Raw genomic sequence first — 72089 nt, 5'->3', positions numbered from 1 at the left:
GGCCCCCTACCCTATGTGAATGAGTATGGGGTACGATGTACCCCTACCCATTCACCTGGGTAAAAAAGTGTACATAAAAAAAACAACACAACATTTACAATGACTTTATTAGACACCTCCTTCTTCCGTCTTCGGGGGTCTTCTCGCCGACTCCTCCACTATCTTCTGCTCTTTTGCTAGCTCTTTTACTAGCGGAGGAGCCCAGCTTTCTCCTTCGTCACCGCCGCCATTTGGGGTCTTCTTCCGACTTCGGGGGTCTTGCCCCGCTCTTCGGTTATTCTTGCCGGGCCTCCGCTTTCTTCTTCCAGCTATTTTACTAGCGTTGGCCTGGTCTTGTCACTGTCACCGCCGCCGCCTTCTGCTTCTTCTTCTTCCTGCTTTGTGTGTACGTAGCATAAGGCTGGATCAATAAGTACAAAAGTCATGATGATCCATGTGTCAGTTGTGCAGCTAGCATTGTCAGAAGGCAGTCAGCGTTCATTTTCCTCTTTTCAGAATTATAAGCTTTTCCTTCCACTGGAAATTTAGAAATAAGCCCAAACCAAGCTTACTTGATATTGGTTATGCAATATCTCTCACTACTTATTTTGAAGGTATGCAATGAAGCTGATAGGATTCATTCATAAGGATAACAGCTCTTGCCTCCCTTCTGAGACATGTTCTGTGATGGATCAGTTTTCACAGGGTGGTAGAGCAGTGGTGGCCGGTGGTATATTTTCTTGGAGGGGAGGCAGCAAACAGTGCAAAGCCAGCCAAAGGTCGGGTCACCTGCAACACCCTCGTAGCAGGGGCCTCCAAACTTTCTAACTAAAGGGCCAATTTACTGTCCTTCAGATTTAAGGGGGGTTGGGCGGGAATGTGGGTATTGGGAGTCAGGATGGGCATGAGGATCTTTCAAGATGGCCGCCGCGCGTTGACGTATTTAGCGCCATTCGCCCATGCGCAATGCTGTGTTTTGAGCTCCGAATGGGATGAAGCATCTCCTTTTGCACCCGCAGCTCGGCGGTGACTTCAGACGCTGCCAAGCTGGAGAGGGCTTTAAAATCTCCAACCTGGGTCATTTGCCTGTTTGGCAATTGACGAGAGAAGCCTCATCTCTATTATACTGGGTCGGAGAAAACTTTACACAAAGCGGATGCTTGACAATTCATGATCTTTCTTAACAAAGGTAAACTTTATATTTTGGGAAACATAGGCATATATTTTTGTGTTTAGATTGCAGAGGCTGTTTCAGCTCCTTTTATACATTCGGTGATTTAACTATACCCATCCCGTGGGCTTTTCTTTGATAGATGCCTGGCGGCTGGATTTGAATGGCATGGTGGCTGGATTTGACTGGCAATACAAATTTTTGACACTACGTCTTGAACATACTATATATCTTTTACACATTGTCAAGCCTTCAGGCTATTAGTGATTGATTCTATTTGTTCGATTTCATTATCATTCAGGTATTCCTTTTTCTATATCTTTTTATTTTTCTCATTTATTTCTTTTTTCTTTGTTATTTATTTATTATTTTCTCCCCCTGTTTTTTTTGTGCTCTGTGTTTGGGAGTTCCTAAGTTATGATAATACTATCATTAAATAATTTCTTTTTACATAATTTTAATTTCAATTTTTTTATTTTTTTTACAATTATATATTGTCCCTCTCTGCAGGCCTTTTGGGGTATGCGTTACTATCTAGCGGCCATTACCATTTCAACTGCATTACTTAAGCCCCCATTGGTTCGACCTGTTGATTTATGATCTTGTGAACAATGTTTTTGGAATCCGTATATATGTGGTGAGATATATTTTTCTGTGTGCTCTGTCATTGCACCCTTAGTTTATATGCCTTTGATGTCCTTTGAACTAAATCATATTTTTGATTATCTGTATGTAGAAATTCATACGTATGTATTTATAAGCTGTTTCTGTATTTTGTTGATTTAGCATTTATTGCAAGCTGCATCACCTATCTCCTGAGGAAGCTCGATGGAGCAAAACATGTAGAGAGAATAGCAGCATTGTTTTATCTATAGGATTGGTAAAATTTCATGTACTTATGTTTTGATATTTTTATCAAAGCTTTTTTCCTGTTTTTATTTTTTGTGTATAAAATAAAAATAAAACCTTTCATATTAGAATGTTTTGATTGATTCAACCTGGTACCGTTTAAAGTCCCAGGGTTGGTAACCCTCCAGCTCTTTCTGGTTCTTTCCCCCTTTTCTCTTTGATATGCATTCTTACCAATGCCCAGCAAAGGCATCCTTACCAATGCCTAGCAAAGGCACCCTTACCAGTGCTCAGCAAAGGCATCCTTACCAATGCCCAGCAATGGCATCCTTACCAGTGCTCATCAAAGGCATCCTTACCAATGCCCAGTCCCAGCAAATGCATCCTTACCAATGCCTAGCAAAGGCATCCTTACCACTGCTCAGCAAAGGCATCCTTACTAATGCCCAGCAATGGCATCTTTACCAGTGCCCATCAAAGGCATCCTTACCTATGCCCAGCAAAGTCATCCTTACCAGTGCTTAGCAAATGCATTCTTACCAGTGCCCAGCAATGGATCCTTAGACCCGTCCTCTACTTATGTACAATAATGTCCGGTGGCTATGCAAAGTATACTTTGCCTGCAACCATCACAGCATTGTAAATATCTATACCTTGTGTAAGCAAATGCATCCTTACTAGTGCTCAGCAAAGGCATTCTTACCCCAGTGCCCAGCAAATGTATCCTTACCAATGCCCAGAAAAGGCATCCTTACCAGTGCTCGGCAAAGGCATGCTTATCAGTGCTCAGCAAAGGCATGCTTATCAGTGCTCAGCAAAGGCATCCTTACCAGTGCCCAGCAAATGTATCCTTATCAATGCCCAGCAAAGGCATCCTTACCAGTGCTCAGCAAAGGCATGCTTATCAGTGCTCAGCAAAGGCATCCTTACCAGTGCCCAGCAAAGGCATGCTTATCAGTGCCCAGCAAAGGCATCCTTATCCCAGTGCTCAGCAAAGGCATCCTTACCAGTGCCCAGCAAAGGCATCTTTACCAATACCCAGCAAATGCATCCTTTGCAGTGCTCAGCAAAGGCATTCTTACCAATGCATAACAAAGGCATCCTTTGCAGTGCTGATCAAATGCATCCTTACCAGTGCCCAGCAATGGATCCTTAGACCCGTCCTCTACTTATGTACAATGATGTCCAGTGGCTATGCAAAATATTATACTGTGCCTGTACCATCACAGCATTGTAGATATCTATCCCTTGTGTAAGCAAATGCATCCTTACTAGTGCTCAGCAAAAGCATTCTTTGCTGAGATTTGGGGGGCACACCCTAAAAGGTGTTTTAAATAGCTTTGCAGGAGGTAAATGTAATTTTTGCATGTGTGTGCTATAATATTTTGTTCTTTTTGTACGGTCTTTTGGCTGCACCATCTTTAATGCATCTTTTAGGGTGTGCCCCAAATCTTTGTTTGTCTATTGTATGGATTTTGACCAAATCTCTTTGGACTGGAGAACCCCACTCCCCCATAATTGACTCTTATTACACCTGTGTTATAGGAAGAGTCCTTTCGTTCTCCCATGTAGAGGAGTGTATTTCTCCCATGGTTTTGAGAAGCAAGATCTTCCATTCTATGGATAGCGTAGGACCCACTGATAATGGGGTACTTTGACGCAGTAAGTGGGCTTAAGCACCATATAGCCACATGGTGTGACTAAATCCCCATACTTTTTGAAAATGTTCAGGTGTTTTAAATAGCCTTGCAGGAGGTAAATGTAATTTTTGCATGTGTGCGCTGTAATATTTTGTTCTGTTTATATGGTCTTATGGCTGCACCATCTTTAATGCATATTTTAAGGTGTGCCCCCCAAATCTTTGTTGATTGCAATGTTTTCCAATGACATGGATAATGAGGAACAATGACATCAATGATGGGGCACAATGTTTCCCAATGACACTAATAATGAGGCCCACTGACACCAATGATGGGGCACAATGTTTCCCAATGATACCAATAATGAGGCCTAATGACACCAATGATGGGGCACAATTCCCAGAACTGCTGTTTAAATTGTAAATTTTTTTTGAAAAACTATAAATTGAATCCAAATTTTGGGTGTTAACCTGGATCCTGACCTAGAGACAGGGCCAGGGTAAAGGAGGTGAAACCAGACAGGAAGCAGTTGAAAGGGGAAAGTACCCACCAGCAGGTGAGCAGCTTGAGCCTCTGCCACTAAGAAGCAGGACACCACGGACTGATAAAATACTCAAGAAAGGTAGCTGGACGGCCATGCACCGAATTAACACCTGTCTCTGGCAGCTAATTCCTGCCCGCAAGTCTTCTCTCATCCCAGCCGCATGTTTTCTCAGTCACGCCCACCCCACACCCATAATTTATAAAAGATAATTTTTGCTAAAAACATGGTATGAAAACATGACAACCAAAAAAGTCAGTTAAAAACAATTCATGATAGATACAAGCTACAGCGTTAACTATAGTACATGTAAATACATAAAAACATTCAAATACTTGAATTGATATCATCACCAAAAAATTGTAATTGGTCAATGTGTTTCACAATTGCAATTCTTCAGGACACATGAAGAGACTAAGGCCCCTTTCACACATGCGGACCGTTTAGGTCCACCTGTTAGTTTTTTATGCAGATCCAAACTGACACTCCATGTAGGTCTATGGAGCGACGGATGAGAGCAGTGACATGTCCACTGACATCCGATCCGCTGAATCCAGACGGATGGAAACCCTATTTCTCTTACGTTCACCGACTGACACAGCTCCTTTCTTAGACCCTTGGGTTGTTACGCCACCTTCAGGAGAGGACTAGGCAGAACATGTTAACATGTTATAATAAAACTAGAACTTTATAGTTCCGCCCAAGGGGCGGTCCCTTAGGTAACAACCCCTCAGCCTGCTACTGCAGCCTCAGATTTTTTCTGTCTAGTGAAGGAGAAGGACCTAGGAACCCTGCGGGCCCATCAGTCTGTGGATTTTGTCTGCAGAAGTTTTTGCTTTTTGCACAAGATTAAAGATCATGTGATCTGCTATCAACAGCCGGCTGGGTGACAGGCTGGATACCCTTATCCTTGCAGTCTCCCCAGCCTGGCCTGCAAGCGCGTGCAGACCAGAGCTCTGCGCTGGGTCGGCCACGACATGCCCCTCAGACTCCAGGGGCGGCCGGTGGGCGTAATGCCCCGGGGCACACATATGACTGGGCTACTGATGTCTGCATCACAGTGTGCTGGGCCAGCAGCCACCCCGTACTGATTGGAGAGTGGGTCTGTGATGGAATGTCTCCCAGCTCTTCAGGACTGGTAAGTACAGCTCTCGCTGCCTCGGTGGGAATGAGCAGCTGGGCATTCCCTGGGAGGTCAATTCAAGGGTCCCTCATCTCCCTCTCTTCTCTCCCTGTCCCTATCTTCCCTCCCCCCTTCCCTGTGGGGGATGCTGCTGAGTGGTGTGTGTGCCATAGACAGGGGCTCCCCAGGGGGCCTCTCACTTGGGGGGGCTGCGCTGGTTAGCTTTGCTCTGGATGTATGTAGGTGTCACGTACCTGGTAGGCGAGCCCAGAATGCAGGGAGCGGCCTCTCGTAGCCTCTGGCTCGAGAACCCCTGAGGGTGGTAACAGGGATTCAAAAGTTCAGAGGGCACAAGTGCCTGGCAGGTGTAAGGCAGATCCGGATTGTCAGCAGCAACACAGGCAGCAGATAAGAACGGCTGGAGACAGTCGGCTGGTGGCAGCAGGCACTGGCAGATGGATTGGAATAGCAGAAGATCGTCAGCAGGTGACAGCAGGCTCAGGCAGTCAAGGCTGGAACAGCAGGAGGTCGTCAGCAGGTGACAGCAAGCTCAGGCAATCAGGCTGGAACAGCAGAAGGTCGTCAGCAGGTGACAGCAGGTATTTGGGTATCCGATCGGATCAGCAGGAGGAAACAGCAGAGTCGGGTACAGGCCGGGTCGGTAACAGGCGGACAACAACAGTACAAGGGACGAGGCAGAGACGTAGTCAGACAGGCAAGGAGTCGGTGGCAGGTAGCAAACGAACGTAGTCAGGAACAGGCCGGGTAACAGGAATCAAGCAACAGATAGCAAGTAACAGAATCTCCGGACACGCTGTAGACTGGACAGCAAGAGGGAAGCGGAGGCAGAGTCCTTAAGTAACCTTTAGGGCGCCAAAGCGGTCACACGGCGAGTCTGCGTGCCCCCGCGAGTAGCCGTGCATCCGTTCGTGACCCCGCGCACCCGCGTGCGCCCGATCGTACCAACGCGTGCGTCCGTTCGCGTTAACACGCACCAAAGGGTAACGACAGGTTCTCAGCAACGGGCCCCTGCGAGTAGACCTCCCATGTGCGATCGGATCGCCAGGACGGTCATGACAGTAGGTCTCTCCCCTGAGGTGTCTGGAAGCTGTGTCTGCTGATCGCTGTAATGCTGTTTTACCGCCATTTCTCTGACCAATGGGTCTGCAATCTGATTTCCTCAGGCTATAAGATAGCGTTCCTCTCTTGGCCAAAAAACTGATTCTTCCACTCCAGCATACCCGTGCTCCCAGCTTGCCAGGAGGCCCTACTGGGGGGGGTAAGGGACCTGCTGAGTCACGGGGTGATAGTACCTGTTCCGGAGTCGGAACGCTTCCAGTGGTTCTACTCAAATCAGTTTGTAGTCCCCAAAAAGGAAGGGGTACGTCCACTTTGGACCTAAAAGCCCTCAATTACTTTGTAAAGTACAGAGGTTCAGAATGGAATCAGTTCGCTCAGTAGTCGCTGCACTCCATCAAGGGGACACCCTGGCATCTTTGGACATCCAGGATACGTACCTGCATATACCCATATGCCTTAGGGATAAACCGCAGTTGGTCGTCGCTACGCAGAGTCTTGCAGAAGGAGATTTTGACAAAATGGGACAAATCTCCGTTGTCTCTGGATCGGCAGATTCAGGTGTGCCAGTTAATCAGGGATTCCCTGCTCTGGTGGCTGAGGTCCCCAGCACTTCGGTCCGGGAAGTCGTTCCTACCTCTGAAATGGATGGTGATCACAACGGACACCAGCCTAACTGGCTGGGGTGGAGTAATGGGAGTTTAGTCGACCCAGAGCCTCTGGTCGGTGGAGGAATCCAAGTTGGCGATCAATGTGCTCGAGCTGAGAGAGCGATCAGGCTATGCCTCTCCACATGGTAGATAAGACTTCGAGAGTGACCGATCAGGATCCAGTCAGACAAAGCCACGGCGGTGGCATACGTCAATCACCTAGCAGGAACAAGAAGCTTGGCCGCCGCACAGGAGGTCGCTTACATCCTTCAGTGGGCAGAGCGACATGTACCAGCCCTATAGGCCATTTACATCCCGGGAGTGGAAAACTGGCAGGTGGACTATCTAAGTCGCCAGATGCTGGACCCAGGAGAATGGGCGTTGCATTCGGAGGTGTTCAGGCTACTGTGCCTGCGGTGGATCTTCTGGCCTCCCATCTCAATCGGAAGGTGCAGAGATTCATGTCCATGACAAGAGATCCTCGTGCAGACGCGTCAGACACGCTGGTGGCTCCATGGGATCAGTACCAGCTGATCTATGCATTTCCTCCACTGAAACTGCTACCACGTCTGCTCTAGAGAGTGGAGGCTGAGGGAATTTCAATAATACTGATTGCCCCAGATTGGCCCCAGCATTCCTGGTACACAGACCTAGTGCGCCTGGTGGCGGACGCCCCTATGGCGACTGCCGTTATGAAAGGACCTTCTGTCTCAAGGTACGATTCTCCATCCTTCTTTACCATCGCTGGTTTTAACGGCATGGCTATTGAGAGCCAGGTGATGAGGAACCGGGGACTTTCGGACTAGGTGATTCCAACTATGCTGAGAGCACGGAAATCTTCTTCTCGGAAGATATACAGTATCATCGTACGTGGAAGGCTTACATCTCCATGTGTGAGGAGAAAGGGTGGCGTCCATGCTCCTTTTCTATATCCAGGATCCTGCTGTTTCTACAGCAAGGAATAGACCAGAAATTGGCATTAAGCACCATTAAGGGACAAATTCCAGCCTTGGCTGTCTTTTTTCAGCGACCCCTGGCTTCTCACTCTCTAGTGAGCACTTTTGTTCAAGGGGTCCGACATGTAGTTCCTCCGGTTGCTTCCACCATTACCCCCGTGGGATCTGAACCTGGTGTTGTCGGAGCTTAAAAAACCGCCATTTGAAAATATCAGAGAGATCCCTCTGTTGACTCTTTCTCAGAAAGTGGTCTTTCTAGTGGCCATTACTTCAGCCAAGAGGGTTTTTGGAACTGGCGGCCTCGTCTTGCAAGTCACCCTATCTGGTTATCCACAAGGATAAGGTGGTGTTGCGTCCACAACCGAAGGTGGTTTTGGCTTTCCACATCAATGAAGACATTGTGTTACCATCTCTGTGTCCAAAACTGACACATCCTAAAGAGGTGGCCCTCCATTCCCTGGATGTGGTTCGGGCTCTGAGGGTGTATTTGTCTGCTACGGCTCCCTTTTGGAAATCAGGCTCCTTGTTTGTTTTGGTGGCTGGTCTGAAAAAAGGCATGGCGGTCTCGTGGACCACCATTTCCAGGTGGATCAGACAGATTGTAGTACAGGCCTATGCCTTGAAGGGGCAGGTGCCCCCTTTCCAGTCACGGCCCACTCCACCAGGGTAATTGGAACATCTTGGGCCTTCCGACATCAAGCGCCTGTCACTCAAGTGTGTAAAGCGGCGACATCTGTCCACACCTTTACAAAATTCTACAAGGTAGATGTTGGTGCAAAGTTTTGCAGGCGGCCGTGTAATTGCAATTGCAATTGCACTTACATTTTTTTCCTGGTTTTTGTTAAAAACACAGTACTTTTTAAGAAATGCACTGTTGCATTTAAAGTAAAAAAGTTCTTGGTTATTCCCACACACTGTTTTTGTAGATAAAGTTTTTATGCTAGTTCCCACATGCCAATGTGGGTGAAGTCTTTATGCTGTTTTCCCACCCCTCATTTGGCACTGCTTGGGAATGTCCCAATAGTCTAAGAAAGGAGCTGTGTCAGTCAGTGAATGTAAGAGAAAATAGGATTTTTTTGTACTCACCATAAAATCCTTTTCTCTGTAGTTCACTAACTGACACAGCACCCGCCCCTCCTATTTGTGTCTACGTTATACTGCTTGTTGACGTACTGAGGCTGCAGTAGCAGGCTGAGGGGTTGTTACCTAAGGGACCCGCCGATCGGGTGAAAACAGACAGGCGGTCCGTTTTCATCCGATCGCCCATAGGGGAGAGCGAAGCTCTGGCAGGTTTGTCTCTGCACAGTGAGCAGAGACAGACCTATCATCTGCCGGCTTAGCGGGGATCAATGGAGCGATCCTTTCTGAGCAGGCAGAGTCCATCAAAACCGATGTGTGTGTGAAAGGGGACTAACACTGGTAGCTTGCAAATCTGTGTCAGCGAATGCATAGGACTGCTTCCTGGGCATTGGAATAACAAGCCCAGGTAGCAAGCAATTGTCCTGCAAGCTTGAAAATGACTTGCTAAGCTATTGCTAGACTTGCCAGACTTCACAAGTTTGTTGCACAATTGCAGCAAGTCCGCATTGCATGACTCCAGATCAACTTTCTATGCAAAGATTCTGTATGTCTGCTGCAAGTTCTGGTTCAGTTATGTTGTATAATAGTTATCCAACCACAGGGGTCACTGTGGCTGAATTTTCATGCTGTAGACTTGCAGAGCTCTTGCTGTCGACTCACCACCGCAACTTTGCTCTTGCTCGAGACTTGCCATGCAAATTTGCTACAAATTGGAAAAGTATCAACTAGAAGTTGTGCTTTAAGTCCTTTGCAAGTGTACAACTTGTCAGTGAAAATGTTCAGCAACTTAACAAGACTGAAGCCTCGTACGCATGATTGGATTTTCCACAGACAAATGTTGGATGGCAGGCTTATAAATTTTCTGTGAACAAATGTCTGTTGTCAGATTTTCCGATCGTGTGTGCAAGTCCGTCGGACAAAAGTCCAAAGTACAAACGCGCATGCTCGGAAGCAAGGGTGAGCCAGAAGCAGTCAGTCTTGTAAACTAGCGTTCGTAATGGAGAATTAACATTTGTGACGCAGCAAATTATGAAATGTCGAAATGCAGCGCACATTCTCTTCTTCTTGATTGGGATAATAATGAAGCTGCTTTGCTGGTGATACTGATGGAGTTCTGCCAAATGTATTTTAAAAGGCTTTTATTTTCTAGTGATATCAAAAATAACATTATTATGCTTGTTTTTTTTGGGCAAGTTTTCACAACACCATTATCCCATAGTTTTTAAGATCAAAGATACAACTATGTTGGTGTCCCTTGTTAATATTACAATATTACATTGTATTTTTAAATGTAACTGCCTACTCACAAAATGTAATTTGAAGTAAAACACATAGCCAAGTATTATTCTCCACATTTTTTTTATTGTGCATTAAAAAAAGAAAACAAATACAATTAGACATGCTATCTGCCAATAGAACTTAACCAAAAAGTGCATTCTATGCATCCTATGCATCCAAAAACAAAGAAAATATACCAAATCAAATCATTATTCAATAAAAAAATAAATTAAAAGCCTCATGCATGTGTCCTGTTTCTTAATATAGGGGGTCAATAATGTCAAGAGTTGGTGAAAGCGGGGGTCTGTCACCTGGAGATAATTCCGAAAATCATCTGGATTATTCTCCCGGAGCTCCCGCAGCAAAGGCATAAGCCATAATTGCTCACGATTAATAAAGCGACCAATTTTTGGTCCAAGAAATCCTCCTCCTGTTCCTGGTGTTCCTGGACTGGACTTGGGTCAAAGCAATAACTCCAGGGCCAATAATAAATAAGATATTATCTCCTCCGACTCCGCAACATCTGGTTGACGAATGGCCGTTCAGGAACAAACTGAAAGCATGAAATGAAAAACGCAAAATGAAAAGCAGGTATCAACACTCACCAAACTTCTACTAACATGAAATTAGCAGAAGGAGCCCAAAGGGTGGCACCTGACAATTGAACTTCCTCTTTATCGGCTCATAGTACGTATAGTACATCACTACATTCGTGTTTGTTGGCTGACAATTGTGTACCGTTTGTATGTAAGACAAAGGCCAGGCACACGCCCTTCAAACAAACGCCTGACGCTTTGTCTGCGGAAAATACAAATGTGTGTTATCCTTGCTATCCAGGAGGAAGATCAGTGGATAGCAACGATCAATACAAACACCCATCTACTCACACTCAACAGTGAAGGGACAATCACATTATCAAGAAAAATATATATGGATGGCAATAATTTTGCTATTTTGTGTGCCACATCCAAAATTGTAAACCAAGAATTGAAACACCCTTAGTGGTGGACTTTTTAGGCACGTACAACAAGTATTAAATATATAAAGTATAAAGAAAAGTTTATTGAAAATAATATTATAAGAAAACTGTATAAAACAAGGAATGCATTAACACCCTAGTAATCTGTATACACAATAATTGCTTAAAACACCCTATGCTTTTCGGAGTCTGGGTCTCCTTCTTCAGGGGTAGGTATAAAGCATAGAACAATTATATTCAAAAAAGATAGAATAGTATATGTTAGAAGGATACAAAACATGAACAGGTACATATATTATAACAGGTACATATAATATATGTACCTGTTCATGTTTTGTATCCTTCTAAAATATACTATTCTATCGTTTTTGAATAGAGTTGTTCTATGCTTTATACCTACCCCTGAAGGAGACCCAGACTCTGAAACACGTAGGGTATTTTAAGCAATTATTGTGTATACAGATTACTAGCGTGTTTATGCATTCCTTGTTTTATACAGTTTTCTTATAATACTATTTTCAATAAACTTTTATACTTTATATATTTGATACTTGTACGTGCCTAAAAAGTCCACCACTAGGGGTGTTTCAATTCTTGGATCACATTATCAAGCAGAAACATCCCGTGGGAAGATTGAAAATTGTATACAACTTCATATAAAAATCCTATAAAAAGGTAATAGGTTAAACCATATGTCTCCCAAAGTTGTCCAAACTGTAACATTATTGGTCAGATGGATCTCAGACCAAGTAGATTTTATACAGATATGGATAGTGACCAGTAAAACACTCATTGCCCCCTTAGGCTCCATGCACACTGAAGCTCAAAAAAGCTATTTCTGGACGCCAGATTGCTGTCAGAAAACGCTGGTTGAAAAACCTGCTTTTAACAGCGTTTTATACTAGCGTTAAGAGCGTTAATGAGCGTTTTACAGCGTTAGCGTTAATGGGCGTTTTTTATAAAAATACACAGAGGACACTCCAAAAATCCCACAATGCATTGAAAAATAGAATGCCGAACACTAATGAACGAGCGTTAATGAGCGTTAATGAGCGTTTGTCGTTTTTTGCCGCTGAAAAACGGCACTTTGAACGCGAATTTCTGGCGTTCAGAAAAAAGCCCATAAACTTCACTGCTCATTAAATCTGAAAAACGTCCATGTGTGCATGGACACATAGGCTAACATAGAGTGGAGTTTATGGGCTTTTACAAAAAACGCCAAAACTCCAATAAACTGCAGTTTATCAGCTTCAGTGTGCATGGAGCCTTAACAGGATGAATAAGACTGCTGCATTGCAAGCTACCACTATTAGTCTCTTCATGTGTCCTGAAGAAGCTCAATTGTGAAACACGTTGACCCATTAAAATTATTTGTTACAATATCACTTTAAGGCACTGAGCTGAAGTATGTGGATATCTTAGGTATTTTCATGTACAACAGTTGATGCTTCTGCTTGTATCTATCATGAGTTGCTTTTAGCTGACCTTTTTTGGTTGTCATGTTTTTATACTAGAATGATAATAAAAATAATCTTTTATAAATGATGGGTGTCCTAGTTTGCCTTCACCTCGGTCAACATCACAGAGACAAGCTCCTGCATTCCTGTTAAAAGACTTGCTTGGCTGACAACTAGTGATGGACGAACTTCCGACGGGACGTTTCGCGAACGCGAAATGCGAACGGACCCAAACGTTCGCGAAACCGACCGTTCGCCGCGGGCCCCATTGACTTCAATGGGAGGCGAACTTTGCAAACCTTCATGTCGAATTTGCGGCCACGTGGTAATTATTAGGGGGTAAAACGTAGTCCCACCATCTGGACAATGACATAATACATGTATGAGGTGAATTTGGGATCGATAACTACAAGCATTTTTATTTTATTTGGGAAATTGTTCTAACAATTCAGGACTATGGAGCTAATGAAGGCAATGGAGGAGAGGGAAGGTCAGGGACCAGGGTAGGCAAAGAAGAGGGTGCAGGAGATGATCACCAGCAGCGTGACATACCGGAATGACACATGCACCGTGATAGAGGCATCTGACAGCAGCACCGTAATACAGAGCACTGACAGCAGCACCGTGACATACAGCGCTGACAGCAGCACCGTGACATACAGCGCTGACAGCAGCACCGTGACATACAGCGCTGACAGCAGCACCGTGACATACAGCGCTGACAGCAGCACCGTGACATACAGCGCTGACAGCAGCACCGTGACATACAGCGCTGACAGCAGCACCGTGACATACAGCGCTGACAGCAGCACCGTGACATACAGCGCTGACAGCAGCACCGTGACATACAGCGCTGACAGCAGCACCGTGACATACAGCGCTGACAGCAGCACCGTGACATACAGCGCTGACAGCAGCACCGTGACATACAGCACTGACAGCAGCACCGTAAGCAGCCCCAGGAGGAAGTCAGCACAGCACAGGGATGGTGTGATCCCCTCATAATAAGAACCCCCAGGAGGAAGTCAGCACAGCACAGGGATAGTGTGATCCCTTCATAATAAGAACCCCCAGGAGGAAGTCAGCACAGCACAGGGATATCATAAGCAGCCCCAGTAGAAATATGACACCGCTCAACCTCTTCAAAGAGGAGGGTAGGGGCATATAGTACGGTGTGCTTTTTTGGGTCAAGGAAGTGAGCCAAATGAATTAAGAAGGTCTGTGTGCTTGATTAAAAAAATAGTTTATAGACATATACATGGTCTACTGGTCACATGTGTTGAATTCCTCCGAGATCCATGCCTCATTCATTTTTAGAAATGTGAGGTAGTTAACACTGTGGTGAGCTAGGCGAGTACGCTTATCGGTCACAATCCCCCCTGCTGCGCTGAACGTCCTTTCGGACAGGACACTGGATGAGGGGCAAGCCAACAGTTCGATTGCAAATTGGGCAAGCTCTGGCCAGAGGTCAAGCCTGCCCACCCAGTAGTCTAGGGGTTCATCACTCCTCAGAGCGTCCACATCGGCCGTTAACCCAATGTAGTCGGACACCTGACGGTCTAGGCGTTCCCTGATGCTGGATCCGGATGACACCTGTCGATGGGTCGGCTGAAAGAATGACCTCATATCCGAAGTCACCAACACATCTTCAAACCGGCCTCTTCTTGCAGGCGCTGTTGGATTGGTACCCGCAAATCCTTCTCTGGGAGTGGGAATTGCTCCTCTGCCAGCGCACGCAAAAGCAGAATGCAGCATTTCTCGAAGCAAGGCCTGGAAGTGCTGCATTCTGACAGCCCTCTGCGACGGCGGTAACATTTCCGCCATTTTGTGTTTGTACCGGGGGTCTAAGTACGTTGCCACCCAGTACTGGTCCTTGACCCTCATGCTTTTTATACGGGGGTCCCTATTAAAACACTGGAGCATGAAGGCCCCCATTTGCACTAAAGTGGAAGCGGTGTGGTGGCCTGGCTCCTGCTCATCATCCAGGATAATGTCGTCCTCTTCATTCTCCTCTCCCCATCCTCGCACAACAGGGATCCCAGAAAGGTTTAAAGCATGCTCTTCTTGCTCCTGCTCATCCGCCCCGGCACCATCCTCCTCTGACTCCTCATCAGACTCCTGTTGTTGACTTGTCTCAGATAGAGTAGCCCCCCCTGGGAATTCATCCAGCATTGCGACTTCCTCATCTTCCCGCTCCTGCTCCTCCACAGCCTGATCAATGACACGACGCAATGCACGCTCCAGAAAGAAGGCATAAGGTACCATGTCACTGATGGCGCCATGGCTGCGACTGACCAGTTTGGTGATCTCCTCAAATGGCCGCAGAAGTCTGCATGTGTCGCGCATGAGCAGCCACTGGCGCGGTGAAAAAAAACCCAGCTCCCCAGAACCGTTTCTTTCGCAGAGTTCATACAGGTAGACGTTAACTGCACGTTTCTGCTGGAGCAGCCTATCAAGCATATAGAAGGTTGAGTTCCATCGCGTCGGGCAATCGCAAATAAGACGTCTGACCGGCAGATGGTGTCGCCGCTGAATGTCAGCAAGGCGAGCCATGGCCGTGTAAGATCTTCTGAAATGGGCCGAGATTTTCCTTGCCTGCCGCAAGATGTCCTGGACCCCAGGGTATTTGACAAGGAATCGCTGCACGACCAAGTTTAAGACGTGTGCCATGCACGGCACGTGCGTGATTTTGCCCTGTTTCAATGCGCTAAGCAGATTGGCACCGTTGTCACACACCACTTTACCAACTGTCAAATTGAGCGGTGTTAGCCACTCATCTGCCTGTGAACGCAAAGCTGAAAGGAGTGCCGGGCCAGTGTGGCTCTTTGCTTCCAGGCACAACAGACGCAGCACGGCATGGCAACGTCTCACCTGGCATGTGGAATAGGTTCTGGGGAGCTTGGGCGGTGCAGTGGAAGAGACGCTAGCAGCGGAAAAGGAGGAGGCAGCTGAGGAGGAGAGGGAGGAGGATGGAGTAGGAGGAGGAGAAGAAGAGTCAGGCCTGCATGCAATCCGTGGCGGTAAAACCAAATCTACACGGGTGCCACGGGTTACATGCTTGACGGCCGTCAGAAGGTTCACCCAGTGGGCAGTAAAACTGATATACCTTCCCTGCCCGTGTTTGCTAGACCACGTGTCTGTGGTCAGATGTATCTTGGCACCGACACTGTGTGCCAGAGATACATTCACTTGCCGCTGAACATGGCCATATAGCTCTGGGATGCCCTTCTCTGAGAAATACTTCCTTCCTGGGACCTTCCATTGTGGTGTTCCAATGGCCACAAATTTGCGAAAGGCCTCCGAGTCCACCAGTTTATATGGCAGTAGTTGGCGGGCTATGAGTTCTGACAAGCCAGCCGCCAACCGTTGGGCAAGAGGGTTATCCGGCATCATCATTTTTTTACGCTCAAACATTAGGCCCACGGAAGCCTGCCTTTTTGCAGAAAAATGTGAGCTTGGCGTGATGGAAGGTGGAGTGGAGGACAATTGTGAGGAGAGAGGAGAAGGAGAAGTAGAAGACGAGGCTGGACGGTGAGAGCCTGCAGTGTGGCTTTGTGTGTTCCGTTGCTCCCACTGGGCTCGGTGATGGCTGCTCATGTGCCTTCTTAAGGCGGTCGTCCCTAGGTGAGTATTGGGCTTACCGCGACTAACGCGTTGACTGCAAAGATTGCAGATGGCAACGCTATTGTCAGCAGCGGACACGTTAAAAAAAGCCCACACTGCGGAGCCATGTGCCGGTGTCCTGGGAGCGCCAGATGTGACCGTACATGGTCGATGACTCGCTCCTGATACATTTGCAGTCTGCTTTGTCCCTGCTGTGCAATGTAAGTCATTGCTGCTTCTCCTCCCTATCTGCTGGTCCATATCTCCCTCTGAACTCCCCTCCTCTTCCTCTCTTGTGGGCACCCACGTGACATCACTAGACACGTCATCATCAACGTCACCTTCCCCACCGCTATAAGTAGAGATCTCGGAGTAGGCAGCAACACCGGGGACCAACCTCCTCCTTGGGCTGATCTGGGTACTGGCGTCAGACTGCTGAGTAGCGCTTGTTGCTACCTCCTCTTCCTGATCCAATACCAAGAGTGGCTGCGCATCAGAAATGTCCTCTTGATATGGATCGGAAAATAATTCCAGTGACTCAAGCGGAAGGTATGTGGTGGTGGTGGTGGTGGTCGTGTTGTTGGTGGTAGTGTCTTTGGGGGTGCACATAGCAGAGAGTGAAGAAGAGGGTGCAGATCGAGAGGATGAGGAGGGTGCAGAAGAGTAAGGCTGAGCGAGCCACTCAACCAAGTCTGGTGCATCCTTTAAAGTAATTGAACGCACCTTCTGCAACTTCCCACTTTGGCTCAAGCCTGTTGCTCCTGCCCTACCCCTACCACCCCTGCGGAAGGGCCTGCCTCTTCCTCTGCATGTCATTTTTTAAATGACCCTGTGACAAAACTCTTAGTCCCTATACCGCTGAAGGACTGCTGCAGTATAGGTGAGCGGTCAGCAGTGGTGCACGTCAACCCTATCTATTGTGGACCTATAGCGGTCCTTACAGAACAGCAGACTGTACCGCACTCAAGCCTATGTACCGTAGCACCCTATACCAAGTTACCAGTCCTTATAAGAACTTTTGTGGACCAAGCAGGTTGTGTATTAGTGTTTAGCAGACTGTACGTCAGTCCCTATACCGCTGAAGGACTGCTGCAGTATAGGGCAGCGGTCAGCAGTGGTGCACGTCAACCCTATCTATTGTGGACCGATAGCGGTCCTTACAGAACAGCAGACTGTACCGCACTCAAGCCTATGTACCGTAGCACCCTATACCAAGTTACCAGTCCTTATAAGAACTTTTGTGGACCAAGCAGGTTGTGTATTAGTGTTTAGCAGACTGTACGTCAGTCCCTATACCGCTGAAGGACTGCTGCAGTATAGGGCAGCGGTCAGCAGTGGTGCACGTCAACCCTATCTATTGTGGACCGATAGCGGTCCTTACAGAACAGCAGACTGTACCGCACTCAAGCCTATGTACCGTAGCACCCTATACCAAGTTACCAGTCCTTATAAGAACTTTTGTGGAACAAGCAGGTTGTGTGTTAGTGATTAGCAGACTGTACGTCAGTCCCTATACCGCTGAAGGACTGCTGCAGTATAGGTGAGCGGTCAGCAGTGGTGCACGTCAACCCTATCTATTGTGGACCGATAGCGGTCCTTACAGAACAGCAGACTGTACCGCACTCAAGCCTATGTACCGTAGCACCCTATACCAAGTTACCAGTCCTTATAAGAACTTTTGTGGAACAAGCAGGTTGTGTGTTAGTGATTAGCAGACTGTACGTCAGTCCCTATACCGCTGAAGGACTGCTGCAGTATAGGTGAGCGGTCAGCAGTGGTGCACGTCAACCCTATCTATTGTGGACCGATAGCGGTCCTTACAGAACAGCAGACTGTACCGCACTCAAGCCTATGTACCGTAGCACCCTATACCAAGTTACCAGTCCTTATAAGAACTTTTGTGGACCAAGCAGGTTGTGTATTAGTGTTTAGCAGACTGTACGTCAGTCCCTATACCGCTGAAGGACTGCTGCAGTATAGGGCAGCGGTCAGCAGTGGTGCACGTCAACCCTATCTATTGTGGACCGATAGCGGTCCTTACAGAACAGCAGACTGTACCGCACTCAAGCCTATGTACCGTAGCACCCTATACCAAGTTACCAGTCCTTATAAGAACTTTTGTGGAACAAGCAGGTTGTGTGTTAGTGATTAGCAGACTGTACGTCAGTCCCTATACCGCTGAAGGACTGCTGCAGTATAGGTGAGCGGTCAGCAGTGGTGCACGTCAACCCTATCTATTGTGGACCGATAGCGGTCCTTACAGAACAGCAGACTGTACCGCACTCAAGCCTATGTACCGTAGCACCCTATACCAAGTTACCAGTCCTTATAAGAACTTTTGTGGACCAAGCAGGTTGTGTATTAGTGTTTAGCAGACTGTACGTCAGTCCCTATACCGCTGAAGGACTGCTGCAGTATAGGGCAGCGGTCAGCAGTGGTGCACGTCAACCCTATCTATTGTGGACCGATAGCGGTCCTTACAGAACAGCAGACTGTACCGCACTCAAGCCTATGTACCGTAGCACCCTATACCAAGTTACCAGTCCTTATAAGAACTTTTGTGGAACAAGCAGGTTGTGTGTTAGTGATTAGCAGACTGTACGTCAGTCCCTATACCGCTGAAGGACTGCTGCAGTATAGGTGAGCGGTCAGCAGTGGTGCACGTCAACCCTATCTATTGTGGACCGATAGCGGTCCTTACAGAACAGCAGACTGTACCGCACTCAAGCCTATGTACCGTAGCACCCTATACCAAGTTACCAGTCCTTATAAGAACTTTTGTGGACCAAGCAGGTTGTGTATTAGTGTTTAGCAGACTGTACGTCAGTCCCTATACCGCTGAAGGACTGCTGCAGTATAGGGCAGCGGTCAGCAGTGGTGCACGTCAACCCTATCTATTGTGGACCGATAGCGGTCCTTACAGAACAGCAGACTGTACCGCACTCAAGCCTATGTACCGTAGCACCCTATACCAAGTTACCAGTCCTTATAAGAACTTTTGTGGAACAAGCAGGTTGTGTATTAGTGTTTAGCAGACTGTACGTCAGTCCCTATACCGCTGAAGGACTGCTGCAGTATAGGTGAGCGGTCAGCAGTGGTGCACGTCAACCCTATCTATTGTGGACCGATAGCGGTCCTTACAGAACAGCAGACTGTACCGCACTCAAGCCTATGTACCGTAGCACCCTATACCAAGTTACCAGTCCTTATAAGAACTTTTGTGGACCAAGCAGGTTGTGTATTAGTTTTTAGCAGACTGTACGTCAGTCCCTATACCGCTGAAGGACTGCTGCAGTATAGGGCAGCGGTCAGCAGTGGTGCACGTCAACCCTATCTATTGTGGACCGATAGCGGTCCTTACAGAACAGCAGACTGTACCGCACTCAAGCCTATGTACCGTAGCACCCTATACCAAGTTACCAGTCCTTATAAGAACTTTTGTGGAACAAGCAGGTTGTGTGTTAGTGATTAGCAGACTGTACGTCAGTCCCTATACCGCTGAAGGACTGCTGCAGTATAGGGCAGCGGTCAGCAGTGGTGCACGTCAACCCTATCTATTGTGGACCGATAGCGGTCCTTACAGAACAGCAGACTGTACCGCACTCAAGCCTATGTACCGTAGCACCCTATACCAAGTTACCAGTCCTTATAAGAACTTTTGTGGAACAAGTGAGTTGTGAATGTTTAGCAGACTGCAGCAGAAGGGCAGCAGTCAAGTATAATATCCTTTCTATATTTGGAAGAAAGAATATTATACATGTACAAGCCTATTACTGTACCACTGATACCAGTCCTGAAAAGAACCTTTGTGGAACTAATAATAACAGCAAGTCTTTAAAATTACCCTCACTGCCTGACAACACTGCTTCCTTCCTGTCCCTATACAAATTGGCAAAAAAAGAGAACGATTAGTGGTTACTGGAACAGCTCTTTTGTGGACCTTGATAGTAACAGCTAATGATGATGATGATGATGATGATGATGAAAGACTAATCTGGCTGTCCCTGTAGCATACACCGTCCTTTCCCTTTCTCTAAACTAACAAAAGACACTCAGGCTGCTGCAAGAATCAGCAGCACAGCAAACCTATCAACACCTAACACCTATACCAGTCCTGAAAAGAACTTTTGTGTACCAAATAGCTAGTGGTTTATCTCTCCCTACTCCACACAGGAACCTGTCCCTATCTTAACAGAAGAAAGAATGTAAAATGGCCACCGGATCGGGTGTATTTATAGGTTAGGGGGAATGTACAAGTGTCCATGTGCTGTCATGTCTCAATTGGCTGTCCTGTATCACATGATAAACGTGTCACCAAAGGTTAAAGTTCTTGTATACATTAAACACGTAAGTCCGCCGCGGCGAACGACGGAAAAAGGCGTTCGAACGTGCGGACCGCGAATGTCGGAAATTCGCCGCGAAACGACCGCCGGGCGAACCGTTCGGCCATCACTACTGACAACCCTTCTGGATCCAGATCCTGCTTGCTGTTTTACTACGATCATCTCCGACTCCCTGACGTTTGGCTTCTCTGACTATCCGTTCCGGTTCCTGAACTCTGGCTATGTTTTGACTACGTTTGTTCTATTTACTTTAATTATTAAACAAGTGTGATTTAACTGTACTTCTGTCTTGGCCTAGGATGTGCTAGAATGTCTATTGATGCTGGCCGCTGGGGGCTCTATTGTCACTGGGGGGGGGGGGGGTCTGTTGTTGCTGGGGAGCTCTATTGCTGTTGATGGGGGGGATTGATCTATTGTTTCTGCGGGGTCAATTGTTGATAGGAGAAATGTACTGCTGAGAGAGGGATCTAATGTTACTTGCTGCTGGAGAGTCTATTGATGCTGGATACTGGGAGATCTATTGTTGCTGGGGGTGGGTTCTTGTGAGGGATTTATTGTTGCTAGGGGAGCTATAGCTGTTGGGAGGGATATATTGTTGCTGGGGAGATCTATTGTCTCTATGGGGTTCTTGTGGGGGGATTTATTGTTGCTGGGGGGTCTATAGGTGTTGGGAGGGATCTATTGTTGCTGGGGAGATCTATTCTTGTGGGGGATCTATTGTTGCTGGGGGATCTTTAAAGAGGAAGTAAACCCTGATGAGTTTACTTCCTCTTTCATTCCCTGCAAAAGCAAAGCATAATGGACTACTATGCATCGCATAGTAGCCCATTATGTGTCACTTACCTGACACAGGAGCCAGCGAAGTCGCCGCTGTCCCCTGTAGTCCGCCGCATCCATCTTGTTGGTGGGGTCTCGCAGCTCCGCCACTGTCATTCGGCGAAGCCGCGATGACGTCACTCCCGCGCATGCGCACGGGAGCCAACACGCACGGCAGCTCCGTCGCTGAGAATGCCGCGCTCAGTGCGCCGCTGTCTACGGCGCATGCGCCGTAGACAGCGGTGCCCGTTTTCGGGCAAAAATCTCCTAAACCATATAGGTTTAGGAGATATTGCTTGGACCTACAGGTAAGCCTTAATCTAGGCTTACCAGGTCAAAGTGGTTTGTAAGGGTTTACAACCACTTTAACTGTTGGGAAGGATCTGTTGTTGCTGGCTGTGGGGAACCTATTTGACTGCTTTTCATTAGCATATTTCATACAAACTACTTAGCAACCAAAAAAAAAATTATACTTTTTTTGTATTCTCTAGGTAAAGTTTGGAACCAAAGAATGGTGCTGAGATTTTGGTAGGGGTGAAGACAAGGGGCTCAGCTGACAAAGCTAACACATGGCAATAAAGATCCTCATTTACAAAGTGAAGACTCTCTCAGCGGAGTCCAATTAGAAATATCAGCCACATGGCTAAACATAAACATCATCCTCCTCCTCGTCACTGTCACTGAATTGTTCCCTCTATTGCTGAACGACAACCACACCACAGTGACTTCCTATGACAGCGCGCGATATTGCGCGCGCAGCAGGCTGCTCTTATGAGCGTCTGATGTCATCACGCTAGCTGGAACTCTTCCTCCACAAGCGGGATCCTCTGTGCGCGGCCCCGATGCTGTATGACACAAGGCGCGCTCTCGCCGGGCAGAAGCGGTGAGTGTTTTTGGTGGGGGGGCTGGGCAGTTCTGCCTGCTTATATGGCGGTTATTGAGAACACTTCCCGTTTATGTGCTGCCCTCTCGTAGGTTACTGAGCTGCTATGTGATTGGCGGGTGTGGTAAGGCGTTTTAAAGTGCTTTACATGTGTTCCTTCCTTTACACGGGACACAGGCGTCTGTGTACATGCGTTTATATTATCACTGTCAGCACCCAGCTGTGATTGAGGGGGCCCTGACTTACTGCACATGGACTCATTGCTCATACCTAGGCTCCTCCTGGATTATTTCCATTGCTTTTATGTATGGACTGCTGTGCTACCTACAGTGTAGGCTTTTCAGGAACATGGGCTTCACATTCAACTTCTTTACTTTCCCTAATATGGCTAAACCCAGTTACTGACAGCTTATGAGGCACTTTAAATAATGGCTGTAATCAGCCATAATCAATCACTTAGACACTGCTAGACGCATACATTGATGGTTCTATAAAAATATGACACACGTGTGTGTATGTGTATGTGTGTATATATATATATATATATATATATATATATATATATATATATATATATATATATATATATATATATATATATATATATAATCTCAAAAGTTAGTACACCCCTTGCATTTTCATAAATATTTTATTATCTTTTCATGTGAGAACACTGAAGAAATGACACTTTGCTACAATATAAAGTAGTGAGTGTACAGCTTGTATAACAGTGTAAATTTGCTGTCCCCCCCTCAAAATGACTCAACACGCAGCCATTAATGTCTAATCCACTGGCAACAAAAGTGAGTACACCCCTACGTGAAAATGTCCAACTTGGGCCTGTTAGCCATTTTCTCTCTCTGGTGTCATGTGGCTCGTTGGTGTTACAAGGTCTCAGGTGTGAATGGGGAGCAGGTGTGTTCATTTTGGTGTTATCGCTCTCAATCTCATACTGGTCACTGAAGTTAAAGCGGAGGTCCACCCTAAAGTGGACCTTCCGCTCATCGGAACCCTCCCCCCCTCCGGCGCCACAATTGGCACCTTTCAGGGGGGAGGGGGGTGCAGATACCTGTACAGTACAGGTATCTGTACCCACTGCCGGGATAGCTCTCTGCGGAAATGGGCGTATATTACGCCCCTTTCCGCAAGTGCCCCGCTGCCTGCTGGGAAAACACACAGATCCCAGAGGCAGCGGGGACCGTCCTTATTGCGCAGCGCGGCTCGTGCATGCGCAGTAGGGAACTGGGAAATGAAGCCGAAAGGCTCCATTTCCTGATTCCCATAGCCAAGATGGCGGCGGCAGCACCCGAGATACGATCTACAGATCGGCTTCGGGTGCCGACATCGCGGGCGCGCTGGACAGGTAAGTGTCACTATTTTAAAAGTCAGCAGCTGCAGTATTTGTAGCTGCTGGCTTTTTAAAAAAAAAAAACGCGGAGTCCCGGCGGACTCCCACTTTAAACATGGCACCTCATGGCAAAGAACTCTGAGGATCTGAAAAAAAAAAAATAGAATTGTTTCTCTACATAAAGATGGCCTAGGCCAGTGATGGCGAACCTTGGCACCCCAGATGTTTTGGAACTACATTTCCCATGATGCTCTTGCATGCTGAAGTGTAGTGGAGCAATATGGGAAATGTAGTTTCAAAACATCTGGAGTGCCAAGGTTCGCCATCACTGGCCTAGGCTATAAGAAGATTGCCAAGACCTTGAAACTGAGCTGCAGCACGGTGGGCAAGACCATACAGCGGTTTAACAAGACAGGTTTTACTCAGAACAGGCTTTGCCACGGTCAACCAAATGAGTTGAGTGCACGTGCTCAGCCTCATATCCAGAGGGTGTCTTTGGAAAATAGACGTATGAGTGCTGCCAGCATTACTGCAGAGGTTGGTGGTGGGGGTTCAGCCTGTCAGTGCTCAGGCCATATGCCGCATGCTGCATCAAATTGGTCTGTATGGCTGTCGTCCCAGAAGGAAGCCTCTTCTAAACATGATGCACAAAAAAGCCTGCAAACCGTTTGCTGAAGACAAGCAGACTAAGGACATGGATTACTGGAACCAATGGTGTCAAGCGTGTGTGGTGACCTCCAAGTGAGGAGTACAAAGACAAGTGTGTCTTGCCTACAGTCAAGCATGGTGGTGGGAGTGTCATTGTCCAGTGCTGCATGAGTGCTGTCAGCACTGGGGAGCTACAGTTCATTGAGGGAACCATGAATGCCAACATGGACTGGCACATACTGAAGCAGAGCATGATCCCTTGAAAGACTGAGCCACAGGGCAATATTTCAACATGACCCCAAACACGCCTCCAACAAGACCACTGCCTTGCTAAAGAAGCTGAGGTAAAGGTGATGGACTGGCCAAGCATGTCTCCAGACCTAAACCCTATTGCGCATCAGTGGGGGATCCTCAAACGGAAGGTGGAGAAGCACAAGTTCTCTAACATCCACCAGCTCCGTGATGTCATCATGGAGGAGTGGAAGAGGACTCCAGTGACAACCAGTGAAGCTCTGGTGAATTCCATACCCAAGAGGGTTAAGGCAGTGCTGGGAAAATAATGGTGGCCACACAATATATTGACACTTTGGGCCCAATTTGGACATTTTCACTTAGGAGTGTACTCACGTTTATTGCCAGCGGTTTAGACATTGATGGCTGTGTGTTGAGATATATTAAGGGGACAGCAAATTTACACAATATTCAAGCTGTACACTCACTACATCACATTGTAGCAAAGTATTACTTCTTCAGTGTTTTGTCACATTAAAAGATAGAATTAAATATTGACAAAAATGTGAGGGGTGTACTTTTGTGAGATACTGTATGTATGTGTGTGTGTGTGTATATATATTATTATTATTATTATTATTATTATTATATTTTTATATATATATATATATATATATATATATATATATATATATATATATATATATATATATATATATATATATATATATATATATATATATATATATATACACACACACACACACAATTCTAGGGCTTTCATGTTTATGTAATGTCTCCTATTTATACCCAGGTTAATCGAGCATACATGCCAGGCAGTACCTAAAGTCATTTAAGCCCAGATATGGCTGGGGGGCGTCGGGGCCCAAACCGGACATCATATTGTCGTACTCCCCTTTGTGACCCAGGATCTGGAGGTGGTGCAGTTCACGGCGGAACACCTGCTGTCAGTGGAGTGAGATCCAGAACCAGGTACAAACCAAAACTAAGCAAAGTTCTCTGTCGTTGCCAAAGGACAAGGATTTGCTTTAAAGTGTTACTAAATCCAGGACCCTGCATTCTCTATATCTGGTCTCCCATAGTACATAGAACAGGGAAATGCAATTATTTTAGTAAATGTAAATGGCTAAGTAGTACCTTTTTTCTCATCAGCGGTATAAGCAGTCTTGTGATGTCTATCAGTGTCTGGTTAAGGATTGTATATTCATTCTACTCTGTCCTACGAGGCTACATGACCCCTGGCCCTCTGTCTGGACAGGGCTGATTGGCTCTGTGCTGATCACATGCAATCTCCCAAGAATAAAAAAATCTCTCTAGCAATACACACCAAACTGAGCATGTGCAGAGTGACTCCAAAAGCTCTGTACTATCAGCAGATGAATTGGGGACAGTGGAAGAAGGGTGGATCAAACAGCCTTTTTGCACAATATAGAGGATTAACCCCCTTAGGTTCCCCAGTGAGTATAACAAACATGCTTTACTGCATATACAGGCTGTATTTTAGACCCCCTTTTCACACTGAAGGCAGTTTGCAGGTGTTTTTGCCCCAGAAATGGCACCTGAAAACTGCCTCTCATGCTTCCCCAGTGTTAAAGCCCAAGTACTGTCACACTGGGGCGGTGCGCTTGCGGTATGTTGCAAAAAGTCCTACAAGCAGCATCTTTTGGGGTGGTTTGAGAGCGCTATATACAACTAGGGCTGAAACGATTAATCGATATTGAAAATCGTTGACAACGATTTTCAATATCATCGATTAGTTGGTCTGCACCAGGAAAGGCCGCGGCTTCGGCCTAGCTCCGGAGCTGGCGGCCAACTTGGTACGGCGGCGGCGAGCTGCGCGCTGACATCACCCACAGCGCGTTGTTCAGCCTGTGTCAGCCCAAGTGAAGGAATTCTGGAGGAGTCAAGCTGGATGCCTTGCCTGCCCTCATTCAAAACTTCTTTTATGCAGGTACCACTACATTTATTACCTAATCTAACCTAATAACTAACTACTATCTATTAGATAGTAGTTGTTTAGATAGGATTAGATAATAACTCTTTCCACTTGCTCGGCACAGCCACATTGATGATTTAAATAAAAGGTACAACACTTTCCCCCCTCCCCCAATAAAATGCAGCGTATTACAAGCATAAAAACATAGCATATCACTGACGATTTGCGCCAATAGGCATCCCGGGACTTATCACGGTGGTCTGTTTGGAGGAACTTTGATCGGTGGGGAGCTTGGCGCAAATCATCAGTGATATGCTGACTATGTTTTTTATGATTGTAATAAGCTGCATTTTACTGGGGGGGGAGAGAGATGGTGTTATACATTTTATTTAAATAAACAATGTGGCTGGGCGGGGATAGTGTGTTTGTGTTTTTTTTTTTGTTTTTTTTTGTTTTTTCTGATCCGAAAATTGATCCGATCTGTGACTCTGATCCGAGGAACGACCCGATCCGTGAGTTTTTTGATCCGTTGCACCCCTAGTCCGCACCTACCCCCCCCCCCCCCCCCCCAGCCGGTCCGTTAGAATCCTGTGTATCCTCCCATGTCCTATGCATGCACCACGTCCATGAGCACGCAGCTACGCCTGCTTGCATTCTCCACCCAGCTAAGGGCCCGCCAGCAACGCGCCTGCGCTGCTTTCGGCTCCTCCCCCTCTACCCAGCAGCCTTCCGATAGACCCGCCGCAGAGCGCAGGCGCGGCAAGCCCTCGCTGGGCCGCTTTCCAGCGCTGCCGTGATTGGAGGTTGTGCTCTGCACATGCGTGCAGCCATCTTCCGGCTTCGGGGTGCCCTTCGCTCAATTCGGAGGAGTCGGCCGAGTCACGTGTGGCGGGTCCAGACTGAGACTCCACCCCGGCACACCGAGGAGGAGCCGCTGTCCCCATGAAGGGGTGAGAAAACCCGAGACACCGGAGGAGAGCACTGAGAGGAGGTGGGGCAGTGACACCATGTGAGAGGGGAGGAATGTGTCATCTATACTGGGGGGACGTGTGTGTGTGTGTGTGTGTGTATATATATATATATATATATATATATATATATATATATATATATATATATATATATATATATAATATAAATTTCTCCCCTTTTTCAGTGTGTGTGTTTTTTTTTGGATCGATTATGAAAATAATCGTTAGTTGCAGCCCTATATACAACGCTCCTAAACTGCCCCTGCCCATTGAAACGCATAGGCGGTTTGAATCCTTTCTTCGGCCACTAGTGCGGGTTAAAAGCGCTCTGCTAGTGGCCAAAAAGCACCCTTTTACAATGAGCAGCACTTTACCACTAACGTAGTGCGGCTACAGTGTGAAAATCTTAACCACTATTTATTCTACAGTTGCCATTGTGCTGCACATGTGATCAGATATGACACTTGTCATTCTAAAGTAGAACTATGGGCAAAACTTTTTTTTTTTTTTTTTTTTTTTGTTTTGTTTTTTTTCCCATTTTGGATAGAGCTTTGGATAGGGTTATAACCTCTGTCAGATTTAGTTATTTTTTATTTTTTTCCACCATCTGTGTCCCATTGTTTTCCCTTAACTTCCTGTCCCATAGCCAATCAGGAAGTAAGAGGAAATCCTGGCAAATTAAGGTAATCTCTTGGAGACCCTCCAGGTCACCAGAACCAGTGTGCTCATTGGAAGATTTCCCCTCTATTATTTGGGGAAAACCCCAAATTTTGTAATTTTCTTTTACTTTCAATGATCATAGTGAACAGGGCAAAGAGGGTGAATCTCCTTAATGGGGGCACAGACAGCTGTAAAAAATCACAGGTATTCTAATCCCTCTCCACTCTATTCAAAACTAAAAAAAAAAAAGTTTTCCTTTTTAGTTGCACTTTAACCACTTAAGCCCCGGACCATTTTGCTGGCCAAAGACCAGACCACTTATTGTGATTCGGCACTGCGTCGCTTTAACTGACAATTGCACGGTCGTGCGACGTGGCTCCCAAACAAATTGATGTTTTTTTTTTTTTGTTTTTTTCCTCACAAATAGAGCTTTCTTTTGGTGGTACTAGATTATAGCACAAAAAAAAAAAAAACTGTGGAGGTAAACAAAAAAGCATACCAATTTAGAAAAAACGCATTATTTTTAACTTTTTGCTATAATAAATATCCCCAAAAAATATATAAAAAAAACATTTATTCCCCGCAGTTTACGCCGATACATATTCTTCTACATATTTTTGTTAAAGAAAAAATGCAATTGGTGTTTATTGATTGGTTTGTGCAAAGGTTATAGTGTCTACAAAATAGGAGATAGGTTTTTTTTTTTTTTTTTTTTTATCGTGACTGCGACATTATGGCGGACTCATCGAACACTTTTGGCGCTATTTTGGGACCATTCACATTTATACAGTGATCAAAAATGCATTGATCACTGTGTAAATGTGACTGTCAGCGAATGGATTAACCACTGGGTGACGGTGTAGGGGTTAAGTGTGTCCTAGGGAGTGATTCTAACTGTGGGGGGAGGGGCTGTGTGTGACACGTCACTGATCACCGCTCCCGATTACAGGGAGCAGTGATCAGTGACAGTGTCATAAGGCAGAATGTGGAGATGCTTGTTTACAGTTTTACATCCCCCCCCCCACAGTTTAGGCCGATACGTATTCTTCTACATGCGTGTTTTTTTTTAACCAAAAATGTGTATATTTGGTTTGCGCAAAAGTTATAGCGTCTACAAAATAGGGGATAGATTATGGCATTTTTTGTTGTGACTGTGACATTATGGCGGACATGAAAAATGGGAAACCACCGCTTCAGGTTAGTTCACCAAAAGATTGCTCACTCTCCAAGCAGGTAAGGGTCCCAGGTGCAGGCTGATTGCACAAACCAAATAGATGAAGGGTGAACAAACTCTGGACAGCAGCACTCATAGCTATGAGTAAGCGCTAGGTTTAGCGTGAAACGCGTCAACAATTTTGTTTTTCTTTTTCTCCCTTTGTTGCTGTTGTTTGTGTGATGTGAGGTTCTTTTAGTTTGAAGAAATAAAAGGCATTTTTTACCTTTTTATCTGATCCGGAGTGCGGCTGTCCAGAGTTTGTTCATCTATTATGGCGGACATGTCGGACAATTTTGACACTTTTTTTGGGACCATTGGTATTAATACAGCGATCGGTGCGATTAAAAATGTCACTGGCAGTGAAGGGGTTAACACTAGGGGGCATGGGAGGGGTTAATATGTATCCTATTTTGTGTTCTAACTGAAGGAGGGGGGGATGGGACTGTGCAGGGAAACTAACAGATCACTGTCCATACTCTGTATGGACAGACGATCTGTCGGTTCCCTGCTCAGAGAACTGGAAACTGTTTACACACACAGCTCCCGGTTCTCCATGTGCCCCGAGCGATCGCGGGAGCCCGGCGGCCATCGAGACCGCCGGTCACTCACATTGGCTCAGGGAGTGAGCGGAGGCGCACGTGCGCCCCCTAGTGGCCGTTTGTGTTACTGACAGTGATTTGTGTGGCTGAGCCATGCTGCCTCAGTACAACTGCGGCAACTGGTCGGCATACGGTTAAAGCGTTTTACCCTAACACTTCACACTCCTGATGTGTCGCCACAGAAGGAAAGGATTCTAATCATGCGCTCTTCAACCTAATCGTTCCAGTAAATGGTTGAGGTCTTGTTTTTGTTTCCCTTATATTCCTGATATGTGCCTGCTGTACCATGTACTTGTATGAGAAGGTATTCTGTTCTTTGTATTACTTCCTTTATGTGAAATCCCCTGGTGTTCCTGCCAGTCCCTCTGTTTTCCTATTAAAAACTGACCACACTAAGCAGGAGTGCACTCTTTGGTCAGTTCTCTAGCTATGCTGGGAACTCTGTGTACTCTCTTCCAATAATCAGACTTGTCCTGATGCCCCCTGTTGCACAGCCATTCACTGGTAAGCTCAGTGTACTGCTGCTTCTCCTCCCCCTAGTTTTTATACAGCTGAGAACAGAGGAAATGTGATCATTTCTAAAAAAAAAATAAAAAAAAAAATGTATTTATTATTTCAAAAAAAAAATGGATAGCTCTATACAACAATGTTTTGCCTTTCATTTCTATTTTAAACTGAATGGGTTGTTTTTACAAGGGGATTGTTTACAATCACTTTAAGGCTTGACAGTTTGGTTAAGAACACAAGCAACTGTGACCTTTACATTTCATTGCCATTTCATTGATTAGTGAGTCATGCTGTCACTCCTCCAAGTGGGCAGTGCCAATGAGCCGTGTTCCCGGAAGTATCCTGATGCAGTTTGCTCGGTGTAGGATTGTAGGAGGTGCTTGCTATCCTTTAGATATGTGGGCTCCCCTTCTGTCCCCATGTATTAGAACTGAGGAGTGAATACACAGTGGTGTAAGGAGTGAGGTGGAGGAGCTGCCTGATTCCTGCAGAGACCTAGGAGGGTAATATCCACAAGCCTATTGAGACTTTGTGGCTGAAAATTACATCGTCAAAAAGATCTGGTGAGTGTTATAATACAGAGTGGTGGAGGAAGCACGGAAATAGGCATTTTGTATATACACATAGGGATTGCACTGAAACCCTTTGCATAAGGAGCAGTGAGTACACCCTCACTTTACTCCCAGCTACATCACCAATCTTGTTTACGTATTATTACTAAATCCATCCTCTTCACTCCTCCCAAGACCTGCTCTCAAGCTATCCTTCTCCGATGCTTGTCTCCCAGGACTTCTTCAGAGCCTCTCCTATCCTCTGGAACTCGCTATCTTTTACTCTGGCTGCCTTTAGGTGATCCCTGAAAACTCATCTATTCAGTGAAGCCCATCACGCATTGCACTAACTAAAATTTTATCTCTTCAATTTGCTCTTTGCCCACAATAATAACCTGTTGTACCACTTGCTCCATCCTAGTAGATTATAAACTCTTATGAGCAGGGCCCTTTAGCTCTTGTATTTTATTGTAATTATACGGTCTCCCTTTTTTAGGTTTTAAAGCACTGGACTTTTGGTGCTATATAAGTGCTGTATAATGTAGATTAGAGGATAAGGTGGCGGCTTCCACCATGGCAACTGCAGATCAAACTGAGGCTAAGATGGCAGCTTCCATGGCTGTAAAGGATAGAAGGATTTAGTTCCACTTTAATGACGGAAGAAAAACGAATGATGAGTGTGGGTTGGGAAACAATTCACAATAGCATGCTTCACATAGTTTAATTTCTTGTTACGTATGTATCAGGCTGAGCTACATTTATAACGCGTTGCTATTTGCCATCTGAGCATTGGCGGTTTTGACTGTTTGCATGCAGCATTAAATACAAACGAAACCCATCATTTTCTTGGTTTCCCAAAACAGTTACATTCAAGGCATGCCTTGAATGATAACTGACAGTTGCCTGTGCTCTTGACCAAACTGTCGTCAAGCCTACAGATTAAGCCAAGATGGAAGCTTCTGTGGCCCTAAAGAATAGGAGGGTTTATTTCCACTTTAATAGGTGCTGAATTGTATTACTTGAGAGCATTGAGCATCCGTGAGGAATTGCCAGGTAAATCCCAGGTGCATAAGTTTGTGATCATACACAGCGGGCATATTTCCATATTGGGGGATACACAGCTGCTGCTGTCAGTTTAGCCAGTTTATCTATTGTTTCATCTGTCGTAAATTCTGTTAATCTCCATTTTAAATCCATCTTCTGTCCCACTTAACATCTGTTTACATCCGTTAATTTACCCGTTTTTTTACATCTGTTTTTGCATCCATTTTGATAATTTACAGCAGTTTCTGTGGCTTTGATGACATTACCCAGAAAACATTGCTCCACCCATTCTGCATTGCAGTTTTCAGTGAGTGACTTGTCCTTGTGTGTGCTATCTGCGTTGTGCAATGGAGTCCAACAATTTTTGGGACAGCATGACATTGTTTGTCATATTTGCCTACATGTGGAGAAAGGAGAACAAGAAAAAGCAGATTGTGGCTAGGAGACTTCATCGATTTTTGGACCCACCCCATACTAAAGCGGCCTGAGGTTGAGTTCACATATAAACAAACAAAATGTATTCTGAATGGTTCTCAACTGATCGGACGTTGATGGACATTGTCCATTAACGTGAAATGATATCCGTTTTCACAGATCTCGATGTACCCTAGTACGTTCGGAAAAAAAACGGATAAGATCGGAGGCAAACAGCCATCCGTTTGCCCGTAGGAATGCATTGTAGTCTGTTGACGGATGGATGAAAAACGCATAGATTGTGTGTGAAAGGGGCCTAAGGCCTTATATCTATGTCAACATTATTATTATTATTATTATTATATAATTTTTTTTTTTTTTTTTTTTTTTTTTTACCATGGCAACTTTGTAGGAGACATTTGTTCAGGGTTGTGTTGTACATTTTTCTTTTCCCATTATCTGTTTTTTAAAGGCCCACTATAACTTGCCAAAAAAAGGCTTTTTTTTTTTTGGGGTTGATATCTAGAACGGGGGTCAGCAACCTGTAGATTGTGGTCTGGGCTTAATGACCCACCATTCCAGAACATAAAACGGAATGCAATTTAGAGGGTTGTGTTGCGTGTCTTTGGCTCAGTTTCAGGGCCGAATTCAGGCACAAATTTGTCCCTGAATTGGAAAATGGGGACCTCAAAGCTTTCCTGTGCAATTTACAGCCAGTTCCTATGTGAACTGAGCCTTAAGGTTGCCTACCCCTTATCTATAATGATAGTATTCAGTATGTGTGGGTTTCACAGGCCTATATATTATATTATATTATATTATATTATATTATATTATATTATATTATATTATATTATATTATATATTTATTTATTTTTTTTGATCTATACATGCAGGCTAAGCTGTCCAGCAAAGTGAAAACTTTTGGAGTTGGGCTAAGCTATTATGCTGACTGGGGTGTTTGCTTTGGTCACCATTTTGTTCACGTGGATTAAACTTCCCCCAACTGCCTGTGCCATTGAACACTGCTATAATGCAGAAAAATCAATGACCGAAGCCTTGTCAAAAACTGCCACTTGTGAGAGTGTTGGAATTTTGGTTCCCTGCTGTACTCAGTGGTTCATCTTTTGACCCCCGCACATTACCACTGTGCCCTGTAGGGATGTGGGGGTTGGCAGAAGGAAAATTGAACGCAATGGGTGAAAAGGAGACCGACACTCCTGAAGCATTGGCTTATAAATAGACTTGGGCAGTGATTTCTCTTCCTCTGAGTAGCATGTGGCACAAGCAGTGGAAGAGGTGAGTGTTTTCTATTGTCTTTGCAGGTCCATCTTTTATTAGCTGTTTTATTTCAATGACTGTCATTTTTAATTCTATGAAGAACAGAATTTGCTGTGTTAAAGCCCAACTCCAGGATTGGGGGAAAAACTGCTTGCTAAAGCGGAGGTCTACTTGTTTTTCTGTTTATTAAGTCAGCAGATGCAAAAAGTGTAGCTGCTGACTTTTAATAAACGCTCACTCAACTGTCCCATGGTGCACGATGCGGCTGCCTGAAGCCTCAGTTCTCTCTTGCCGCTCACTGTCATCACTAGTGTGGGCACCTGACTATAACAGCTTGTGGCTTTGCGCTGCGCTTCTTGAGCGGCCAAGCAATCTTCTGGGACCTATGACGTGCCCCAGAAGATTGGTGGGTACTTATCAGAACGAAGGGTTTAACAAGCATTTGGAGTGTCTGGGACCTCACTGCAAATTATTATTTTTTTTTTTTTTGTGTGAGAAATTGAGATATATATATATTTATATATTTTCCACTTAAAACTGTCCTTTTAAATAATTACATTGAAAGTAAGTTTTCAGACTGTTAAGGTAGTCCTCATTTCTATTAATCAGACTGTGTTTTTCTTTTTTTCTTTTTCAGAAGCAGTTCCAGCACCGGCCTGTCCAGCCCCCCTCTGGCTGCTCAGACAGTGGTTCCTCTACGGCACTGCAAAATCCCTGAGCTACCTGCAGATCGCCACCTCCTGTTTGAGCTGCAGCTTTTTTTGTGTCACCTCATTGCCTTATTTGTACATTACATTAATATCTACAAGACTGTTTGGTGGTATCCTCCATCTCACCCCCCTTCACATACTTCTTTGGTGAGTCCCGTAAATGTTACCTATTTGTCATAAAATAATTATTTTAAAATGTGAGTTAACAGCTACAGTGGGGATCGAAAGTTTGGGCACCCCAGGTAAAAATGTGTATTAATGTGCATAACGAAGCCAAGGAAGGATGGAAAAATCTCCAAATGGCATCAAATTACAGATTTGACATTCTTATAATATGTAAACAAAAAGTTAGATTTTATTTCCATCATTTACACTTTCAAAATTACAGAAAACAAAAAATGGCATCTGCAAAAGTTTGGGCACCCTGCAGAATTTATAGCATGCACTGCCCCCTTTGCAAAGCTGAGACCTACCAGTGTCATGTATTGTTCTCAATCATCGTCTGGGAAGACCAGGTGATGTCAATCTCAAAGGTTTTAAATGGCCAGACTCCTCTGACCTTGCCCCAACAATCAGCACCATGGGTTCTTCTAAGCCGTTATCTAGAAAACAAACTGAAAATAGTTAACGCTCACAAAGCTGGAGAAGGCTATAAGAAGATGGAAAAGCATTTTCAGAAGTCAATATCCTCTGTTCAGAATTTAATTAAGAAATGGCATTTATCAGGAACAGTGGAAGTTAAAGCAAGATCTGGAAGACCAAGAAAATATCAGACAGAACAGCTCGCAGGATTGTGAGAAAAGCAATTCAAAACCCACGTTTGACTGCACGATCCCTCCAGAAAGATCTGGCAGACACTGGAGTTGTGGTACACTATTCCATTATAAAGAGATACTTGTACAAATATGGTCTTCATGGAAGAGTCATCAGAAGAAAACCTTTTCCAGGTCCTCACCACAAAAATCAGCGTTTGAACTTTGCAAATGAACATATAGACAAGCCTGAGGCATTTTGGAGACAAATTCTGTGGACCGATGAGGTTAAAATAGAACTTTTTGGCCGGAATGAGCAAAGGTACGTTTGGAGAAGAAAGGGCACAGAATTTTATGAAAAGAACCTCTGTCCAACTGTTAAGCATGGGAGTGGATCAATCATGCTTTGGGGTTGTATTGCAGACAGTGGCACAGGGAACATTTCACGAGTAGAAGGAAAAATGGATTCAATACAATTTCAGCAAATTTTGGATGGTAACTTAATGCCATCTGTAAAAAAGCTGAAGTTAAAGAGGGTGGCTTCTACAAATGGATAATGATCCTAAACACACCTCAAAATCCATGGGGGATTATATCAAGAGGCGTTAACTGAAGGTTTTTCCATGGCCTTCACAATCTCCTGACCTCAACATTATTGAAAATCTATGGATAGACCTTAAAAGAGCAGTGCGTGACAGACAGCCCAGAGATCTCAAAGAACTGGAACACTTTTGTAAGAAAGAATGGGCAAAGATACCTCAAACAAGAATTGAAAGACTCTTGGCAGGCTACAAAAAGCATTTACAAGCAGTGATACTTGCCAAAGGGGGCAGTACAAGATATTAACTCTGTAGGGTGCCCAAACTTTTGCAGACACTTTTTTTGTTTTCTGTAATTTTGAAAGTGTAAATGATGGAAATAAAATCTAACTTTTTTTTTTTTTTTTTTTTTTTTACATATTATAAGAATGTCTAATCTGTAATTTAATGCCATTTGGAGATTTTTCCATCTTTCCTTGGCTTCGTTATGCACATTAATACACATTTTTACCTGGGGTGCCCAAACTTTCGATCCCCACTGTATGTTTAAAAAAAAGTGCAAGACTCCCTATAGGCTTCTGCCTCTGGCCACTGTTGCAATGTATTTAAATCTGCTGTTTCACTGTTCTTCTTAAAGGGTTAGTTCAACTTTCCAAAAAAAAAAAGGCTTTGCTGATAAGGGGCATCTGTGTAGATAAAAACAACCTGTGCATCTCTGACTAACATTGAATAGTTCCCTTGTATTAGGTGTAGGCCTACACGTATAGCAAGGGCATTATTAATCTTAAGTTAAAGGTGCACACATTTTTTATTTATTTTTTATTTTTTTTAGGTAAAGATTCCCCCTTATCTGCATAGGCCGTTTTCTGGTGAACTAACCTTTTAAGCTTTCATTCATGTACTGCTGGGTGACTTAATATCAGCCTTGTGATACTAGTTGAACTATGGCTCTTTGTCACCACATGTCCCAGCAGCATGGCACGGCAGGAAAAGTTTTTGTGTTCAGCCAGTGCAGGACGAGAGAAGAAATTCGCTTATCCCTAAAGTAACATTATTCTCTCCTTGCTCTGTGCCCCACTTTCCCCTTGACACCACAGACTAATCTTATTAGATATTAATTGCAGATAGCAGACACTATCAACCTTATCCTCCTTTGCATTTCGCCGCCCCTCTCCCCCCCCCCCCCCCCACCAAGGGTTCCTCAAGGGTAAAAAGGTTGAGAAAGTTGTATATTACAGATAATTTTAGAGAATTAATCCCCATTCCAGACTAAACTCTGGCACACCCTAGACAGGAAGTTCAATTCCCGATATTACCCCCTCCCCTTACCAGGAGTACCGCAGTTTTTTCGCCAGTGTCTTAGGTGTTGGTCACGAGTAAAGATGTGCTTTGCTGAGCTCTGCTGGAATATTCCTTGCTGGGGCAAGCCATGCAACCGGATCCATTTTAAAGTGTCTTTTCCAGACCAAATTGAATGGTACCCGGGCCTTGTGTCTGAAGAAAAGCCTGGGTGACAGACTGGATACCCTTATCCTTGTAGTCTCCCCAGCCTGGCCATTAAGCGTGTGCAGACCATAGCTATGGGCTGTCGGCCAGGACATGCCCCTCAGGCTCCAGGGGTGGCTGGTGAGTGCAGTGCTCTAGGGCACACAAATGACCAGGCTACTGATGTCTGAGTCACAGTGTGCTATGTGCTACGGAAGTGGGTCTGAGATGGAATGTCCCCAGCTCTTCAGGTGGGGCTGAGCAGCTGGGCATTCCCTGGGAGGTCGATTCGGTGGTCCCTCACCTCTCTCTCTCCTCTCCCTGGTTCCCCCCCCCATGGGGGATGCTGCATGGGCCGCTGAGTGGTGTGTGTGCCATATAGATAGGTGTCCCCTGGGGGGGCTCTCACCTTGGGTGGCTGTGCCCCTGGGTGTCTGTTGTCTCCCCGCTGGGTGTCTGGAAGTCTGCACATGCTGATCATCATAGCGCTGTTCTGCAGCCATTTTCTGCCATTTTGTTGTAGCCCAGAGTGGTTTTTATGCCCATCGCTGGTCCCTGAGGCTCAGAACAGCGTGGTTTCTTCACTCGGACACCTGGGAGCTGACACAGGCACTACTAGCTGAACGGTGCAGAACTCTCAGGGTGGTGAGTCCTGCGGTGGGGGGCCCCTCCAGCCTGCAGCAGCTAGGAGGGTGGGAACTATACACCTGTCCTAAGTCCCCCAACAGGTGGCAGTTTCTTCCCACGAATTACCTGCAACTGCAACCGGCTCATCTACAAACAGTGCAGTCGGCGGTCCTAAAACATTAGTTGTCAGGGTGGAGGCAGTATGCGGGCTCAAGGTGTTAGAAAGTGGGCCCCTAACCCCCCGTCCTCCGGGGAGAACTCTGACACAGACTCGGGCCCTGCTGAGACTGGCGGCCCCTGCTCTGTCGTTTCAGATGACGCTGACCAGGACTGATTGGACAGTGAGGAAGAGTCCCTGTCCGGGTCTACACAAGAGGGCAGATGCGTTAGACTCGCTGGTGGCTCCATGGGGTCAGTACCGACTGATCTGTGCCTTTTGTCTGTTAAAGAACTACCACGTCTGCTTCGCAGAGTCGAGACCGAGGGGATTCCAGTAATTCCGATTGGCCTCGGCGCCCCTGGTACAGCGACCCCTGGCATCTCGCTCTAGTGAGCACCTTTGTTCAGGAGGTTCGACATGTAGTTCGTCCGGTGCGTCCACTGTTACCCCCGTGGGATCTGAACCTGGCGTTATCGGCGCTTCAGAAACCTCCATTTTGAGAATATCAGAGAAGTTCTCTTGTTGACTCTTTCCCAGAAAGTGGTCTTTGTAGTGGCCATTGCATCAGCCAGGAGGGTTTCGGAACTGGTGGCCTTGTCCTGTCGTATCTGGTTATCCATATGGATAAGGTGGTGTTGCATCTGCAACCTTATTTTCTGCCAAAGGTGGTTTTGGCGTTCCACATGAATGAAGACATTGTTTTACCATCTTTGTGTCCTAAACCGACACATCCTAAAGGAGGTGGCCCTTCATTCCCCGGATGTGGTCCGGGCTCTAAGGGTGTATTTGTCTGCCACAGCTCCCTTTCGGAAGTCGGGCTCGTTGTTCAGTAGCTGGTCTGAAAAAAAAAAGTGTGGCGGTCTCGTCGGCCACCATTTTACAGGTGGATCAGACAGATTGTGGTACAGGCCTACGCCTTGAAGGGACAGGTGCCCCCCTTGCCTGTCACGGCCCATTCCACCAGGGCAATTGGAACCTCTTGGGCTCTCCGACATCGAGCGTCGGTCACTCAAGTGTGTAAGTTGGCGACTTGGTCGTCCGTTCACACTTTTACAAAATTCTACAAAGTAGATGTAAGCGAAGCAAAGTTTTGCAGGCGGCCTTGTAATGTTGCAATTGCACTTATTTTTTTCTGTTAAGAAAATACAGTTACATTTGAGTATAATGCACTGTTGTATTGTTAACCGCAAGTTCTGATGTGGATAAGGTGGTGACTTCCCTGTTAGGGAGCATTTCTGGTTGTGGGGAAGTTTTATTTTTTTATTTTTTTATGCAGTTTCCCCACCCATCGTTATGACATCCCTATGGTCAAGGGTAAAGGAGTTGTCAGTCAGTGAATGAAAGAGAAAATAGGATTTTTGTACTTGCTCTAAAAAATCCTTTTCTCTGAAGTTCACTGACTGACACGGCACCCTCCCCTCCTATTGATTATGTTATACCGCTTGTTGTCGTACTGAGGCTGCAGGAAGCAGGCTAGGGGGTTGTTACTGAAGGGACTGCCCTTCAGTAACGTTCTTTTTTTTTTTTTTTTTTTTTTTTTTGTTAACATGTTCTGCCTAGTCCTCTTCTGAAGAAGGTGGCGTAACACCCCTATGGTCAAGAATAAAGGAGCAGTGTCAGTCAGTGAACTTCAGAGAAGGATTTTACGGTGAGTACAAAAATCCTATATAAATTTATTTATTTTTTTTCTCCTAGGATTGTCCCCCCACCTAGATAGCTTTACACCAGGCAGAGGGAGGAGCATGGTGTCAGTGTTATGCCACGCCGCTCCCGCCACTATTACAGCAGTTCCCTTTCGGCAGCTCTCCACCCCAGCCCTCCTCCATGCGGTCTGATCAGGATCTGAGCCTGCTTGCGTGGGAAAACTATCTATTTTGAAATGGATGAGGGGTGGGGCGGTAGGTGGTCGAAGGGGTGGGGCTTAACGGCATTGGCATGCTTCAGCATCCACAACTAGGGCTGTATAGCTGTAAAATGCACCTTTTGAGGTGCATACAGCTAGAGGAGGGACACAGAGCGGACAGGTGGCATGTGAGTGGGGGTGACACAGGCATTCCCAGGCACATTTACTTAAGCATCAGGCTGAACTTAAAGGGGTTGTAAAGGTAAATATTTCTTCACCTTAATGCATTCTATGGATTAAAGTGAAAAAACATCTGACAGTGCCGGCCCCCCCAGCCCCCTGTTTTACTTACCTCACCCTTTGAAAGTCCCGCGCTCGCCCCCGACCCTCCTCTTCGGTGCTCAGCCTGGCCACTGATTGGCTAGATTGGATGAATTGAAAGCAGCGCAGCCATTGGCTCGCGCTGCTGTCAATCACTTCCAATGACACGGCGCGCCGGGGGCGGGGTCGAGTGATAGTCGGCGGCTATAGTTGCTCACTGTATCACGGGAGCACACCCGCAAGTGCTTCTTACCATGCGAGGGAGCTCACATGAACGTGAGAAGTGCTTGCGGGAGGAAGCTGAGACAGCTGCCGAGGGACCCCAGAAGACCAGGTTCGTGGCCACTCTGTGCAAAAGCACAGTGGAGGTAAGTATAACATGTATGTTATTTAAAAAAAAAAAAAAAAAAAAAAAAAAGTAAAAACTTTACAACCACTTTAATAGCAGTGGCAGTTGCTGGACTATTGCTCAGCAGTGGGTGCATTTTTATTTTGTATTTTTTTTTTTTTTTTTTTTTTTTTTTTTAATTATTATTTTGGTAGTACCTCTGTGTTTGTGCTCAGCACTATGACCAGAGGAGGTGGTACAAAGGACACAAACGGGGTCGCCCTTATTCCCTTCCCTGCAACACCATCCCAAACTAAGGAGGCTGGTCAGAGTGAGTCATCAGGGGCTGCAATTGCTTCTGACACTTCAGTCCCTCTCTATATAACTGAGCAGGCTTTCTCCTCAGCTATGAGTGGTTTAGAGGAAAGATTAGTGGCTTTAATCACATCTTCGCTGAGTGGAAGAAAATGCATTGGGTCCCCTTCTACCACCCAGTATCCTCAAACAGCAGAACTGTGGGAGAGGGAAGATGAATCCCCCTCGGGACCGTGAAGAGGATGATGATTTCCGAGGGATCAAGTGGGGAAGGTTGCTGGTGCATTCTCTTACTGAAATGGTCCGCTCCACGTTTAAGCTACCCTTAATGGAGTCGGTTGAAGAGCCCACTTCCTGTTTGGATTTAAATGGGCTCTTTCTCCAGTGCCAGGGGCATCCAGCCTCCAGGCAGTCACAAAAGGCCTCCACCGTCGGGTTCAAGAGGTAAACCTCAGGGTCAACCCCAGGGACAAAAGAAGTCCTGGGGAAGGAAATCCGCAAGATTGAACGCTAAAGCCTCTTTATGAAGGGGTACCCCGCTTGGTCGAGTGGGAGGAAGACTTCTGCAGTTCTGAAAGGTCTGGCAGGAAGACTTTCGGTACAGATGGATGGTCTCCACAATGGCTCTAGGTTACAAACTAGAATTCCAAGAATTCCCGTTTTTCTCAGGTCAAATGTCTCCAAAAATCCAGAGAAAAAGGTCTCTTTCAAGCGTTAGACCGACTTTTGTCACAAAAAGTGAACACGGTGCTCCCCGTGGAAGAACAGGGGTCAGAGTTTTATTCAAAACTTTTTACGGTACCAAAACCAAATGGGGAACTGGCAAGCAGACTACTTAAGTCGCCAGCAGTTGTCCCTGCGGGAATGGTCCCTTAACCTCGATCTTCCTGGCTATATGCCAAAGATGGGGAAATCCCGGATGTAGATCTGTTTGCGTCCAGGGTCAACAACTTTCTGTCAAGAATAAGGCATTCACTCGAGTGCAGAACAGATGCGTTGGTGACCCCATGGGATCAGTTCTCACTGATTATACATTCCCTCCTATTCGTCTACTTCAACTTCTTCACAGGATCAATTGGTAAAGGAAGCCTTGTGGCCCAGATCTTGGTATGCAGAAATTAGTAAAGATGGCGGTAGGGGCCCGATGGACCCTAACACCGCGTCCAGACCTGCTATCGCAGGCACCAGTGTTCCATCCTACTTTACAAACTCTAAATTTAATGGTTTGGCTATTGAAACCCACATTCTAAAGAATTGTGGGCTTTCAGGCTCAGTGATACCTACCTTTTGATTAATGCAAGGAAGCCAGGAAACATTTTGCCTTCCAGACTCTGACTCTGGAAGGCAAATGTTTCCTGGTGTGAGACCAGTGGTTGGCATCCTAGGAAGTATGTCATGGTTAGAATTCTTGCCTTTCTTCAAATGGGGCTAGAGGTGAAACTGGCTTTGAGTACTATCAAGGACCAAGTCTCGGCCTTATCAGTATTGTTTCAACGTCCGCTTGCTTCGCATTCTTTGGTCCGAAGCTTTATACGGGGGTAACGCGGCTTAATCCACCGGTTAGAGCACCCCCTGAACCCTTGGGACTTGAATTTAGTTCTGTCGGCATTACAGAAACGGCCTTTTAAGCTGATACAACACATTCCTTTGGTCTTTTGACAAGAGAGCTAGTTTTTCTGGTAGCCATTTCTTCTGCAAGAAGGGTATCAGATTTGGCGGCTCTTTCTTGTAAAGAGCCATATTTAATCGTTCACGAGGATAGAGTAGTATTGCGTCCTCATCCTAGCTTTCTGCCAAAGGTTGTTTCAGGTTTTCCCCTAAAACATATTGTTTTACCCTCAATTCACTACATTCTTTTGGATGTAGTGAGAGCAGCCTAAATATATTTGAAGGCGACTGCTCAGATTCAGAAAACTGTTATTATTGTGGCTCTGTGTCCCGTGATGCACAATAAAGAAAATAGGATTTTTATCAAGGTTTACCTGTAAGAGTCTATTTTGCGTGCATTACGGGACACAGCGGTCCTTCCCCTCTTTCTAGTTACACATGAATTGCTTTTCTACAAAACTGAGGTACTCCCGTTAAGGAGAGGGGTTATATGGGGAATTGAACTTCCTGTCTAAGGTGTGCCAGTGTACATCACCTGAAGGTGCCTTATAACACATAGTTATTACTGTGTCCCATGATGTACTCCAAGAAAAGGATTTTTACAGGTAAGCTGTTATAAAAATCCTATTTTTCTGTACTTTCTCTAGAATGTCATCATGCCCAAGGGGGGCATAGATAGAATAATCTGACAAATGTTCAAAACCTTCCCCTCTGTCCAAAAATAAGTTTGACTGGAGGTGGCTTAACTTCATGTTATAGTCTATAATATACATATGTGATATACTGCTGTATTCTACAAGAGCAGATAAGATGAGTTAATTAGGTAGGCACTGGGTGCATAACGATTGTTGAATATGAAAATAAACACAAGCTAGTCGTCAAGGTGTGTGTGTGTGTGTGTGTGTGTGTGTGTGTGTGTGTGTGTGTGTGTGCGCATTGTCTCAAACCAGATGGTCTAAAAAATGGATAAAATGTGCAAGTGGTTATAACGGCAACAGTGTGTTCTTCCATCTGTCAACATCTCCGGGCCCCCTTTTAAAAAAACCCTTACTTAAGTCTATTCTCAATCCAGCACTGTGCCCGCCTGCTGACGGTCTTCTTTCTTCTTCCTGTATTTACTGGAGGCTATGAGAGCAGCAGGAGCCAATAAAATCCAGTGAGGAGGAGGCTGTGCCGAACCAGTGTGTGTGTGTGTGTGTGTGTGTGTGTGTTATCGGGGCACTCGGAGAAGATGGGGAGCAGAGAGCGCTGGTGGAGAACCCCAGAAGAGGTCACAAGTCTATCTGTTCATGGTCAGCGGCTCAAAGTTTTTTTTTTTTTTTTTTTTTTTTTTTTTTTTTTTTTTTTAAAGCTAGATGGGTTAGCTTGATGGCCACCAATTAGCATTTTCAGAACAAGTTATTGGTGGCAGCCTAGGTTTCCTTTTTAAGGGTATGGTATACAATGATAGAACATGTCAGATATTCCATGATAACTGGAGACATGACTTTTTCATTTAAACATGGTTCAGCTAAAATAGATCCCTCTCATTTTTCATTTACTGCAGAACTTCCACTTAATAGATTTTAATGTTTTGACGCTCACCACGATTGTGCTTGCGCGAAGATTGATTGCAGCTATTGTGCGGGAGGTGAGTGCATAGAAAACCTCAGTGGAAAAGATTTTTTTTTTTTTTTTTTTTTTAACAATTCCTTATCTTTGATCCTGTAGGCTTCACAAGGAGGGAAGTCCTCCCTGCCGCATTCATTGCTTTTAGTAGCTACACGGTTTGCAGTTCTGACTGGAACGGGATGGAGTCTGTGCAGATCCATAATACTGTTGTTCAGGACGCATTCATTCCTCAACTTGCTCTTTTTATGTTATCCGTAAGTAAAGGTTTATTAGTGGAGTATGTACTGCACAGTTGCAGCTTTTCACATCAATAACCTATGAAATGCAATGCATTTACTAGAGCAAATTTACAAAGCCTGAGGTGAGAAGAGTGCAGAATATGTGTATTCTGTTACAGCTTCTGTTGGGATTTTCTGTGTTAGCATACTTGGGGACACAGGAGTCACATACTCAGATCATTTTTGTTCATCTTACAGTAAATGTGTTAGTAAAGCTTGTCATAGTCCAAAATTTTGCTGGTTCAGCATGGATTAAACAAATTTAAATTCATATATGGGCACCCTGGTTGTACACAAATCCATTGATCGTGTACAACCAGCCTGTCTGGTTCTTGAATGATTACTGCTGCCGGCTATAAGCTAGGAATCACTTATTGTGTTCTGCCAAAAGGTAGGCTCCCTACCGGCAGAACACAATAGTGCTGCGGGAGGGATGATGGACGGGGGGAATTGAGCTATATTGCATTTTTTTTTTTATTTTTTTATTTTTTTATTTTTTTTTTTATGGCCTGTTTAAGTCTTTATTCCTGGATTTGCGCTGGTCATCAGTTTAAGGAAGCTTTGAAGATGGGCTAACCAATGTTTAACAAATTTAAATACTATAACTAGCTTTTCAGTGTTGCAGAAATCAAGATAAACTTATTTGTCATATTTTTATAGTGCCAATATACTAAACAGCACTTTACCAAGTATGTAAACCCATTCACATTAGTAGCAGTCTCTGAGGGAAGTTACTGTTTAAAGTGTTGGTAAACTCCCCCAATATATTTTGAAGTTGTAGGAGGCACCCAGAGAATTTTAGAGAAGTTATAAATATATGGAGAGAGCTTTCCTAGTGTAATTTAAAGTAGTTGTAAACCTCTGAAATGAACTAGGTTGTGCATGTGTGACATCATATCCCCTCCTGGAGTACAGAAATTCTGTGTAAAATTGGGCTTTATAACCAATTTAAAAAAGTATTTGCAAAAATCCAAATTTTTCATGCAACTTTCTTCCCAACTGTTATGCAGTTTCAGTTTAGATAAATTCCATTCTAATTTAGCACTTTTTTACATTGCAGGTTTGGCATGTACATCCCTTTTCTGCATCTGGGATATGATTTCCGACGTTCAAGTCTTTTTGCAAATGTTCCTGGCGCCCGTGTTGGAGATCTAAATTCTGTGGACAAGGCAGGTCGGGATTACCTGACGGTGCTGCAGCACATGTGGAGGCCCAGCACAGATCCTCTTCCCACGCATGCATGCTGCCTCTCTCCTGACCTTATTCGCAGTGAGGTGCATTATCTGAAGCTGGACTTCAACTGGCGTGTGCGGGAGGTGCTTCTTAGTTCCATGTTGTCCGCCTACTATGTGGCCTTTGTACCTGTGTGGTTTGTCAAGGTACTAGCATGGCATATTACTTCTATAACTGATAGAGGATGGGAACACATGGCTCATATCTTAAAATGGACCTAAATGTATGTATATGTAAAAAAATGGTGGAACACTTGGTGGGACTTTCAACCGGGGGAATTTTTTGTAGTTTAGCCACTTCCAGACCGCCGCACACCGATATACATCCTTACTTTGACGGGGGATATCGTTGTTATGGCAGAATCTAGCTTCCATAACCCCAGTATCCTCCTTGTTTGACCTGCGGTCTGGTTTCTGATAAGAGTGGTCGCTGTGGCGGATTTGCTGCGACATCAATTTTATGGGAGAGGGGGGGGGGGCCCCCTCCGCTGCTTACCAGATCCGTCGGCAGCAGTGGAGGCGATCGGCTCTTCACCCTGGCTGGGCATGGAGACGAGTGAGGGGGAGATGGTCCCCACCCGTGTCCATAACAATGCAGGGCAGAAGCGATGTCAAAAAGTCACTGCTGCCCACAGCTCTTAAAGAACCATTTATTTATTTTTATTTTTTTCCTTTTTAAACTGTGTAAAAATAAATGAGAATTTTTTTTATTATTATTAATAATAATAATAATAATATTAAAAAAAAATTTATTTTCAAACTATCCCCGTCCTGCCGAGCGCGCGTGAAAAAGTGAACGCATACGTTAGTAGCGCCTGCATATGAAAACAGTGTTCAAACCACACGTGAGGTAGAGCGAGGGCAATAATTCTAGACCTCCTCTGTAACTTAAAACATGCAGCCTGTAGAATGGAGATTTTTAAGGGTAAAAGTTTGTCGCCATTCCACAAGCGGGCGCAATTATGAAGCATGACAAATGGTGCTAACTTTGTCTTATTTTTTTTAAATTCCCCCTCACTCATCTCCATACCTAGCAAGGAGACATGCGTGATCACCGGAGCCATCTGCAGCGGCAGAGGGCACCGGATCGCGGCGGGAGAGAGGGGGCCCTCTCCTGCCACCGTTAACCAATCTTGCGGCAAATCCACCACAGAGACCACTTTTATCTTGTAGCCAACCGCCGGCTGAACACAGGGGTACTGGGGTTATGGCAGCTGACGTACATCGGCAGTAGGCAAGTGGCTAAATGATCCATATGGGAGGGATGTCTAGTAAATCCTCTTCTCGCTTGACACATACTCCTCCTGTTTAACCACATGCCGATGCCGACTGGGCCATAGCCGAAAGATGGCTACCGCGTGGTTGGCTTATTCTGGGAAGACATCCTCACAGAATCGCACACCCGGGAATATCCATGACCATCGGGTCCGGCATCGCGGAACAGGGTAAAGGGCCAAAGACAGCGGCCCTTTACCACGTGATCACTCCGTCCAGTGACTGAGCGATCGCTTGTTAATAAACCGGAGCTTGTCCAGTGCAGCTCCTCCCCTCCTTGCACCGTACAGTACAGTGTGCAAGGAGAGGAGGGAGCTGGGTGATGCAGTGCTGTGGGCTGTCTCTGGTGTGCCCATCCATGCTCCATCCATTCATCCATCCCTGGCTCATTCATGCTTATACATGCCTCATGTGTGTCCATATATGCTCATCTATACTTCGTCCATCCCTGGCTTATCCATACTCCTCCATACCGCTACAGTGCCCATCGGTGTCTCATAAAAGTGTAAAAGGTAGTCAAATTAGATTTGAAATGTACGTCCCGGATGGTGCTCCCTGCATGTTGGGCCTCTGTATGTGGCCAGGCTATGGAAAAGTCTCCCACATACTCAGGAGTAGCAGAATAATAATTCTGGGTGTCATATTTTTTTTTCTATGTACATATTGTGTTATAAGATATTTCTAAATGGACAACTTTCTGTAAAAAAAAAAACTAATTTTTTTTTTTCCACGTTTTCCAAAAACTTGAGGGAAAAAAAGATATGCTTTAAAATATTCATTATGCCTTTATAGAATATACATTGGGGTGTTTAATTTCCAAAATTAAGTCATTTTGTGGATTTTTCTGTTGTCCTGGTGCTCCAGGGCCTTCAAAAGTGTAATGCCCTGTACACCCGTTTGGAAATTCCGTCGGAAAAGGTCCGATCGGATTATATTGTCGGAAAATCCGATCGTGTGTGGGCTCTATCTGACAAAAAATCCGATCAGACTTTTTCCGATCGTTTGTAAAGAATTCCGATCGGACAAAGTGCCATGCATGCTCGGATCAAATTTACGAGACCAAAGCTATTGCCTGAACGTAGTCCCGTCGTAACGAACAAATGTCATCACGTTCCGAACGATCGGATTTTCTGACAACTTTGTCCGACCGTCTGTATGCAACACCAGTTTCGGACAAAATCCGTAGGAAAAAATTCGGATTTTGTCATCTGCATGTCCGATCGTGTGTACAAGGCATTAGAGGTAGTCAAAAAATTAAATGTGTACTTTGTCACTAGAACGCCTGACATTGCTCCCTGTATGTTGGGCCTCTGTATGTAGCCAGGCTGTGTAAAAGCCTGGCTCCCATGTACCACTATACTCGGGAGGTGTAGTAGAATGTGTTTTGGGGTATAATTTGTGGTATGCATATGCTGTGTGAGAGAAATAACCTGTTTAATATGACAATTCTGTGGAAAAATAAAATTAAAATCTTCATGTTGCAAAGAATTGTGGGAAATTACAACTTCAAAAAACTCACAATGCCTCTTACTAAATACTTTGGAATGTCTACTTTCCAAAAAGGGGTCATTTGGGGGTATTTGTACTTTCCTGGCTTGTTGGTGTCTAAAGAAATGAAATGCCTATCAGTACATCAGGTGAGATCAATTTTCAGTGATTGGCACCTATAGCTTGTAGACTCTCTAACTTTTACACAGACCAAGATCAGATCGATTCACCCTCTTTGTCCTGTATACCATTATCGTTGAAAGGGAAAGTAAAAAAAAAAAGCAGAAAAGTAATAAAGGGATATCTTCCAATCAGGACACTAGTTCCGATGACCTGGGGGTTCCTAGGGAATTCCCTTACTTTGCAGGGATGTCTTCTCACTTCCTGTTTGGCTATGGGACAGAAAGTGAAGAGAGAGCTCCGCAGTGGGACACAGATAGCAAAAAAAAATCTGATGTGGGGTTATAACATTCCCTTGCTCTATCCAAGATGGGGTGGGGGGGGGGGTTTGCTTATAGTTCTACTTTAATGCGTGTTATACAGACCCTGTTTGGTATAAGCAGAATGCAATTGCAATATTGAATCACACAGCCTCAGAACAGTGTGGTGTGTCATGTAAAGGCTTTTTAGTTTTTATTTCCACCCCCCGTTTTTGCTTTGAGCCCTGTAACTTCATCTGGCGAGGATGCGCTGTCCCTCTGCCGGGGGTTCTCAGCGCTGTTGGCAATCAAATCCAATGGTGCCAGGGGGCGGGTCTGAGTCATACATTCGGCAACTATGGATGCTGAATGATGGACTAGAGAGAGAGGCCGCAAGGTAACACCCCACCACCTCCTGATGCGGGGGGGGGGGGGGACTCTGTGCAAAGTGAGCTGCATGGTGGAGGTAAGTATGACATGTTTGCTGTGTGTGTTGTTGGTGTTGTTTTTTTTTTTTTTTTTTTTTTTATAATCAAAGTTTTACAATCACTTTAATGTTATGATGGATTACTACTACCAAATAGGCTAAATTTTCTTTTCAGAGTACTCAGTATTATGACAAACGATGGTCCTGTGAACTGTTCCTCCAAGTCTCCCTCAGCACCTCTGTAATCCTTACTCAGCACCTTTTGCCTGCTCGGTACTGTGATTTACTTCACAAAGCAGCAGCTCACCTTGGCTGCTGGCAAAAGGTGGATCCAACACTCTGTTCCAATGTGCTGCAGCATTCGTAAGTAAACACTTATTTTCATAGCTCTACATATTTGTAATTCAGTCAGTAATCTAGAAAAGCACATGTTAACTATATATTCAAATTATATATATTTCTCTATCGTTTATTGACGGACACAGCAGCTCTTCTTGACCTTAGGGTTATATCGCCCCTTTAGGAGAGGACTAGGCAGAAAGTGTTAAAAACAGCAACACTTGCATAGTACCGCCCAGGGGGCAAACCTACTGGCTATAATGCCTCACACTGCATCCAGCAGCTCAGTTTTTTTTTTTTCTTCTGCCTAGTATAGAAGGACCTGGCTTCTGATGGGACCATTGGTCCTGGGAATTTTTATTTTTTTAACTTTTTTATTTTTTTTTCTGTATTTTTGATTCCCGTGATCTACAATCAACAGCCAGGCTGGGCGACAGGCTGTATAATATAGATCCTTGTAGTCAAGCGGGAACAGGCCCAAGCTACGCACTGGGTCGGCCATGACATGCCCCATCTATTCCAGGGGTGACCGGAGAGCTATATGCTCCGGGGCATACACATGACCGGGCTACTGCTATTTGTGGCAGTGTGCCGTGGCTGGCAGCCACCCCGTACTGCTCGGGTGATGGGTCTGTCTGTGGAATGCGTCCAGCAGTTCCTGCAGGAAGGGTAATTATGGTTCCACCTGTCTGGGCAGGGTGGAGCAGCTGGGCATTGCCTGGGAAGTCGACTGGGGGTCTCTCATGCTCCTTCTCCCTTTCTTCTCTCCCTGTCCTTTCCCTCCTCCCCATGCTATGGGCCATTGTTTGACTGAACACATTGGGGTGCGGTGCATGTACTTGGCCAGGGGGCTCTGGGTCCTGGCAGGGAGCTGCACTGGGTGTCCACTCATCCTCTTCCCTTCATGTGGGGAGGCTGCCGTGTGCTCCGTAGCCATTTTGTGGGAGCCTGAGCTAGTTTGTTTGTTTGCTCTCAGGCATTTTCTAGTATTTCGGCTGCCATTTTCTTGGCGCTCCCAGACTTTTGACTTTTTTCTAGTAGCCTCAGTTGGTTTTGCTCTAGCACTGGGCGCTTGTTTCCTTCTAGGACAGTGCGCTTCCATACAGACATCACGTGGATGGCACAGGAGAGAGCGGGCAGCAGCAGCACAGTGCAGTACCTGGGTCAGGGTGGTGAGTGCTGCGGGGGACCCCCTCAGTCTGTGCAGCTAGGAGGGTGGACTTTTGTGTGACTTGCCTTGGGTCCCTAAATGGTAACAGGCGAGTGTGGGTCAGCATGGCGTCAGAAGCTAGCGCTTCTTCCCCAGACATCCATGTGATTGCAACTGGTTCCCCTGCCCTGCTGTGACTGGCAGCCCCTGTTCCTATGTATCAGATGATGCAGACCAGGACCATTCGGACAGTGAGGATGACACCGTATCCAGGTCAGCTCAGGAAAAGGCACTTATTACAGCAGTGCGGGATACCCTAAAAATGGAGGCTACGGCAGAGGCATTTACAGAGGTGTTGGTCCCTTTTCGGATCCCACAAGCCGACCCGCAAACCTAAGGTGTTTCCTTACCTAACTTATTTTGATAAGTTTATTTACAAGGAATGGGGAAAACCGTAGCTGGCCTTTTCAGTCCCGGAACGCATGGTGGTGAGTTACCCCTTTTGAGGAGTTTCCTGAAGAAATGGACATCTCCCAATGCCCAAACCCATTTACCTGGGTCAGCAGGTAAGCGTTCCCAGTCCAACAAGGCACCTGCTGAAGGGCAAAAGCGTCCCTGGTTTCGCAAGCCTACAAGCAAATCTGTTACCGCGTGAAGGTTTGCCCCCGCCCGACTCTCGGGTTGCCTTCGGGAGTTCGCAGCTCGGTGGACCTCCCTGCTTTCAGTGGGTCTGCGAACTGGTTTCCTCATGGGAAAAGGATAGTTTCTTGCTTGTCCGCCAAACAGATATTTTTTTCCCTCCAACCTTCATCATCTTCCGGCTCATCAGGGAGCCCTATTTGGGGCAGTACATGACCTGCTGCTGCAGTGGGTGATGGTACCTGTACCAGATATCATCAGCTTTTGGCTGTCCTTTTTTTTCTTTTCCTTTTTTTTTCTTTATTTTTTATTTTTTGCGTCCCTTGGCGGCTCATTTTTTGCTGAGTATGTTTGTTCAGGGGGATCGACATGTGACCCCCCTCCAATTCGGCCACCGCTACCTCCATGGGATTTGAATCTGGTGCTCTCAGTGCTTCAGAAACCGCCGTTTGAAAATATTAGAGGGATTCCCTTATTGACACTCTCTCAGAAGGTGGTCTTTCTAGTGGCCATTACATCTGGCTGTAGGATTTCTGAGTTGGCGGCCTTGTCTTGCAAGTCTCCCTACTTGATCCTCCACAAGGATAAGGTGCTGCGTCTGCAGCCTTCGTTTCTTCCAAAGGTTGTTCCGGCTTTTTTTTTTTTAAATGAGGACATTGTGCTTCCATCCTTATTTCCTCGGCCATCACATCCTAAAGAGGTGGCTTTGCATCCCCTGGATGTTGTCCAGGCTCTGGGTGTATCTGTCTGCTACGGCTCCTTTTTCGGAGGTCGGACTCGCTGTTTGTATCAGTGGCTGGTCCAAAGAAGGGACTGGCGGTCTCATCGGCCAAGCATCTCTCAGTGGATCAGGCAGACTGTAGTTCAGGCTTATGCCATAAGGGGATGGGCACCTCTTTCCTGTCACGGCACATTCTACCAGGGCACTTGGTGCCTCTTGGGCTTTCCGACATCAAGCGTCCATTTCTCAGGTGTGTAAGGCGACGACCTGGTCGTCTGTTCACACTTTTGCTAAATTTTAGAAAGTTCGGATGCTTGCTTCAGCCACAAGGTTTTGCAGGTGGCTGTTTAAGGTTGCAACTCCTCCGTTGAGGAGCTCTGGCTGTTTTGGGTGGGATTATTGTTTGCTGTTCCCACGCCTTGTTTCTTTGACACTGCTTTGGGACGTCCCTAAGGTCAAGAAGAGCTGCTGTGTCCGTCAAACTTCAGAGAAAAGGATTTTACGGGGAGTACAAAATTTTATATATTTTATATACCTGGGTCAGCAGGTAAGCTCCCAGTCTCTCTCTCTCTCTCTCTCTCTCTCTCTCTCTCTCTCTCTCTCTCTATATATATAATATATATATATATATATATATATATATATATATATATATATATATATATATATATATATATATATATATATATATATATATAAAAAATTTGTTGACTGGGAAATAAGTGTATAATATCGTTAATATTTTATTACATGTTTATTGGCCTTGCCTTCAGTTGGCTGGTTTCTCTCTTAGAATCAGATAAGTGGATTGAGTGAATACAGGTTAGCTTATCCACATGATCATGGTCCCCTAATCAAGTCTTATTCCTATGCAGCTTTGAGACTATCGGCTTCATCATCTCTCCGGTTTTCATATAATACCTTTTTTATAGACTTATATGGGGATAACTTCAGGACGATGGCAGAAGGAAGTTTGATTAGTGTTCAGTAGTATTTGCTTAGTCTCATCTGCGTTTCCTTCTTTGAGAGGGAAATAGATGACTATTTTAAGACTTATTCAGTAATACTTTTTTTGGCAGGTGGATGGAGGAATGCATGTGGCCCCAGGGAGTGCTGGTAAAACACAATAAGAATGTCTACAAAGCAGTTGGTCACTATAATGTGGCGGTTCCCTCTGATGTATCTCATTTTCGTTTTCATGTAAGTAGTACCGTAATTGTTAGTAGTTGGTAGAGAAAATGCAAAACATATTTAAAAGCTGCACTCCATGAAAATTAAAAACTGTTACCATTTAATCCACTTATATATTAAGTAAATATATAATCAAATGTAATTTTAAACACTGCTAAATTCATTTTTTTTGACTTCCTATAATTGCTGCATTACAGAACTCAAACTAGCAAATGAAGGGACAGCATTGTGAACCATTAATGCTCTACTGTAAGCTTTCTCAACTAGGGTTCATTGTCATTAGGTTACTAGGGGTTCATTTAGCAGTGACAGATTGGATCCCCACTGACCACCAGTGTAGACAAGGGGGATTTCACCAACTACCACCAATGTTAAGGGTTGGGGGGGGGGGGGGTGGTATTTTACTAATCACATTTTTTCACTGAGCATAAATGTTAGGGAGTATTTATCTACTGTTCACCAATGTAATATGGGGGGGGGGGGGGGGGATTTCTCCATTGAGCACCAATGTAAGGTGGGTGGAATTTCTCCACTGCCCAACATTATAAGGGGAGATGTCTCCACTGAGCACCAATAAAGGGAGCATTACTTCACTGACCACCAATGTAAAGGAGGCGTTTTTCTGCTGAGCACTAATGTAAGGGGGCACTTTTGTGCTTGGGTAGTGTAAAGGGAAACCTCCAATCAAATTTCAGTCTTTTTATTTCTGTCCATTATGTGTTTTATTTCATAACATGGTTTGTTTTATATAGAGCAAGAGAAGTGCTTTAAAATTTGCTGTGTGTAACATTCTAGGTGTGGCATATTTTAAAACTTTCGATACTGATTTATGCTATTTTACTGTGAGCTGCGGGATTGATTGGGACCTCAAAATTGTTTCAAGGGCTCCTTTAGGGTAAAAGGGTGAAAGACTGCTCTACTATATTGCAATGTGCTTTCTGCCTAATACTGGAAGGAACCGTGTGTTTGTTTGTTTTCCCTTTCATAGTTCTGATAGCAGCATTGCTTCAGTGCTGTTTGGAGTGCATGGATAATAAGATTGGCTAGACAGACTTATAAATCATATGTCAGGTAAAGCCCCATACACACTATTAGATGTTCTGCAGATTTTTGTCTTCCGATTTACCAGAGTTTGCATACAAATGTAATCAGGCAGGCCCTTGCACTACATGGTTTTGGTAAGTGAAGACAAAAAACTGCAGAAAAACTAATAGTGTGTATGGGGTCTAAGGGTGCCAGTTTCTGCTTGTCTATCACTTTGTGGTTTCCTTTTCAGACTTTAATATACTGTTAAAAATAAGGAGTAAAATGTTTTATAAGCAGTCTCCTCCGAGCATTGTTTTAACAGTTTCTTCAAACAGCTCAATGCATTCAAGCAGTCTTAATTTTTATTTTATTTTTCTATTGTGGTAATTCTATATTGGTATCAGTGAAAGTGATTTATTTATTTTTAAAGTGGTTGTAAACCCCATTCATGAAATTTGACCTAAGTACAAATATCTGTAGGGTTTACTTATCTCTCGCTAAAGCTCTAAGTGCCGTTTCTCTCTGGTGCTTGGTTCCTTTATCAGTAGTTACTTCCGACACATGCAATAACAGCAGCTGAAAATTTGTGTTGGGGAGGGTGTTTAGAGGGAGATTAGCAGGGAGCATGTCTATTCAGACTAGAGCTCTGCATGTTTCTTCATTCCTCTGCCTATGTGAAGGGGTGGGTGGGGATGTGCCTTTCCTCCAATCGGCTATCACACAGTGTAAGCCCAGACTCCCCACCCACTGCTGAAGGGGGAAGAATTATTTTTAACATTATCTGCACTTTCCAAAGAGTGTAGAAAGAGGAAGACCGCAGATATACATGTAAAACTTTTATGTAGGAGGATTTGTTTCATCTCTGCATATCATCTGGGGCTATTCACTTCAACTGGGTGAGGATTTACAACCACTTTAACCACTTAAGGACCGCCGCATGTAAATATACGTCGGCACAATGGCAACGAGAGGCACAAGCACGTACCGGTATGTGCTTGCCTTCCAGCGGGTGGGGGGTCCGATCAGACCCCCTCCCGCTGTCTGCAGCAGTCAGTTTCGCTTCAGGAGCGATCAGGGATGAAGGGATGGCCGTTGGTTTCTGGCCATCCCCTCTCGATCGCTCCTGGCGAATGAGAAGCTTCCCCCGCCTGTGTAGTGTAAACACAGGCAGGGAGAAAGTGATGTCACTCTCTTTGGGGCGGTCTTTTTGACCGTACTGCGAGAAGAACACATAGTAAGTGCACCAATCACTACACTGACACGTTCGGTACACATAAGCACACAAATCGCCCCCCAATACTAGCGTCCCCAGCAGTTTAGGGTTCCAAAACGCATTGTTAGCAGGACCATCCCAGATACCTGCTGGCACCTGTGTTTTGCCCCTCCGCCCAGCCCACCCAAGTGCAGTATCGATTGATCGATCACTGTCACTTACAAAACACTAAACGCATAACTGCAGCGTTCGCAGAGTCAGGCCTGATCCCTGTGATCGCTACCAGTTTTTTTTTTTTTTGGTAGCGTTTTATATTTAAATCCTGAAGGTGGTGCTTGGTTTTCGGGGTCCTGTACGCGGCTAGGCTCCCAAAAAGTCCCCCACATGTGGTATCCCCGTACTCAGGAAAAGCAGCAGAATTTATTTTGGGGTGTAGTTTCACTTATGCCCATAGCATGTGTGAGCAATATATCATTTAGTGACAACTTTGTGCAAAAAAAAAAAAAAGTTTGGAATATTCCTGCAACTTGTGGCAAAATATAAAATATTTCATGGACTCAACATGCCTCTCAGTAAATAGCTTGGGGTGTCTACTTTCCAAAGTGGGGGTCATTTGGGGGGGTTTTGTGCTATTTTGCCATTTTATGGCCTTCGAAACTGTGATAGGTAGTGAGGAGTGAAATCAAAAATTTGCACCCTTAGAAATCCTGAAGGCAGTGATTGGTTTTCGGGGTGCCGTACGCGGCTAGACTCGCAAAAAGTCCCACATATGTGGTATCCCCGTACTCAGGAGAAGCAGCAGAATATATTTTGGGGTGAAATTCCACATAGAACTATGGCATGTGTGAGCAATATATCATTTAGTGACTTTTTGTAAATTTTTTTTTTTTTTGTGTCCTTTTACAGTCACTTGGGACAAAAAAAAAATTCAATGGGCTCAACATGCCACTCAGCAATTTTCTTGGGGTATCTACTTTCCAAAATGGGGTCATTTGGGGGGGGGGGGGGGTTTGTACTGCCCTGCCATTTTAGCACCTCAAGAAATGAGATAGGCAGTCATAAATTAAAAGCTGTGTAAATTCCAGAAAATGTACTTTAGTTTGTAGACGCTAGAACTTTTGCGCAAACCAATAAATATACGCTTATTGACATTTTTTTTTTTACTAAAGACACGTGGCTGAATACATTTTGGCCTAATGTATGACTAAAATTTGGTTTTATTCGATTTATTTTTTATTTTTCTTATAACAAAAAGTAGAAAATATTATTTTTTTTTTTTTTTACATTTTCAGTATTTTTCCTTTTTTATATCGTAAATAAAAATCGCAGAGGCAATCAAATACCATCAAAAGAAAGCTCTACTTGTGGGAAGAAAAGGACGCAAATTTTGTTTGGGTACAACATTGCATGACCGCGCAATTACCAGTTAAAGCAGTACAGTGCGAAATTGTAAAAAGACCTCTGGTCCTTAGGCTGACAATTGGTCCGGGGCTTAAGTGGTTAAGGTAGGAATACTAGTTGAAAGTGGCCTGAAGGTTGAAAACCCAACAGATGTTTAGACTAAATGAAAGCACTTGCCTTTCATCACCACACCACACTATACTGTGTGTAAGTTGATGGGAAAAACCACTGAGCTTCGAGGGAAATGTATATGTGACTGACTCACAGGGCAGGCTCATTCCCCCAGCAGACTTCAGTGGAGGATTACTCTTCAAGGAAGCAGTATACAGAGGCATAGGCAGCAAGAAAAGTACATATTCAATCTTTTAAAGCGCATTATTAAATCGACCCGATGGGGATCTATTTGTGTGTTCAGAAACCTAAAAAGATGTTGCAGGAGCCCAATTATTTCTTTGCTGCTTTTTTAAATTGCCTAACGTAGACCAGTAAGCATTGAAATATAGGTGCTTCCATTGTGACGTCTAAACTGATTTTTTTTTTTTTTTTTTTTTTTAAGGTGTATGCTTTGGGTTGTTATCCAGATCATAGCATCCATGTCTATTCTGTCACCAGTCAGCATGTTACCACTGATGTCTGAAAAATCTTAAGTCCATTGCTTCATATTTGGTCAGGTCACTGAATCACAAGGTAGTAAAGCCAAGATCAGGGTGATGGCTCTGGCACTTGGACTTTTAAAAAGCTAGTCAGCAATGGTAGCCCTGACATTTCTACTTGCAAGTTTCTTTTTAAAGGAAGCCTACTTGAAGAGAAATGAGAATTCTTTTTTTTTTTTTTTTTTTTCCTTCTGAAAATTCTAATAACCTACCTTGACTTGCTGATCTTATGGCTTTGGTACTGAAACAGTTATGGAGATCGGGAGTTCTGAGGTTGTTGGCTACAAACTTGTTCCAGTTTACTAGCATTTTCAAAAGTCTGCAAAGGCAGCCTGAATAATTCTTTCATTAGGTAGGAGGAGAATGCTTTTTAAATACTGCTAATGAATTGTAATTTCATTTTTTTTCTTCTTTTTCAGTTTTTCTTCAGTAATCCACTGCGGGTCCTCAACATATTAACAGCCCTCGAAGCATTGCTCATATTTTATCAACTGTATTCACTCTTCTCTTCAGAGAAGTGGCACCATACAATCTCTCTAGCTCTCATTCTGTTCAGTAATTACTATGCCTTTTTCAAGCTGCTTCGTGACAGAATTGTACTAGGGAAAGCATATTCTTATACAGGGGTCGCCAGTACTGAACAGAAGCTGAACTGACCTCCCCTGCACCAAAGCCCTGTATTTTTGTTACAAATTGCTTTTGTTTGTTTCTGTAATTAAAAGCAAGAGATTATTTTTTTACTCTCAAACTGTCATGTGTGTGGGGTGTTTTTTTTTTGTTTTTTTTTATTTTTTTGTTGCACAACTTTGTTAGGGGGATCACAAAACAAAGACCAACTTTATATTGGTGTTTACCAGACGTTTTACACTGATAAAAAGGCCTTCAGCATAACACCACCCTCAACACATCTGTTGCTGCCAATGCCCCTTGCCTCTTTGTCTTTTCTTTTACTTCTTGAAATGACCCTCATCTGGGAGCTGCCAATGTAGGCCTCCTTGAGCTGTGTTTGACTAAAGTAAGTACTCCCCCCTTTTTTATTTATTTTTTGTCAGGCCTGTAACACGTATAGTAGAAAGTTATTCAGTGCATCAAGCCCACATCCCCAAATTGACAATAGAACCAAAATCCCTCTATATGGGACTGTACTGGGAATAGATATGAGAAACTTTATATATAAAAAAATGAACAGCTTTTATTCATACAAAAATTGATACATGAAATGAAAAAAATTGTAATGTGGCCACTTCATACATATACCATTCCTGAACTTGTACATTTTGAGGAAAGCCAGCTTAGTTCTGTTAACCAACACCATTTCAAGTGAAGACCGAAAAAGCCAATGCATTTTGAATATTACGAATTATACACATTTTTTTATTTATTTACTGATCCCTGTATTGGTCTCACTTGTGACGCTAAATAGCATTAGCAGCAGTCCCAAATGGATTCAGGGTACCCACCATATATTCCCTTATAAAGTTTTAACCACCCGATTATCCCCAGTTAACCCTTTTACTCCGTCAGGGTCATTAGAAAAAAGATCTGTACATTGTACTAATCACTGTATTAGTGATTTATTTTTTTAACCTGTGAGTCACACTAGGTACCTAATAAATTTATTAGACAAAATGTCAAAAGGTACACTAGTGAAGAGGCCTATAGGATACTGAGCACCCTGATGAGGTCTGGCGTACCCGACCCGTTCCTCTGTTGCTGAGGTGCTATAATTGCATAATTTTTGTATGCAGCAGAGAGCTGGCACTTTTGCTGCTCTACCTTCTGGTGAACTGGCAAATACCAGCAGCCTAGTACCCCTGGTCGAAGACAGACAAACCAGCACTGCAGTAACACTTGATGTGGTGAGTCCCATAAGTGCAGTTCAAGCTGGAGTGATGGCTAGCACAAGTATATGCCCGTGTTCTCTGCTGCCATGGCCAAGGCTAGATACCAGCAAATATTGAGGTTTATGCACTTCAAAGACAATGAACTCTGATGTCCTCGGGGTGACCCTGGATACAAAATTCGGCCCCTCGTAAACCACTTCAACCATGTCTGCGTAGATAAGTCCCCCCGTTTTCTGGCTGCTTTGTTTTCAAACAGTTTCTCCCCAGCAAGTGTGCCAGATATGGGGTCAAAATGTATAGGCTCTGACAAAAATGGCAGCATGGAGTTCCCCCCCCCCCCCCCAACTGCCCAGAACACATAGCGAGCAGTGGCAAGATTGTTTGGGATTTGGGGTCACCCTTATTCGGAAAGGGGTACCATTTTTATATGTGGACAGTTATTTTTTTTTTTTTTATACAAGCATGCCACTTTTTAGACACCCCTTTCAATTTTGAATTGGTGCACGTGCCACCGTGTGATCTAATTGGTGGGGCTTGATTTGCCCCACTTAGACGGAGAGAGAGCCTGTTCACACGGATATGGCAATCCAATTTACAACGGCGACTGGTGGTGTTTGAAGTAAAAAAATTACCAAGACTGGATTGGAGTTAGTTTGCACTAATAATCAATAGAAATTGAAATTACAAAAATATAAATTTTATTAAACACACATTTTAAAAAGAGAAATTTTATATATTTAAAAAAAAAAAAAAAGAAAAATAAAGCTCAGTGTTGCATACAAAAGAATGGTTGCCTCTGCATGTTTCACCACATTATTAAGAAGAGAGTGGGCTGCGCAGCCCACTCTTCTTTTTTTTTTTTTTTTTTTTTTTTTTTTTTCTCTTGTTTTTGTGAATGTAGTATAACATTTGGAATTGCATCTTGTTTTTCTGATTAGGCTAGTGCGTTTTTTTTTTTTTCTTCTATATTCGCCACATTATTGGCTTCTTCTGGAGCTTTTGTAGGACCTTTAATACATTACCACCCTGTAATGATCACAGATCCAATGAGGTGTCTGTGTGCAAAAAATAAGGGGGGAACAATAACCTCTCACTATAACAGGGTGTAATAATGGTTAAGGAATTGATGGACTGATACGAATATCCTCTTAAAGACGCAAACATCATGTGCTGGCAGCAAACTTTTAAAGGGACTGTGCCATCTGAGCACTTACTACTTTGAGAGTACCAATGTTCATTAATTTGGTATCAGAATGATAGATCAAAATAGTTGGTCTCCCAAGGTGTAGCTGACCACCTTGTTACCTGCAATATTTTTAAACTCCGTTAAAAAGGGTTAATCCCTTGGGGTAGACCAACTAGTTTGATCTTACCTGGTTTAACGGTATCGTATTGATACAAAATTAACCTTTTGCCAAACAGCTGCCGTGTTTTACTGCAGCAGAATGGCACGGCTGGGTGAAACTATGTTTCCTTAGGTTGCTACAATCTACAAACTTACTACAAATCCAGCATTTTTCATATCCTGACTTTCTAGCATAAGCATATTTAAATTTTAACAGTAACATTTTTCCAGAAAAACCTGTTTCTTTTATCAATTCATTAGAGACATCTCTTTTACTGTGATTTCTGAGGTGAAAGTCAGTATGGTTGGCATGTATTTCGCTTTTACCACATGAGTTACAAGGTTCCTAAGTCATCAGAATGATTGTTATTATCCACACTGGGACAAAGATCAGAAGTAAAAACATCACCAGGAGGCAAAAGGCCTTCCCAGAAGTCTGTGGTGAAATGTGACATCACTGTCCTTTATTCCTATGCTTGTCTTTTAAGGACTTAAAACACCTGCTTCGCCTCTTTTCAGCCTTTCTTCAATTCCTGGGCTTAGATCCTGGCATGGATCCAGGTAGGACTTTCCTCGGTAAGGATGACAGTCCTAGTGACGGCTACCACTTTGGTCAGTGGTCCGAATGGAACCTCTTGCGGCTTTCAACCTTTCTGAAGCCTCTGGACCACAACTTGATCACTGACCTGGAACAGGTGGGTTGGTACCTGTGATGGAGAGGTGCGAGCTATTCTTCTTTCACCGATATAAAGCGTTTCAATAAGTTTTTTTTTTTTTTTTTTCTTATTCCTCCTGTATTTGTTCCAAATCACCTTTCTCCACCATCAAAGGATGGTTAGCCCACGGTGTGTGGAATGGCCTACCCATGAGTACCTGAAAGGGGGAATAACCGTCACACTGTGAGGGGTTATTCTCATTTCAGCTAATATAGCTGGGAGAACTTTTCTCAATTTGTCAATTTCCACCCGTAGTTTTCCTTATCCTGTCTTTAATTGTTCTAGTCATTCTTTCTACAACCCCTGAACTCTGTGGATGGTAGGGGAGGTGAAATTTCCAGTCTATTTTTAGTACTTTTACAAGATCTTGGCAGATTTTAGCTGTGAAAGCTGGGCCATTGTCTGAATTTATTTGCAATAGACATCCCCATCGAGGAATAATTTCCTGTGTGAGGATCTTCACCACAGTTTGTGCCCTTTCATTGTTGGTGACAAATATTTCTGCCCAGTGTGACATGTCCACTATGACCAAAAGGTATTATTTCTTGCCTCCTTTGGGCATATGTGTAAAGTCTATCTGTAAATGGGTAAACGGCATTGTTGGGTACTCAAGATGTTCATGCTTTGATTTCTGTGTGTTTGTTGGATTGTTCCTAATGCAAGTGACACATCTCCGTACAAAATCTTTGACTAGATTAGGTAGTCCTGCAATGAAAAAAAAAAATCTGCATCTAGGAGTTCACATGTGGCCTGCCAGCCCTTGGGACCCAGTCCATGGTATTGTGCAATGAACAGGGGGGCGCTAGCAACAGGAATACACGGTTTCCCCGCTTTGCAGATTAATCCTGTTTTAGGATCCTTCTGTATTCCATCACTGTTCCATTGCGCAATATCATCAGGGGTGGAAAAAGCCTGCAGTTCCGTGAGCCTTTTGTGTACATGCAGCTTCTTTGGCAATTTTTGTCAGCTAGTGCATTACCTTTTGGCTATATCAGTCATTTGGCCTGTATGTGCCTTACAGTGCACGATAGCTAGTTTTGAAGGCAACTGAATTGCATCTGGTAATGTTGTGACTAGGTCAGGGTGTAAAATGCTCTTTCCATCTGTTGCCACATATCCTCTGCAGAGCCATATTACACCATGGTCCCAGACCACACCATGAGCATACCTGGAATCGGTGTAAATGTTTACCTCTTTTCCCTGCAAACAGCTGTGCAGACTGATAGGGTATTGGATTGGCCTCAAGGACAGTATCCAGCAGCTGGACTACAGCATATCCTGCGTGATAGACATTATCACTTGGTCTGCTGAAAGAGCCATCAACAAAAACTGTTTGTGCAGTAGGGATTGCTACTGAAAGCATATCTGCTCTAGGTGAAGTGTCCTGATGTATTGATTGTGTATGGTCATAAGGTGGTGGTAAGTCATCCTGTTCTCCTTTTAAGACCTAAGAAGGCATTTAAAATTGGAGCTAGGCCAGAGTTTGAACTTTTTATTTTGAGGTTTGGATTGGACCGGAGGATGACTTCATACCCACTCAAGCTTCAAACTCAAGTGCTGCGATATGCTGAGTATGTAAAGTTTTGAGGAATGTGGTGACATTGTGTGAAGTGTGTAAGGTAGTGTTAGGACCCAGGGTAAATGGTGTTGCTATCTCTACAACCATTGCACAAGAAGCCAATGCTCTAAGACATGCAGGCATGCCTTGCACCTGTACTTGAACCACCTTTGAGAAAAAAGCTACAGGGTGCAGTCTCGCACCATGTTCCTGGGCCAGTACTTCCGCCATGGTTCTACAATTTTTTTTCTGGCAAACAATTGAAACATTTTGCCAAATTCAGGGAGGCTGAGGCTCAGCCTGGTAACCATTGCATATTTCAACATGGCAAAAGCATTTAACATTTCATCAGACAATTTTACAATATCGGACATTTCAGAGAGGGTTACTTGTCTCAATATAGTGTCATAGAAAGAACAGTCGGGTATCCATTGGTGGCAGTAACCATTCCAAGAAAGGTGAGCAGGTCTTTCTTGGTAAGTGGGCGTGGCAGACCCACTAGAGCGGCAGCTCTTTTGTAACTGACTTTCCTAACTCCCGGAGACAGCACAAACCCTAGGTACTCAACCTCCTGTTGACGGCATTGTAATTTTTTCTTAGACACTTTGTGACCACATGTATGTAACCATTTCAATAAGGATAGGCTATCGGAAATGATACACAAAGGACACACATGACCAAAGTATTACAATGGCCTTAATATACATAGATTTCTATATTTTTGAAATTATCGTTATTAATGTATAAGCAATGAAAAAAACAGAATGCAAGGCCATCCAACATTGCTCCTTATATGCCCTTCACAGATGTATGATGTTATGTTTGAAAGCTGGAAAAGAAAAAGGTTTTGTGGTGTTTTTCAATAAAGTATCTGATTTAAAAAAAAAAAAGAGGCTATCGGCTCAGCAGCCCTCCCCTGAAGAACTACAAATCAAAAGATCATCAACGTATTGCAACAGTACAGAACCATGAGGGGCCGTCCAAGGCCTGAGGGTGGCTTGGAGTTCTATAGAATAGGGCATTCTACACCAGGTAAACTGGCGATTGTGTTGTTCAATCGACATAGTAAAAGCAAAGAGTGGCCATGTTTCCTTGTCTACAGGGACAGAGGAAAAAAAAGCATTCTTTAAATCAATCACAGTAAAACATTTGGCTGTTGCTGGAATGGAGGACAGGAGTGATGGAACATCAGGTAGAATGGGTGCTATTGGGACTATGAGGCCATTTATGGCCCTCAAGTCCTGTACAAATCTAAAGGAGCCGTCTGGCTTCTTTACAGGGTTAGCAGGTGTGTTTGTATGGAGAAATAATTTCTTCCAGGATCCCATCCTGCAGAAACTTTCACCATTGGTACTATGCCATCCATTGGATATTGTTTGTGATAGATAGGAAATTCACCTTCTTTGTGAGTGGCCTTGTAAGGTGTGCATGAAATAAGTCCTACATCCAGATCTTTTGTAGACCAGACCTGGTGGTCTATACCCTCAACATCTTCGTCACTACTTTGTTGTGACAGCATCAATAAACCAGGTTTACATGCTACTATAGTGATTTTATCTGAGGAAATGTCTAGACCTCCTTCTGAGTTGGTTCTAATTGTGATTGCTAGTGGCCCAAACAAGTCTCTTCCCAACAAATTTACAGGGCACCTTGGTATTATCCTAAAAGAGTGTGTGAGTATGGTGTACCCTTCATCATCTTCTATTGGTAGGGGTGGGATCCTATATGTTTTTGTCAGTATCCCATTAATTCCCAAAGAGGGTTCTGCTGGTTCCCATTTGCCTTTGAAATTATCTTCACAAACAGTGCTCCTAGTGGCAATGCTATCGACGAGATAGGGAAGGAGTCTCCCATTTACTGAAATAACAATCGTTGGACTGTCAGTGAAATCATTCAAGACGAAAGGAAAAGCTGGGACAATACCCTCCGGGCCCCATCATTGTTGATTTCCCCATTTGATTGGAAGTGATGGACCTTGTTGGATGGATGCTTGTGGTGGTTGTGTCTGGTTAGGGGCAGAGCTGGAGTTGGGAGTCTGTGGAGAGGTGGGGTGTGGACACTGACGCTCGGTTCACACAGGACGCGGCACGACTTGCAGCGCCGCGACCTCAGCGGCGACTTGCAAAACGACTTCTGTATAGAAGTCAATGCAAGTCGCCTGAAGTCGCCGCAAAAGTAGTACAGGAACCTTTTTTCTAAGTTGGAGCGACTCGAGTCGCTCCTATTAGAACGGTTCCGTAGTACAGAACGGGGGCGACTTGTCAGGCGGCGAAGTCGCCTGGACAAGTCGCCCCTGTGTGAACCGAGCCTGACTCACCCAGTGATCCTCGGCACCGCAGTTGAAAGACCCATTGTTTCTAGGGCTACTCATCCATATTCCATTTCTGCCTTTAAATCTGCCTCTACCCTTACTTCTAAAGTTTCCCTTCATATTTTCTTGGAAATGTTGTGTGGAGACAGGTGATGGGTTTGGTATATCAAAACAACCTGCTGCATCTTTCTGTGAAAGTGCTTTGGCAAAGACAGTTCTAGTTTTTTTCCCCATTATTCTAGAAAAACAGAACAATTCACAGTGCTTGACTGCCACCTAGCGATGCAGACAATACCTCAACTTATTTTCCCTAACAGAACAAAAGAGATACAACTTATTTTACCCTTAACAGAATAAAAAAAAAAAAAAAATACTATTTTCCCCTTAACAGAATACATTTGGAACAAATTCAAGAGTTTTTTTTTTTTACATAAAAATAAATGTACAACCTTGCTCATGGATTTGCTGTTTTGCTTCAGACAAATTTAAACCTTCTATGAAATTAACTTTACAATGTAAATTAATTTACCCAAATTGTATCTATAATCTTATGGGCACACTACTCACCAAGTATGCCTTTTGATTCTTGAACTAAAACGGCAGTCCACATATACACTCAGCGCAATTCATCCAGTGTGATACTTTTAAAGCAAAGCAGTTATACAATCATGCACAGTGTTTATACAATACATCAATCATTAGCCTCTTGTTCTTCCCCCAAACAGAACTAAAACTCTAGAGTACTCTGTAAATTCTCCTAAGGTCACCAAAACCTTTTCAAGTGTCCCAAAACACTATATAACCGGTCAACTTTTATCTATACTTGTGAGAGGTTCTATAACCCAACAGCATTCTCTATAGGTTGGAAGCCAAGCCACACACCTGGACCCCAGCAAGTCAATTTCCCTCAATAAGAATAAGATTAACTTACCGGATCTGTTAAGAGGGTAGTCTTCCAATCCTGGATGAGCCCCCCAGTGATGTTAGGGTTAATCTTGTATCTAGGGTGGTCCCTTAAACCTCTCAGACCTCAGATCGATGTATTACGCAATTTCAGATATATCCAGAGTCAAGTCCCAAAACAGATGACGCTCACACGGTACTATATTCTGGGAACTGACTGTATTTGATTTGCATTCTAGCCTCTCTATTGAAAATTACAAGTCACAAAAAAAAATTTCATAATAAGACATGCGCAGCAGATATTAAGGCAGTTCCAATTGGCCAAAACAAGTGGTCTTTCTTCTATAGTAGCTGAAGGAATGTTGAGAAAATGTGTGAAAGTTTAGATAAGGAGTGTGTGAGAACAATTGAGTTAGAAGAATCTCATGCAGAGACAGATATTTGAGAAGTTAAAGGGGTGTTCAAAATGTACATACCATAAATGGAAATATGGGAATATTAAGGTGGCTGACAGAAACAAGATGGAAGCTTAGCATAACCTTTCAGGCGTTGGTTCAGTTATCCTGACTAGGCATCATATGATGTTTAGCAGCATAACATGCTGCCGCTGGTGTGGTGAGTCTGACACACAGCATCTCCGATCGTGGTTAGGAGCCTCTGACAGAGGTATTAAACCACGTGATCAGCTGATCATTGCAGGAAGTGTCTGTAAACTGCATTCCTCAGTTTGCGCTGATAGGGAGATCCGATCAGAGGCTCTCCTTGTCAGAGGGGGGTCTTGCTGATAACCAGCATGTTGATTATCAGTACAGCCCCCATCAGATGTGCCCATCAGCTGTGTGTCATTGCCCCCTCAATAAAGTCTCTCAGTGCCAATCTGTGCCCAGCAGTAACACCTGTCAGTACCTCATCATCGGTGCTGCCCAATAATGCTATCTGTCAGTGCCACCTATCAGTGGCCATCAGTGCTGCATATCAGTGCTGTCCATCAATTCTATATATCAGTGGCAACTCATCAGTGCCCATTGGTGAAGGAGAAAACAAAATTCTATGACAGAAACTAAGAAAAACTTGTTTTTTTCCAAAATGTCGGTCTTTTTTAATTTGTTTAACAAAAAATAAAAAACCCAGAGGTGATCAAATACCACCAAAAAAAAGCTCTATTTGTGGGAAGAAAATTATAAAAATTAGTGTACAGAGTACAGTATTGCATGACCGCGCAATTGTCATTCAAATTGTGACAGTGCTGAAAATTGTCCTGGGCAGGAAGGGGCTAAAGTGCCTGGTACTGAAGTGGCTAAAGCGACGCAGTGCCATATTTTAAAAAATGGCCTGGTCAGGAAGTGGGTAAAACCTTCCAGGGCAGAAATGGTTAAAAATATGTTTCTGGTCAGCAGAAAATGTGTTAAAATTGACTTAAAAGCACTCCAAAATGATGAAGTAATGCTTGAAATGGAAAATGGTCAAGGGAAAAGTTTTAAAGGGCCACTTGCTGTTTTGGTGACGTCACATTGATGATGTTTTTGATGTTTGGTGGTTTCAGTTCTGGTTTGAGAACATGGGCATTCCCAGATCAATCTTGGCTTTTTAAGGCTGAAATAACTCATATGTCATGCCTCTGGTCAGATGACCAGATGCCACAATGGTGTAAAATAAAATAAAAATTTCAGGACGCACACTTTAAATTTTTTGAACTTTGGAAAATGGTCAAGGGAAAAGTTGTTAAAGGGTTATATGCTGTTTTGGTGACATCACATTCATCACGTTTTTGAATTTTGGTGGTGTCACTTCTGGTTTGAGAAAATGGGCATTCCCAGATATTTCTTGGCTTTTTAAGGCTGAAATCAACGCATATTTCATTTCTCTGGTCTTTTTTTCTTAAAACAATAGCAGAATGGGTAAAAAGCAGGGGCACCTGGACGCCGCCCCCCCCCCCCCCCCTCCAGGCAGTCAAAAAAATAAATAAATAAATATATATATTAAAGCTGGCCCTTTAAAATAAAAAAAGGTCCTTAAGTGCACTGTGTTCGGACGCCGGACACAGTGCACCTATGGAAAGAGCCACGTCTATGCAATCATGAGATTGCAGACGTGGCACTTCATTTGCGGGTGTTTAGCCCGCCTTGTTGCGCTTTGTGAAGCGCCGAGTCACTTCCACCCGTTCGTAGTATATATTACTACGGCGGGGCGGTTTGATTGAAATCTGAGTTGTCACTTCCTGTTTTCTCTCTCCAATTAAGCCCAGGAGAGAGGAACCAGGAAGTATGAGAGGACAGACTTCTCTACAGGAGACATCGCTGGAGAGGACAACACACTACAAGGTGTCAGGTCACCTTGAGGCGAGGTGACAGATGCACACCGTAGGGATCAGGAGTGTACCGCAAGGTTGTGGACCCTACGGCTGACTGCTGCAGACGGGGGACAGATCCCACTGGGGTTAGAGCGTAAGATTCCCTGGGGCGCGGAATATAAGAGCCAGCAGGTGTTCACCAGCGCCTCTAGTGGTGAGGATGGACTTGGCTGCAACTGGCTTCAGGTCACGACCCCCAGGGTCCCCCAGCTCACACCCACAGTAGGCAACAGGAGGATAGGGATAGTGAGGGACAAAGCCAAGGTTGGGACCACAGGCAGACAGAATTAGTCAGGGACACGCCAAAAGGTCAGGATCACAGGCAAACGGGGATAGTCAAGGACAGGCCAAAGTCGGTAACGGAACAACAGAAGAGCACACGGCAGGTAACAGGAAGCTAACACACAAAGGTTGATCAGCAGCGTTGGCCTGCAGTGCACAGGTTAATATAGAGCTCCCTGACAGGAGCTAGGGTGGAGCCATGCCAGAGGATGGATTACAAAAGCAGACAGGTGAGGGTCGGCTGGTCTCTAGATGAACACATGGGAACAGGTAAGCAGACAAACTATTGCATAACCATGACACAAGGTAAGTAAGGGGGGGTTGATGTGAGGCTGCTGCAACTTGGTGACACATGCTGCTGCAACTTGGTGGGATGCATGCTGTTGCAACTTGGTGGGACGCATGCTGCTGGAATTGATGGTGACACATGCTGCTGCAACTTGGTGGGACACACCAAGACACTAGTCTCAGACACTAACCAAACCACCTTAGAGCCACGCCCACTATTTTGCTGAAACCACACCCATTTTCACCAAGTGGGAGGGGTCAAACTGGAAGGGCCAAACTGGAAGGGCAGGGTCTGGCGCCCCCCTATCCTAAAACTTCACCAGCCGCCACTGGTAAAAAGGCGTAAAATCAAAATTTCGGGCCACACACTTTACATTAAGATAATTGTAAAAAAAAAATTGGAGAAAGAAGTAAAGGGTATTAAAATTATCTCAAAAGCCATCCAAAAGGATGAAACAATGCTTGAAGCGAAAAATGGACAAGGGAAATGGTGTTAACCACTTTCAGACCGGACCATTTTGCTGGTAAATGACCAGAGGTCTTTTTACAATTTGGCACTGCGCTGCTTTAACTGGTAATTGCGCGGTCATGCAATGTTGTACCCAAACAAAATTTGCGTCCTTTTCTTCCCACAAATAGAGCTTTCTTTTGATGGTATTTGACTGCCTCTGCGATTTTTATTTTTTGCGATATAAATGGAAAAAGACCGCAAATTTTGAAAAAAAATGATATTTTCTACTTTTTGTTATTAGAAAAATCCAATAAACTCAATTTTAGTCATACATTTAGGCCAAAATGTATTCAGCCACATGTCTTTGGTAAAAAAAAAGTCAATAACTGTATATTTATTGGTTTGCGCAAAAGTTGTCACATCTACAAACTAAGGTACGTTTTCTGGAATTTACGCAGCTTTTAGTTTACGACTGCTTATCTCATTTCTTGAGGTGCTAAAATGGCAGGGCAGTACAAAACCCCCCCAAATGACCCCATTTTGGAAAGTAGACCCCCTAAGGAAATTGATAAGTGGCATGTTGAGCCCATTGAATATTTTATTTTTTTGCCTCAAGCGATTGAATAATGACAAAAAAATTTTTTTTATTTTATTTTTTTTTTTTTTTTACACAAAGTTGTCACTAAATGATATATTGCTCACACATGCTATGGGCATATGTGAAATGACACCCCAAAATAAATTCTGCTGCTTCTCCTGAGTACGGAGATACCACATGTGTGGGATTTTTTGGGAGCCTAGCCGCGTACGGGGCCCCGAAAGCCAAGAACCGCCTTCAGGTTTTCTAAGGGCGTAAATATTTGACTTCACTCCTCACTACCTATTACAGTTTTGAAGGCCATAAAATGCCAAGATGGCACAAAACCCCCACAAATTACCCCATTTTAGAAAGTAGACACCCCAAGCTATTTGCTGAGAGGCATGCTGAGTCCATGGAATATTTTATATTTTGCCACAAGTTGCGGGAAAATTACAAACTTTAATTTTTTTTTTTTTTTTTTTTACACAAAGTTGTCACTAAATGATATATTGCTCACACATGCCATGGGCATATGTGAAATGACACCCCAAAATAAATTCTGCTGCTTCTCCTGAGTACGGAGATACCACATGTGTGGGATTTTTTGGGAGCCTAGCCGCGTACGGGGCCCCGAAAGCCAAGAACCGCCTTCAGGTTTTCTAAGGGCGTAAATATTTGACTTCACTCCTCACTACCTATTACAGTTTTGAAGGCCATAAAATGCCAAGATGGCACAAAACCCCCACAAATTACCCCATTTTAGAAAGTAGACACCCCAAGCTATTTGCTGAGAGGCATGCTGAGTCCATGGAATATTTTATATTTTGCCACAAGTTGCGGGAAAATTACAAACTTTAATTTTTTTTTATTTTTTTTTTCACAAAGTTGTCACTAAATGATATATTGCTCACACATGCCATGGGCATATGTGAAATGACACCCCAAAATAAATTCTGCTGCTTCTCCTGAGTACGGGGATACCACATGTGTGGGATTTTTTGGGAGCCTAGCCGCGTACGGGGCCCCGAAAGCCAAGAACCGCCTTCAGGTTTTCTAAGGGCGTAAATATTTGACTTCACTCCTCACTACCTATTACAGTTTTGAAGGCCATAAAATGCCAAGATGGCACAAAACCCCCACAAATTACCCCATTTTAGAAAGTAGACACCCCAAGCTATTTGCTGAGAGGCATGTTGAGTCCATGGAATATTTTATATTTTGCCACAAGTTGCGGGAAAATTACAAACTTTTTTATTTTATTTATTTTTTTCACAAAGTTGTCACTAAATGATATATTGCTCACGCATGCCATGGGCATATGTGAAATGACACCCCAAAATAAATTCTGCTGCTTCTCCTGAGTACGGGGATACCACATATGTGGGACTTTTTGGGAGCCTAGCCGCGTACGGGGCCCCGAAAACCAAGCACCTCCTTCAGGCTTTCTAAGGGCGTTACAGTTTTGAAGGCCATAAAATGCCAAGATGGCACAAACGCCCCCCAAATGACCCCATTTTGGAAAGTAGACACCCCTAAATTTAGGGGTACACTAGTGAGACTAGGTAATAAATGGCGAGTGCCCTGAAACTATAAAAAAATAACTAACCAACCAGCGTCACCTGTAACCGTTATATGGTGATCACTGGTGAAAGGGTTAACTAGGCGGCAATCAGGGGGCTTTATGCGGTAGTATATGGGGGTCCCTGGCGCTATAAAAAGCTTCGGCGAACCTAAATACCTACCTGCCTAACTAGCGTCACCTGTGACACTAATACAGCGATCAGAAAAACGATCGCTTATTAGGCTGGGTTCACACTGGAGCGATGCAGGAACGCCACAAATCCGCGGCGGGTTCCCG

General features: G+C 44.4%; 1 protein-coding gene across 2 annotated transcripts; it reads left to right on the top strand.

Annotated features, from left to right (window-relative positions):
• Positions 1–22305: 22305 nt before the first annotated feature.
• TMEM39B (transmembrane protein 39B) lies at positions 22306–58351 on the top strand. Of its 2 annotated transcripts, none has more exons than XM_077481987.1 (9): positions 22306–22425; positions 25467–25645; positions 34490–34709; positions 44087–44170; positions 44251–44405; positions 45490–45808; positions 49446–49633; positions 53199–53319; positions 58023–58351. In XM_077481987.1, exons 2-9 carry the CDS (start codon positions 25518–25520, stop codon positions 58257–58259), a joined length of 1452 nt encoding a protein of 483 aa, XP_077338113.1. In that variant the 5' UTR covers positions 22306–22425; positions 25467–25517; the 3' UTR covers positions 58260–58351. The 2 variants fall into 2 exon arrangements, with proteins under 2 accessions (XP_077338113.1, XP_077338112.1); XM_077481986.1 differs by having other exon boundaries at positions 22423–22549.
• Positions 58352–72089: the final 13738 nt, after the last annotated feature.

Source organism: Lithobates pipiens, unplaced genomic scaffold, assembly GCF_037356315.1.
Source record: "Lithobates pipiens isolate NorthernLeopardFrog02 unplaced genomic scaffold, aLitPip1_a1.2 Scaffold_16, whole genome shotgun sequence".
In the NCBI taxonomy this organism is placed as follows: domain Eukaryota; kingdom Metazoa; phylum Chordata; class Amphibia; order Anura; family Ranidae; genus Lithobates; species Lithobates pipiens.
The sequence above is the reverse complement of the archived record's forward strand: the minus strand, read 5'-3'. Positions and strand labels throughout refer to the sequence as shown.

Coding starts and splice junctions, on each gene's coding strand:
- TMEM39B (XM_077481987.1), top strand. CDS start 25,518: ATGGCTGGGGGGCGTCGGGGCCCAAACCGGACATCATATTGTCGTACT. Junction 44,406..45,489: donor TTGCTCTTTTTATGTTATCC/GTAAGTAAAGGT, acceptor TTTACATTGCAG/GTTTGGCATGTACATCCCTT. Junction 49,634..53,198: donor TCCAATGTGCTGCAGCATTC/GTAAGTAAACAC, acceptor TTTTTTTGGCAG/GTGGATGGAGGAATGCATGT.